At 38.4% G+C, this 72,089-nt stretch overlaps 1 protein-coding gene across 1 annotated transcript; it reads right to left on the bottom strand.

Moving 5' to 3' along the window:
* Positions 1-14,678: 14,678 nt before the first annotated feature.
* On the bottom strand, positions 14,679-71,836 carry IFT56 (intraflagellar transport 56; the record flags this gene model as incomplete). The annotated part of the gene is made up of 17 exons (XM_082014016.1): positions 71,598-71,836; positions 71,102-71,194; positions 64,733-64,847; positions 56,833-56,882; positions 55,078-55,223; positions 53,593-53,764; positions 53,110-53,184; positions 51,851-51,953; positions 39,904-39,959; positions 38,349-38,402; positions 37,862-37,925; positions 31,211-31,299; positions 25,067-25,150; positions 22,842-22,911; positions 19,944-20,050; positions 16,142-16,275; positions 14,679-14,790 (listed from the first exon to the last, which is right to left on the bottom strand). Exons 1-17 carry the CDS (start codon positions 71,733-71,735, stop codon positions 14,679-14,681), a joined length of 1,662 nt encoding a protein of 553 aa, XP_081870142.1. The 5' UTR covers positions 71,736-71,836.
* Between the last annotated feature and the right edge of the window lie 253 nt (positions 71,837-72,089).

The following is a 72,089-nucleotide window of genomic DNA, read 5'->3' as shown; positions in this document are numbered from 1 at the left end:
AGCAGCTGTAGGTCAGTCACCAGAAGAAAAACACCTTTAAATCCTAAACACGATCGAGAGTTCAGTTGCGGGGGAGACCGACCGTTTCCAGGCTGCATGGGCGACGGTATGAACGCGTCTTGTCTCAATGGCATCAACACACACCGTATGAAGCGCTGCTGGATCACATGAGAAAATCAGGATTTGATAAAATTGCTCCGTAAAGGGTTGAGTCCAGCCTGCTCCTGCAGAACAGCAGGCACTGCTCTGGCCACCAACCTGCCCTCTGAGGAAGGGTAGCCTGCTCTGCGGCCATGCTTGGGCTTGTAGGATAGTCGTTCTGGCTGCAGTGAGCTGCTGTGGATTGGTGAGGAAGAGTTGGCCTCTACACGGGACAACACAAGGAAGGCAGGCTTTGAGCAGCAGAGACGTCCTTCGTGAGCAAGAGCTGCCTGCAAACGATGTAGTCTGTCACCACCTACTTCGACAGACTGATGGCTCGTATTTCCAGATGGAGGTGTGCCACCAAGGCACTGCTAAGTTGCAGGAAGCTATGAACATCTTCATGTGCATTGTATTCTTCAACTTCATTGGAGCAGAGAGAAAGGCATTACCATTTTTTGCTCTTTTTTAGCCTCAGAAACACTAGGTAGGAGGGGTTTTGTTCTCTTTTTAAAAATGCACTCATGTTATGCAAAGCAAACATAGTTTACATATGTATATTATTTTGGATAATTATAGCAGACCATTCTGTGCAGCACATTACTCCACTTTCAAAACTGCATTCATCAAAGTGCTTGATGTTTTCCTCTCATTGCATATGAAGTCTTTTGACTTGACTGCTTACTTTCACCTAGGCTCCAGAGAAGATCCACGACACTAGAACGGTGTTATTGAAAGTTATGATTTCACTAACAGGGAATGGAGGACATTCCGGAATACAGCTTGCAGCAGGAAGTCAGTGGAATGACTGACCTGATCTGAGAAACGTAGGCTGTCTCCTTTTTGAAGCTTGAAAGTCTTTGTTGAGCTTTATAGTAAAAGGAACTTGTTTTATCTTAAAATCTTGCATGTTCTAGTATGACTACCAAGCTCAGTAGAGGTATTCATCAAATATATTTTTACTTTTAGCGTCATTATTATGATGTCATTATTTATGTCATTTATGTATAATATTATTATGTCATTATTTAGCGTCATTACTAATTTTATTAAATTAATTTGAAATCCCACTTGTTCTTCAGTTGAGAATTCCATACAGCTATCTGATGATGCACTTAATAGCAATGTATTTCTGGATTCAAACTGAGTATCGCTAAGCTCCAGACCTGCAGATCCTGCCAGGGAGATTCTAGTTCTCATCAGTTTCTATGATGTAGCCTATGTCATTAAACCTTGTGATGGTAGGAAAAGGCCTTTCCTCAGCAAAAGCGTAATTTATTGCTCAGCAAACAAGAGTCTTACGTGGAAATCATGGGCTCTTCTGCGGCTCTGCTGAATGCTTGTTTTCAGTTACCAGATGGGAGACTAAACATTGAAATAATAACAGGAATACAACAATTTATGTTCACAGGTAGTACTTGGACATATCCTTGGAAAGGGGTGAAGATAAGCTGAGCATTTTAAGTATCCAACCTAAAGCTGAGTTCTGTCTTTAAGTCCTCTAAGATACTGTATTCAGAAGTTATGAATGTAGGACAGGTACTCCACAAGAAAATGAGTTTTGCAACTATCTGAATTCAGTACTGTAAATTATCTTGGTTGTAGTGTAGATATACCTGGAAGCACATCCTGGTCAGATTTTTAACACATTTTTAAGTAGGAAAAAAATACGCTGGATAGGAATAAGTCATCTGACCCATGATAGGGTTACAGAGAAAAACAGAAGTAGTTCTTGGAAATAGTTTTAGGTAGCCATTCGTTCTAAGATTGCAGCCTTTCACATCTAAGGTTTTTGTAGATATTTGCTAGTTTCTTTGTATATCCCCTTTTCCTGTCTCTCTGGGAGTTAATTAGACAAATAAACCCTCATATTTATATGTTATCTAACCTCTGAGCATCTTGGAGCACACATCTTTTTTTTATGAGGCTCAACATTTGTTTATGCAACTAGACAAACAGTAGTTCTGGATCTTTGAATTTAAAGGGAAGTTACTAAAGACAGCTTGCTCTAGATCTGTATATCTGAACTAAATCAGAAAGAAACTTGGCAGCAGATCCAAGCATAGCAGTTACTGGAATATATTATCATTACATTTGGTGTAAGATACTGGAAGTACTCAGGAAAGACTCCCAAGAAACAAACCAAATCCTCTAATTCTTAAGGTCTCCAGGAATTTAGTTTTGAATAGAAGAGTTCCGGGCTCGTGCCATATCAAACAGTTTCAAGAGGAGTTAGATTTGTATTTTTTTCATAATTGTTTTTCTGTTGTGCTACCTGTTTTGTTCTTTGACATTAAGCTCAGTCTCAGGTATTGTTTGTACATAGTATAATATGCTGCACTTGTCAGTGGAGCACAAAATAAAAAAAAAAAATTAAAAAGTAATTAGATATGTTTTGCCAACTATTTTGCTTTCTCTCAGGATATGACCATGCTAAAATAGTCCAACACAGAATACAGATTCCTTCGTTTTGTATGTTATCTGAAGGACACTTAATAATCTTGAAAGAGGCACATTAAGAGTTTAAAAAAAAATGTAACAACTGCAGAAAGAGAGTAACTTTAAGGTGAATTTGAAGCTGCTTTTTATTTCATTGTTGAAAGCCAGTATGAACAGATCATACAAAGTGGATTCTCAGAACTACAGGTGCTACAGCCACATCGGTGAGTGGAAGTTTCTTGACCTGGCTTTGTTTCAAATACAGAAAACGATGGAGACAGCCCAGTAAGCCAACAGAGGCTTCTGCCTTGGTGCAGGTGGGATCCTCCTGCTCTTCCTTGGGAAGACTTTTCTGCCCGGGAGACAAACTTCTAGCACTCTCTCTTCCTTTTAGGCTGTTAGTGTTCATTGTGTTAGTCTCGGAGCTGTACCCTACTTCATTACAGACCAGTGCTAGCTGCTCTCCTAGGCTGAATGGAAGCTGCTGTTCTGCATGTATGGCTTCCTCCAGGCTGGATGCCTCACAGCAGTAGGCCCAGGGTCCCATCAAAAGGCAGAGCTGTCCTTAGATCAGTTGTGTCTATCTCCAGGGAGTTTGCTTCTGTTTCAAAGGCTGAATACTTTACTTCCATGAGCGGTGAGGCTGTTGCCCTTGGATGGGAATGTAGGGGAAAACATGTTCTCTTATATCAATGATAAGTTTCCCCACTCAAGCTTAGGTTGGCATGGGATGGCAGTTTGTCCTCTGCTTCGATTAAGGTGAGCACTGCGACCTACACTGAGGTAGGAGCTATATTGCTAGTCAGTTCATGCCTGTGCCAGTTAGATCTCAACCACTCAAAAGTCTCCAAGAGATGCTTCTACCAGGTTTGGGCTTTGGGGTTTTTTTTGGTGAGAATATCATAATTTTCTATGGGTTGCTTCCTCACTGTATCTGCTGGTATCTTGGTTTCTTATGGTCCAGCCAGGCACTTGTTGATCCTCATGGTCCTTTCACTGAAACTGCTGCCATAGCATCTGCAACTTTCATTGCTGTGTCCGGAGATGATACAGCTGCAGGTAGGATGGTGTTTGTGGAGCTTTTACTGGAACTGCTGCTGCATCACAAGAATCCACTGCACCAACAGTGTGGCTGGCATTGCTGGTTTTCTATTTAATGGGGCTCTCTGAATTCAAGTATGCTTTTTTTTGAACTTGGCTTCCCTCCTACAGTTTTACTAAGTTGCTTCCTGCCAGATCCAGAATCGAGGAATAACAAAACACCTCTCTTTCTCCAAACCAAGCACCAATGCCCTGCAAACCATTCTGAAAAATAATGTCTTTTATCTAGAGGATCCTTCTCCTTTTTAAAAAAATGTTTAATTCTTGTAATTAAAAATACTGTTTCCTGCAGAACATACCTCTGGCTTTCTCTCCTCAGGCACATGTACTTAGAGTTGTTACCAGCTGCTCTGCCACATCCTTAAAAAGTCCTAAGTACCCTCTTCAGTGAAGTAAACAGTGGTTTAGAAGGGCTGTAGACAGGTAGAGAAATGCCAGATGTTGGGACTGGAAAAAGTGCATTATCTTCAGGTAATTAGGATATACTTTACCAGGGCAGTAATACTCATTTATCGCCATTTCAAGGCAGAGGAACCATGACTGTGAACTTTATCTCATGTGTTGGTATATTGCTTCTGGGGAACTGGTCAAACCTTACTTCTTGGAGAATGAAAGTTTGAGCCTAGGAGACACTGGATTCATTTCAAGAACTTCAAGACAAGCTTTCAACAAACCTGATGAAAAATTCAAGATTTCAATGACCATAGGAAGTTTTAGGAGTAGCAACAAATTTTATGTAAAAGGTAGTTACTGCTCCTGTAACTGGAAAGATTTTTAGAAGTGGATTTAGGTGCATCTTTTGTCCACTTCCTGAAACAAGGAATGGTCTTCCAATGCCATGTTGAATGCCAGGACAGCGTAAATGGCAGTACTAGGTATCTAGGAGGTAGCTGACGAAAAGAAAATGTTGGCTTTTATCTTACGTTAAAAATGAAGCTAGAAACTAGGGCAAGTCTTCATGTCAGAAAAGTAAAGGGATTTACAGGACTCCATGTGTCATGGCAGTGTGAGTTCCTCAACCAAAGATGGGGTATTTTTTACCTATCATCCGCCCTGTTCATGTGCAATTTCTCAATGGGGCCTTCAAAAATGACGCAACTTCTGTAGGACTAGTGATTTTTATGATCTACAGAATATTGTAACATTCTTTAAGCTAATAAATAGAATAAGATTATTAACTTAAAGGAACCTCAGAGAAAATGGAAAGCTTCAAATGCTACATTTCCAGTAGCAGATTAGGAAGAAAAAGGGATGCGAGAAAATGGAAAGAACTGCATCTTGGCCAAGGAATAGCAAGCTGCTGGAAGAAGTTGCTGTTGGGAACAGCGTTTCATCCTGGAGAGGAGGTGAGATATTAAGACGTTAAACATCAGCTCTTAAGTGGGTGCATTTACCAAGCAGAACATGGATAATTTGTTCCCTGAGATAATGGTAGCAAAGTAAATTGTAACTATCAAGATAAGAACACTTTCCTAGTTACAGCTTATTTTTTACTTAATTTTTAATACTTGCTTCTGCATCCAGTGTCAAGATTTCTTGCTGGAGCAAGCATGCAACTTTCATCTTTAAGCTTTCCTAATGTTAAGGGTGAACTCAGTTGAGGCTGACAAATAAGATGTAAACTTCTCCAGTAGTAATGATTGTAGGTGAAGTGGTGTGTGGACTCCATGTCTTAACTGAAATTAATTTGGGAATGTCAGCATCTGAGAGGTTTTCTCTGTCAAGCAGTGAAGATTGAAGTCAAAAATCACTAGGAAATTCCTCCTTGCAGGTGTACCCTTTACTTTTCTAAGGAGGAGGAAGAAACAGAGGCAAAAAACTGGATACATTCTAAGTGGTCACAAGAAAATTAAAACCACCGAATTACCAAAAATAAAATAACCTTTTAGCTAAAACCCTGGAATTTTCTTGTAAATATAACAAATATCAAGAAGTGGCACATGGGAAATAAACACAAAAGAAATTTTGTAGAGGAGTACAGGGTAACATGAAAAATAAAAAGCTTTTTTCATTAAAAATACAAATGTATAGAAAGGGAGCAGAATTCAATGCACTGGTGAAGAAACTTAAACTGAGGAGCATCTGCCTGTCACGTGTTGATTGTGACTAACAATGTCACTCAAACCGTACTTAAGCTGAGTTTAAAATTGAAGAGGAGCTGCCTTTGGAAGGAATAGATTTCATTAATAGTAGCTCTTTTATGATTCACAGCTGCCCATTTGAGAGTGTAAAAACACCTAGATATTTACAGAGATTGAGAGGGATTATGTGCTCTGGGGTGTTGTCCCTCACTTTTTTCCTCATTTGCACCATTTCTTTCAAGATGCTTGCAGGATGGGATGCTTATCTCCGCTAAAAAGCCTGTTCTATCAGGCTGGAGGCATCCCTGAGGGCAGCTGAAGATTACCAGCCTGTCTAAAACTTTGGAGTCAGGTTATTGTCTTATCTCTGTATTGTTGTCTGCTGGTTTTATTCTTCCAATAGTAATTAAAAACGCACAAGAATATATGAGTCACAATTTCAAGTAGCTACCCCACCCACCTGTAACACGAGTAAGAAAGGTTGGCCCTGTTGGGAGTTCTCAGCTTGGATGACAATTTCTACACTAAAAGCAGTAGTAATGCTGTTTAATGAGGTAAAAGGGTCTGGAAGTAATTCTCAGCAATACAGAGCTAATGTGCCATAGATCTGCTCTTGCTGAGGGTTTCTCTTGTGAGTGCTGACCGAGGACAAGACAAACACTGTCTCAGTGCCCATGAAAATGGAGCCAGTCAGACTGCTGGCCAGACTAGCCTCGGTCACTCAACGCTGTGGTATTTTCTGGTTTTTAGTGAAATACAAATATTTTAATAATTATAAAAAATTATTTCATTTGTTAAATACTGTAATATATTAAAAATGAATATAGTTACTGTTCAGGAAACAACCGTCAAGCAATGTTCACCCTCCCATTTTTTGAGAATTACATATAATACACCTCAGATTGCAAAGCAACCTTCTAGGAATCATAAAGACATACAATGTAATATTTGGCTGTGACCTTGGAGGAATTTCCTTTATTTTTTTTCTCTAGTTTCTCCTTCGGCTTTCAGATGGATTTTACAAAAAATCCAATTTCCTAACCAGTTTTTTTTTTAATGCCTCTCAGCACTTCGGAAACTGCTTTTACTTACGTAAAGTTCTACATCCAAGTAAGTGCACTTTATCACAGACAGCTGAGGGTGATTGCATAAACAAATTACCACATTTTTAACATTCATACAAGCTTACGATCAGAATAGTCAGAAGCATACTTTGCATGTGCAGTTCAGCATTTTCATACTTCCATGACTTTATTTCCAAGCCAAATTGCCTTCAAAAACCAAAGCACATATTCATCACCGAGAATTAACTACATACCGAGCTTGCAGATTCAACACAAAGCTGCTTTTGAGTTGCCACAGCATTAAAAATAGCATCTGAAAAATTACTTATGAAAAAACATTTTCCATACATAAATAATTTAAATAGACAAATGGAATTTTATTAAACTGTTTTCTTACCACCTGAAGTTGTATTTTGAGATGTATGAAATTTAAAGATTTTTTGATAATATTAAAACCAGTGTAGAATAGCAGCAATAGGAGTGACAATTTTAAGAACAGTGGATGCTACATATCAGAAATGCTTGTGAAAACAAGCTACATTTTCTGTATGACCGCTGTGTTGCAAATGTAATTTTCCTGGCCTTAAAAGAATTCCCCTTTACATTGTTAAGTAATTGTACAGTCAGATTTAACTTATATTGAGTACTTATCTGAATACTTCCTCACCGTTTTAAGAGACCAAGTTATTTCTTAGTGTCGTGCTGACTTCTAGTCCTCCATAGGACTTAGCATATTTTATAAATCTGACCAAATCTCGCCTGTGAAGCAGAACAAAGCAAGTAATGCTCAGAGGTGGGGCGAGGGGAGGAGGAGGTATGTGGGAAACGGCAGTACTTTGGCAGTGCTTCATGGTAGTCCTGTAAGGCCAATCAAGTTATTAGATAGATGGGAAGGGAAAACACTCGGCAGGGAAGGAGAATGTGCAGAAATGAAAAGTGGACACAGCGACAGAACCTGTTTGGGGATAACTAGCTAAACTGAGTGGGAAGTCTTGTAAAGCTTGCCTCAGAAATTACTTTGCTGTGACCTGAAAATAGCTCTTCTGCCTTTAAATGGTGGGGGAAGCCACCATTGTTTTACATAAATAAGTAACTTTCCAGTTTGTTCAGTGATGACTAAGTTCAGCACATGTGGCATCATGAGTAAGTCAGGCAAAAGTAAGATAGAACTTGCAGAATACCAGTATTATGATATCCATCAGTATTGGGAACATACCAGGCAGTTTAAGACCTGATTTAGCAGTTTTTGCAATTTAATTTTTCTAAAATTTTCTTAGACACTGCTATCACACATGGATTGATATTCAAGAGATACATTTACTTCATGTAACTGGAATTAATTCACCAGCTCTGCAAAGTAAGACATTGTGTTTTGTCACATAATGGCTACCCATATAATGGTCTCACCCACTGATGTGAGGCAAGAAAAAGATTACCGGTAGCTTTAGAGTAGATGGGCATAATGATCCCATCACGCTTAAGGAGGACAAAATCATCAAAGAAAATTATAGCTATTACAATGCGCAATGTGACTGTGAGAATTGACGTATAGTTCTTTTCTATGTGATAGAAACCATCTCAACGTTATTGTATGTATTATTAAATTATGTTATTGTATATTATATAACTCTGCATTGTTGCGTGTGGTTTTTCATAGAACTGACCACATGGAAATTGCTCACAGTGATCAAGGAACAGATGGCGGAGTCAGGCTCATCATTCTTCCCTAGTTAAGGGCCAGCTTAAAGTGTGGTTTGAGGACTCCAGAAAAGCAATGCAATTCCAGGGTCCATGAAAGTGCCATTCAGAGACAACAGCATAGGTACTATCCCACTTTTCAGTTAGGTTTAGCTGTATCTGTGAACTGATACAAACTATCCCATAGCATATTTTCTGTCAAAATAAAATTTAAGTCCCATAAAACTTAAGTCCCAGGTTCTTGAAGATCTACTGTAAAAACATTTTAAAGATCATTACTTATTTGATTGCATTCATTATTTTAAATTCTCTTAAAGAATTAGTAAGAATAATATAATGTGGAGCAATTAAGCACAATAAAATGTGTAAGTATGAATTGAAACAGAAGTTCTCTTTTTATTTGAAGAATACATTGTGTCTTCTCAAAAGTCACAGCTCTTACTAAATATAGATTTTTATTTTTAAATCTATAAATAGATGCTAGTGTAATTCATCAATTAAGCAAGACCTATAAGGAATTTAGGAACTGTCCATTGCCCAGAGATGTGAAATGCCTCCTTTATTTGTTCCAAGTGAAAGTCTAAACTCTACAAAGTCAAAAGTAAGCTTTTGGTGTGTGGCTTCTAAATGTGTTTACAGGGCAAAGAAAAGTTGTTTCAAATTCTGCAAGCAGCCTTGAATAACTGGAGTCCATCAATCTTTCTGGGACGCTGTAAGGTTCATCTAATAAAGAATGAATGGGAGCTATTAGCTCCCGTGTCATGGATCTTTTACAAGTTTAGCTGAATACAATGGTATTGCAGTTATACAAATGCAATACTTAAATTTTAATGTCATATATCTAATTTAATATAATAGCGTAATACAGTATCCATAAGGTACACGTTAAGTTGAGAATGACAAATGATAAAAAGTAGACATCAGTCATCATTCATAGAATGTTTTGGGGGTTTACTTTAGTAAGGTCCTGGAAGGATGGAAAGTCCAACATATCCCTTGATGATGCAGGTAAGACAGCACTAATAAAATGCTGCAGAGAAACAGACTAGTAATTAGCGAGGGTAAGATAGTCACACAGAGTGATCTGCATAAGCTGGAAAACTGAGCCCATTCAAACAGAGTGTATTTTTTGTAGAGCTAAAGGTAGGTTGTCTCTTCTGAATGATAGACTGTATCCTGGAAAATTCCAGTTCTGGAAAAATCCTAGATGTCATGTCACAGTCGAGAAGCAATTTAATGCAAGCTCCCCCTGTGATAATATGGCAAAAAGTGTAACCAAGGTGGTAGGGAATTAAAATAAAATAGGGTTAGAAAATAGGTTTGTGAATTTGTAGCAAGTTGTAACTATAAGAACATTATGCACCAGCAATGTTGCTCGAGAACCCACTTAACCCTTCCCATCTTGATTTAATTATCAAGGAGTTAAGTGTAACATTGTGATCATGGTATTATGTTTGGTTCTAATAACAAGTAGCTAGAAAGAAGGAACACCTTGGTCAGTTCTACGGTCTGGTGGGTAGGTAATTATTCATTCTATAGTCTTGTCTTAAAACAAAGGACTGTGGGGTGAATGATTGCATATTGGACCGACAGCCCGTGAAGGTCTATTTAGTGCTGCCAAGCTTAAGTGACCTTTGTAGGAAAGGTAATTCCGGCAGGGGGAGATCGCGACCACCGACTCAGAGACCACCCACTCAAGAAACCTCCGACTCAAAAGATTAAGGAAGTAAAATCTCAAGAAATTATAGTGAGCATGTGTGGTCATTTACATGTGAGGCGAGGAATATTTAACCAATCATTGTATGGAAACTTGATGAATATGTATTAATATTGCCTATAAATGTTTGATTTTTGAACTGATCAAGCAAACATGATTTAGGAGGAGCTATCCCCCGTGTTCCCGGCGCCGTGAATAAAGAATGCCTGTCTTTTAACATTACATTGGTGTTACGAGGCTTATTTCCAATTTCGGTGACAAAAGGGTGAATATACTCTTTGAGTACACATGGAGGAGAATAGTAAGCAGCAGTATGGAGGAGCATATTCCAATGTCACATACAGTGATAAATTACACCCAGTGCTACATGGCCATGCTTTAAAAAAAAACATGTTGAGAAACTGATTGCCAGTTTTCCAGCCTGGAAAATATCCTTACAAGGGATTAAGATCTTTATTAGAGAGGTGACTTGCTTGCAGTTTATGCACACCTAAAGTTGAAAAAAAACTCCAAAAAAACAAACCAAAACAAAGAATGGTAGGCTTTAACAACCAACAGCAAAAATGAACACTGGAAGAATCAAATATTAGAAAACAAGGCCAAACAACCTGAATTTAGAATTAAGGTACAATTTCTAAAAGAGCAAAGGCAACTTAACCATTTGAACAAATTGCAAAGTAAAACTATGGATTTTTCATTATCCACCTTCAAATTAAGACTCTCAAGTTTTTCTGGCAAATATTTTTATGGAAAGCCAAGTTAGTTATTGGATTCAACACAAATATTAGCCAATGAAATCTACCATCTTGCACTATGTAGAGTCAGGCCAGATTATCTAGTAGCCCATTAATGACTTGATTTAATGGTTACTGGTGACACTTTCATGCAGTTATCTACTTAATCAGTGATCATATGAATAGATGAAATGGAGAAAATGAAGACTGGAAATGAAACTCAAAAAAGAGTGACTGGAAATTGCTTCTGGAGATAATTTGGTTAAATTTGGGAAATTTTATCAGGGAATATTATATTAACTATTAAATTTAAAATATTAAAATCAGAGAAAAATTGGTTAAAGAGTAAACCAAGGGCAAAACCCAGATGTGTTCCTCAATGTATGTATAGCTCCCATATAGTGAAACTAGATGTAGCAACAGCTTTATATGTAATTGTTTGTGTCTTACTAGCTAATGGCCAAGTTCCTTATTCAGCCTTAGACAACTTTTTTATGAACATCAATGAGCAATCTTCAAGCTGAGGCAACCACATAAACCTAAATGCCTGCTACAGTCCACAGAGTTGGAACATGACATGACTTTTCCTTCACAATGAACTTGCCCCCTCCAGTTTAGTACATTACTTGGCTCCAGCTGTTACCATGCTTAGAAATCATATGCTGGATTCCAGAATTAATCCAGGAGGGTTGCTGCTATATTGGATCAGTTCAGATGCTGGCCAAAGCAGATGTTATCCTGGAACTCACTTGCAGCAACAGAGAGGATAAATGTCCTCCCCTGCAGTGTAATCCACTTAGATGTTATTGGTGTAATTGTTGTTCAGGTATTACCAGGTTTAATTAAAGGTCATCTTCCTTTATCTATCAGGAAAGGGTCAGCGCCCAACTAAAAGCAGTTACACGCTGCTTCAGGTTTGGCTTTCTCTACTGGTCACTATAAATGATATGATTGCTAGCACAGTCCTTCTGTGCATCCTCTCTATCTTATTTTCCAGATTCAGATGCTTATCAGAGTATAAGAAATAACTGTTATTTTCCATACTCTTCCTTGAAATTCTAATGATGCAGCAATTTATTTCTGCCTTAGTCTCTCTTCCACTACATTATCTGAAATGCCACTGTTTCAATTTTATATTCACTTACTCCTGACCCAATAAACTTACCTATTTCCCTGACTCTGCACATGCATTCTTCAATGCCTGCTTGTTCTGCATAGGTCACTTTTATCATTGTTTTTCTCCACATCTACCTTCACTCCTAGCTGTCCTAATTAGAGTACGTTGACTCCTTAAATTTCCACAATTCAGGGAAATATGGAAATGGGAAGGGATAAAATTTTGTTAACCTTACCTGAGAAACAGCTTTAGAAATTCTTTGTTAACTTCCCTCTCTGTATCAGCGAAGGCAACTCCTATTCACACCTCTGTTCTTTGAGTATGATCTCAGATGAAACAACAGAAGGTGTTCTTAGAACATATTTCTAAGGTAAAATAAACACCAATATTTTCAGCTCTTTTCTTGTTCTGCATTTTAATAGTACCTACATATCAGTGCCATTACCAAGACCCTAAATGCTAGGATAATATGTAATATATCTTTTATTTCATCACTGCTCAAGGCAAAGCCCTGCAGGCCCCTGTTCTTTATGTCTTAAATGACAAAAGCTTTACTACCAGTCAATAAAATGCACTGTGCTAAAACACACATTATTTAGCATATCAAATATGACTTTGTGACTATAGTGAATAAAGGTGAGGTTTTCAAAGACTTCTTCACTGGTCACAGACAGAGAATTTAAAATCAGTCCCCAAGCCCTTATACTGCAATGCGATCACACTTATTTCAGAAGATTCAACCAACATGTAAAATGGTCTGCAATGGATTTAGATGCTCTTCAGCTCTCCTGCAGGTTAAGCTTCAATAAAGGGAGTAATTAGATGCATTCAACATCTGCTACAAAGCCAGCAACATGATTTTTTGAAGCTTTGTACCAAGACTCATAACTGTATTCCCGATCTGTTTCCACGTTAATTAAACTGGGAGGGAAAAGAAAAATGCCTTTTACAAGTGAAAGGTGTTTTGTAACTTCTTTCAGTGAAAATACTGCTCCTTTCACACCTCCTTTGAATGAGTGTAATGTTGCCCCTGCTGAAAGGCTCTGTTATTGTTGCTAGTATGATGGATCAGTTTTCTAGATGTAAATCCATGTAAATGCAAGTAGCCACAACTACCAATGTACTCTAGATATCTGAACGGTGGATGATAACCCCAGATTTTGCTTAAAGCAGTAAAAACACTGACATGTTACATCGCAGAAAGGTGTGTATGTTCCATATACACCCAGCCTCCCTATTTTCAGCAAATTACCATGAAATCAGGACCAAGGCCATTGGCTTGCCTTCAACTGATTACTGAACAGGCATTTAATGACCAGTCACAAATCTGCCCTCTTCCACAGCAAAATGAATATACTATTTCAACTTCTGCAGTATGAAGCAACACAGACCAACAAGACAATTCAACTGGAGATTCAATTAAGAGCTTTAATCAAAGCACAGACAGTAGAGAATACAGTATTCTGAGCTTCCCCCAAAAAGATAAAAAAATACTTCATAAGTATTTTACACATTTACAAAATGTAAATTTTCCTGTAACAAATAATATACAAATGTTTTTCACTACAAAATGTATAATACATTTCTATGTTACAACTGTTGCCTTCTTTTAGAATTATGTATTCCCTGAACTGTTCTCCTTAAAAACCAGGAGAGTATAATAAATCCAAAACTATAATAAATATACTGCTAATGAGGGTGGTAAATGCTGAAGAAATTGATTCAAAACATCCAGTTCTTTTATCCATCAGATTGCTAAACTAAATGGCTTACTCACATGAATTATATTAACATGAATAAATGTTTTGAGTGTCAAACCTCAAAGCAAGACTGAACAATACAGTCACATCTCCATGCTCTGAAAAAGACATCACGCTTTGCTACCAACATACAAAGCAAATAAGCCACTTTGGAGCTTGGCATTTTGGGTTGATTAATTCTCATCTTTAGCAATAATGGGAAGAGAGAAAACAATCCTTATAAACAAAAGTAAGAAATGAAGGTATTAGTTACTGAGATTTATCCAGAAAAGGACAGTGCTCAGATATGGTTTGTATTTTACTCCAGACAGGTAATATATATAAGTCTTTAGGTATTATTTGATACCTTAGTGCTGATTTTTGGTTGTCACCATCATATTCTACTTGCCACATTCCATCACTTGCTGAAATAGATCTGTCTCAGTCATTTAACAAATGATTCTTCTCCAGAGGCCAGAAGGCTTGCTGAAAAAATCCCCACAAAGCAGCCCAGTAACTCATGTGGAGAAATCAGGGGAACATCTGAGGAACACTTTGACTTATGGACAGTTGGAATTGCTACTAAAAAACTGAAACATTGAATGAGGAGTAGAGAGTGGTGCAACAGAAAAAGTACCAATAAAGCTTTAATAAAAAAAAAACAAACCAACTTGCTAAATGTTTTGCTATCTCACTGCACTGCACTGTTGCTCAGCTGGGCCAACCTGCTTGATTGTCTAAAGTCCTGCAAGGAAGGAGATACCCAGAATGCACAGGAGAAACCAAGACCACATCTTACAGCTACATACACAATAGTAACTGACCCTGTTCATTTTGTGTCACTGACTTAAACAGGGACTCTGTTCTCCTTGGCCCACTTTTTCATGATGCGGACAATGTATTCTACTTGAGAATTACCAGTGCTCTTCAGAAGATGCAGTACTTCCCGTAGAGTCTCTCTACAAAGGTGAAAAACCAAAGATTTAAATGAGGGTAAGACCCAGCTGATACAATAAACAACTACCCACATCCAAACTGTTTTGCAAAACGTGGTAACGTGGTTCCTAGACAGAGAGGTCCATTAATCTCCAGAGCAGGAATAGGTAAAAATGCACAGTAGATGAGATTCCAGGGAACAACAACAACAAAAAGTCTCATACACAATTGCAACAAAGGGAGAAATTAGAAAAAAATCATCAAAATATAATTAGCTTGGAGTTTAGTGTGCACATGTGTATGTATTTATATATAAATCCTTACTCTTGCAAAATAATTCCCCAGAACAAAGCAAACTTTTTTTCCCTCTTTAATGCTACTAGCTAGTCTTCAGCATGGCAACATCTAGCTTAATGCTGCCAAAGCACCTTACACATAAATACAAACAACATGGAAATGAACATTACCAATAGGATAAACTAGTATGAAGCTGCAGTTTATCAGCTACTTTACAGCAAGAACTTGTATGCGTATTGAAAAACAGGCAAGCTATGTGTATCTTACTGCATCTATGGCAGTAATTGCTAAAAGGACACTTGAAGGGTGCAGTACTTAATAAGATTACTCCAGCAGAGAAAGGAATACAAGGAAGGTGTAGAAGCCAAGATACACACCTACCAGTCATGTACGAAACAGCAACTTTGGCCAAAGGAGGATGGTCATCTGGCATCACAGCAGAATATTCACAGGGGAACAGTTCTTAAATACAGCCTCACTGCTCTCTCATTCTCCCATCCAGCGAGATGGGCCGAAAGCAAAATTATCAGTAACACAGATAATTGCCTTTAAGCTTTCACCAAGTAAGTATATTTGTCTGACATGGACAATGTCTTCAGAAAGCAAATTTTAGTGAAAACACAGTCTCATTTACTCGTTGTTTAGAAAAATTGTGTCCTTCCTACAGTGCTGGGTAAATGGTTCCTTTTCTATGAACCTTAAAATGTCATGGGACAGTTTTCCATTCTTACGCCATCAATGTGAAAGGAGGGTCTTTTCCCTCAGTTCATGAGCATACTACATTTATAACTTAGCTCTTCCTAGTATAATGACTAATGTATTTTGTTTTCCTACAGTTCATAGCATTCGCTGATAAGTTGTTCTTCACTGTATATTCTATAACTTTTGGTGTAGAAGATACACTTCAAACTGAACATTGTATATGGAACCACTGGCCAGTGTGTCTATTCTCTGGAAAATCAATAAAGAATTGGAAGAGGACACATAGTCCTAAAGCTAAGATCATGATTCTGGCTTACAGCTAACTGGAAATAGGAAAAGAGCAAAATAAATTCAGATACAACACAGAATACTCACTTTGCTTCTCGGCCAGCTAAGATCATTTGAAAGACACCCACACAAGCACCTCTCTTGCCTTCCCAGTATTCAGGATTACTGTCCAGTCTCTCCAGAACATCAAACGCTTTGGCTGAATAGTAAAACTGACGCATCTGCGCAGAAAGTGAAACATTATTCCTGACTATATGACCATCTTTCAGAAGCAAATTAAAATTTTGGAGCTGTTTTCTGAAATCAGCAGCAAGTCATAGAAGCAATATGCACTTTCCTGGTTTTCTGCAGGCAGCAAGTGACACAGAACAAGCACATTTCAGTTCTACATAGGGAAACAGGTGGTATTATAACATTACTGGTCTATGTCTTTGAACACATTACAGACAAACTGCACTGTGAACTTTATTGGTTGGCAATGATCAGCACTGTTGTTTTGATCATATACAGATAACACTAGCTTGCAGGACTTCTTTTTTATGAGGTGCTCTATCTAGTGTCGTACAGACTATACCAAAGTCCTTGATAGACTATCAACTTCAAACTAGTCCAAACATTTGAAAACAGAACCACTAGAGATGGTCACAGAGACATATTTGGATGTCTTTTGGGTTTGACTTAGAGCTACATTTTTTTCTTCACTTTTACAGTACAGTACAAAATAAGATTCAGTGACTCTATAATCCAAAATTTTCCTGAGCATAGGAAAATCCACTGTGAACCCCATCTTTTCTGCCTTAGGTTCTTTACTTGTAAATGGGAACAAAAAGCAAGCTGGTGGGCAACAGTCAATGTGACAGGAGTGACCACTGTAACTGTGGCTTTTGAAGTCAGCACAACTCATGTGGACTTTATCTATGACGGTAAGTGGTCTTCACTTGGGCAAGCCTGAATAGTAATGTTGTTTGTGGCTAGCATCTTCCCATGAGAAGCACAGCCTCCAATCCTTTGGTGGCTGGAAGCCTGCATCTGCTGAGAAAAAAGGACAGGCTGTGGGAGTCACATTTGCAAACTTTAGTCAGAAAAACACATGTACTACAGAATGAGTAATAATTCCCTTTTCTTCACATAAATGGTGATTTTAACCATAGGTGACTGGCAAGCACTTAAATGGATGGGAATAAGATAGTGAATATAAACAGTACCAGATATGTCAGCTAAAAAGAAAAAATTGCATACCGATCTCTCCAAACTGGCATCTGATCTAGTTCCATTAAGGAGATACTAATTTAATGTCCTCCTTCTATCTGACATAAAAGCAGGAAATGCTTCACCCCAAGTCATGTGCTGTTCACGGTATGGATAAGATGGGCTATTGCATGAAAAGCAGCAAGAAATTAGCCAGAAGTCCTGCATCCCAGCTTCCTCACTGAACAACTTCTATCAACATAGCAACGAGGCATCCAGCTACACCTAGTCACAGGACACTTGTTGACCTTGCTTCATCCATGTTCATTCAGCATTCTGTTGAGTGAAGACTGGTGCAACTGCCTTCTTAAGTTACAGCTATGGTGCTGTGTGGGGACCTCCGATACAATATGATATTATAGTTCATAAAAATGGAAAATGCTACATGAACTCAAACAACATGGGCCTTGCCATTTAGTGGAAGAGGTACAAACAGCTGGTAGCGTAGAAAGACAAGCAGCTACACAGGAAAAATAGTCAGCGATAAAATGTACCTACATTTTGGGTTTGACTTAGAGCTACATTTTTGAAATGAAATTCCTTGGTCTTTGGAGCAGTCATCTATGGCCATATGTAGACACATACTTAGGCTGAAAGATTTAGTCCTTTAAGTGCAGTTTTTAAGAGCTCTAGATAAATCGAAAGTGTGGAGCTGCTTGTCCTTTAGAGTGCTATAACATTTTGAGAAGAATTTAGCCAAAGTAATCAACTGATTTAAGTGAGACTTAAAATGATCTAGAGAGAGATTTTACATGAGGTCTGATCACTGACTTGCTTTCACAAGTTGCAGCTATGGGAAACACCAGAGGCATAGTCACTTGCTTGAGCATCAGGACTTTTAGGGTGAGATGGTGGACTGAGTACTTGAAAGATGCGCAAAAGATCATTTGCTCAGTTTTAAGAGAATGCTTTTGAGATCACAAGGTAGATTTTCTGACTTTCAGTTTTGTGTTTGTTAAAATTTTGAGAACATGTTCCTTTGTCAGATGAAGGAAAACATCAAAAAAGAATGTTGCAGATAGTATGTGGACACTGCTGCTCTTTGGAGAGCCTGGCTGAACTGAGACTCATTGGGATGTTTTCCAATAGGACTCAGTTTACTGTCTTTCCTCTATGATGGCAACTTTGGTCACTGTATCTCTAATAAGCCTATACTAATAGCTGCTAGCCCTTGTGTATTCATTTGCATTAGGCTCCACTGAAGCAGCTCCATGAGCTTTACACCTATTATCTGTGTTCTTATCTTCTTCTCACATCTGCTGCCTTAAAATAATGAACGACTGTATTTGCACAATCACCAAATTACAATCTGTCTTCATATTCTATATTTAGTTAAATTAAATCTAAAGCAGTTGCTCCCCAAATAACTTCAGTCCATCTTCTGGCTCTGGGCAATACATTCTGAAAAGTGGGTGGCCTGTGTCTCACCATGACACTTTCCCAAAAAACATCCTTTTTTCCTACCACTGAGCTGCTACTCCTGTAGGTCCCAACACAGTGCAGATGGCAGAGAGGATACTGGATACAGCACCCTATTACAGTCTACTGAAATCTTGCACAGCAGTACATTGCATTGGGCAACCAATTTTTCTTTCTCCCATAGTGCCATTACAATCCTCTCAAACAAGTTTTCTTTACATGCCTCTACATCTATCCTGCAGAGGAAGCTCTCATGTTTTCTTTCCATGCTTTGCAGAACAGCAAAAACACTTGAATCGGAGCTAAGTCTCACTGTGTATAGGCACCATCTGAAGAATTAGATGTTAGGAATGTAGACAGAATTGTAATCAGCTTCTCAAGATCTCTTCACTATTAACATAGCTTTGTATAAACTAGAATTTGGAAGTGTGTCAGCAGCGTATTAGCATGGAGCATCAGAACTAGTAAACACAATCTAGAAGCTTAGTACAAGCAAGGTAGCATATATTTTAACTTGTTCTAAAATGCCCAGAGCACCTCTACTAAATTGGACATTGTCTTGTCTAGCTTGACTTTTAAAAATGATAGACAGCTTAATCTAACCTCATCTCTATAAAAGTGCCCTCTAGAAAAGGTTCAAATGAAGAACTAATATGTGTTAGTAGGGATCCTGCTGTAGGCAGTTAGGCTTACCATTTTTTCTGAGTAGTTTTAATCCTAATGACTACATGTCTCTTGGCCCCACCTGGGCAGATAGAATAGTACTTGTGGCAATTCTCTTTCCATTTCCTTAGGATTAACAAAGGAGGAGTATCTCCCATTGCCTTTATAAGCTTTAAGGAAAAAATTAACACTATCCCAGAAAAAAAATGCAGCATGAGGCTCCTTGCTGACTCTACGCTAGATTTTTTTTTTTCTTAAAGGTTTCTTGTCATTTCTATCAACAATTAATCCTTAGTAGGAGAATAAACTGTTATCATTATTGATAGCTCAAGTATGCAGTAATTTACCAACGTTTTCATCAGTGGGTTGTCTACCAAGAAGGCCTGTAGGTTAAAATACTGACTAATCCATGCCAACTCATCTACATTATTAGACATGCTGTCATTCTAAAAGAAAGTTCACTAGTGATGACAATGATGGAAAGTATCAAAAAATGGCTGGTTTTTGTACAATCACTGAATTAATGTGCCGTACACCAAGTTGTAAAGGGAAGACTCACTTTGTAGCAATCATTTGCAATGAGCTGCAATAGGTTAAAGGACTCCCCTGAGGTCTCCATCTTCAGATAGAGCTTCCAGGCCAACTGCGGTTTCTTATTCATAATATCTGCAATAACAACAAAAAGCTGGGATTGTGAAAAGAATATGCCATGAACAATACTCAGTGGCAGGTGGAATAAATGTTCCTAAATTTATTTGCTTAATGCAAATGCATGCCTCACCCTGTAAGCATGAGGTTAGGAAGGGAAACTTGTCCTTATCTTGTGCCTTACTAGTGATAACAGCCAATTAATCAGAGAATACTAACGTCAAGAGGAATAATTATGGCATTTACATCTCAATTTATATTTCACAGATACTGCAATAAGCACAACTCTCATGATTTCAGATGTGATTAAGGAATAGAATGGAAAGCATTAGAGAAGTTATTTTATGAAGGACAATGAACTGTGGTAATCCATTTATATGGTGAAATTTAGGATTATGTCTTCTTACACAGAGAAAAATTTTAATGGGCACCGCACTGTGGTACTTGGTACCCACCTCAATCTAAACATTCAGATCCCATGATTCATAACAAACCAAAAGGGGGGGAGAAGCCCCTCCAAGCATAACAAAACTTGTCATTATGTGTCTGCTAGGAAAAATGTTTCAAAATTTCTGAGATTTTGTGGTGGTTTTAAATTTGCCTATATGACTAGAATTTTTCATTGGCCTTTAACTTTAAACTCTATTGTCTGCTATACACAATTAGAAATAAAAGAATCTGAATCTTCCATCTCAGCTAGTGTAAAATTCTACTAGAGTGTTTGAACAAAGTATTCTAAAATTTTCTTTTCTGGAGATAAGAACCAATTCTGTTGAATCTGAGGTTGATATTGGTAATTCCAGACTCATTCAAATACTGGGAGAAAAGAAAATGAAATTAAGTATTCCTTTCTTTTTCAAGTCTTACCAGCTACTCACAGAGTAGCTGCCTGTTCACACATGGACCATTCTTGTGCTCTTTCAAAAGAGGGACTGCTTATAGTATCTGTGCCCACTATGCCAATACATATGTTGCAGGTAGAATGGGTGGCAATCATCAACAATAAACATGTAACACCAAATCACAGGATTTATAGACACTTCTCATTTAGGAGGCAGCAAGATATCAAATCAGATTTTTCTTTCATCAGCTCCAGATACTATACACACCTGGCAAACAGCCAGGTCAGTTTCCAAATACCAACCCATCTCTATCTAGAGAAATGGAGTACTGTGCTAATTCAATGGTTTTTTTAGTACAATAATATTAAACAAAAAATACTGTCTAGCATCCAAAAAAGATACATCTCTGGTACTTTTTCCCCTTTGGAAATATTTAATCATTGAATTGTTTATGACTCAATACCTAATCATACTCTGACATGAATGTATTATAATGCTTTGTAATTTCTACAGCAGCTTTTATCCAGAAGGATCTAATAGTAATTTACATACTTGGCACAAAAAGATAACTACATTCATCACTGAACATTTGTTTTCTACAAAGAATTCTAGCAGCTGTTTGGGAAGGAAAAATCAAAATTTTAAGACAGACATGGAAGAATACAACAGCTCTACTGAAACTTCAGCAGGAATTCAGAATGACAAAAGGCACACTCAAGAATAAATAGCAACTCATATGAAAGAGCTAGAAAATTTTTAATTGATAACATGGTGCTTATTCTACTTCTTGTATAATAAATAGCACCTTCAAAGAGTTCTGCATCCCCAGATGTATGTCAAAGAACTACTATAGCACAGAAGCAAAGGGATGAACACTGTCTACTGAACAACCATTAATTCCCCATGCAGTGGGAGTTCTCCCATAAAAAAAAATTCACATAAAACATTCACATATAAAACACTCAAACACAATCAGGTACTGCAGCTTAATGAAAAAGGAAATAAATTGGCATGTCCTAAAATAGATAGTCATTCATAGGTGTGATGTGCCTGTCTGAAAAGATCACGTTAGAGATGTTGACCACATCTGCAATATGGCATAATAATAATATGGCATAATATGGCAAAAAGTCCTCAAACATACATATTTATATTCCAAGTACAACTACTGAAAATTGTTTGATAAGAGAACATTTTTGTATTGAGACACTGTAAGGAAAACAAATTAGTCTAGGCGGTCTCAGACTTGAGTCATTAGAAAAGCCCATCTCTACACTATTTTGTACGTGGCACTGTAGCTATATCTGTACTGAGGTGTACTCTGCAATGTTTTAAAAATTGGTTCAGAAAAACTAAAAATTTGCTGTAGGATATTAAACATGGCAAAAGTTTCTGGGTTCAAGGAAAGAATGGAAATGGTTTTGGATGAAAAAACATGCTGGAGATTATAAATGACATCCCTCAGGCACAGGAGTTTGGACAACATGAAGAGTAACATGGTTGGACGAAAAAATATTGTGTATGCTTGCCTGATTCTTCTCTTCCCTTGACACCTGACATTGGCTACTCTTGGAGGTAGACAGACCCTTGGGCCTGACCCAGAATGGATGCTTTTATTTTGTGTTTTACTCTGAATATTTTAGAGTTGTAAGTCAGTCTTTTAAGACAGAAAATCTTCACTAAAGCAATTGAGTAGACAATTGAGAAAAAAAAAGGTTCACTGATTAGGACAAAGCTGTATTGATGGGACTTTTAACAGCATTGCACTGAAGCAGTAATTGCTTACTAAAGCCAGATGTACAAAAGGTGCAATAACCACCCACGCTACAACTAGTGCCATCAGCTTTTCACTTTCTTAGTCCTGAATCCACCTACAACATAAAATTCAATTAGGAAAGTGGATTGCCAAGAACTGATGCAATAGAGGAGGATCTGTATTCTGCAATGTTGAGAGTAAAGTGACTCACAGCAGCGAGTTAGCCAGCTAAGGTAAACAAAATCATTCTTTATCTTCTCACTCTGGATCAAAAGGAACACCTGCAGGAAGACAGAGTAAAAGATTATACATGCATGTACTTTTAAACAAACAGAAAGCAGACCTGCCTCATTTCAGCATGCAGATAAGGCTTAGGCCACATGAACAACTGCTCCATGAGAAGAGTTAGGGTATGCAAGTGCAGTGTAGGGGCATCTCTCTGCCGGGTAGGTGGAGGATTCAAACAGCACCATGCTTATCAAGGGACTTCTGCAGCTTCAAAACAGCAAGCTGTGCGGTGGGTGCAGCCTGCTCTGAACAAGTGCCAGTGGGCGGCCATGCAACACAAACAACACAAAGGAATACGGGGCCTGTGGGAAAAGCTATTTGGAACGTGTTTGTTTAGAAAGCAATGCAAGCAATTACATTAGCATCTTCTTGAAATACCAGAAGTTTCACATACATATGAGCCTTTCCTCCCCATACATGTTAGAGATCATTCCAGGTCAGCAATAAGCCTTTTCTAACCATTTTGGTTTCAGTAAAGTTCTGAAGCAAAACATTCATCTTTTGTATCTTGCTGTACAAATACAGGTTTACTACAGTCTACATCTAAAGGGATGCGTGGGGGGGAAGTTATACATTTTAAGACGTAGGCTGGCTTTGCTCACAGAAAAAAGCTATTTATGCCTCTCTGCAGGTGTATCCATAGCTATAGTAGGATGCTACTGGCAAAACTCAAAATACCTTTATAGGAGCTGACGTATTAATTGGAACAGTGAGTCCCACAAATTACTGACATTTTTATTGTTTAGACATTGCTGATCCCCTAATTTTGGGAGGGAGGGAAAAGGGGTAAGGGAAGCAATAAAAAGAAAGCAGCATTATCACTGTAAGTAGCACTTTATCATAGGTTTTATTTCACTATTTCCAGGGAGGTAAGCTTTTAAATAACTTAGTAAGTGCTACATGTGGAGATATTTTACAAGTTTATGAGAGACTGGGGAAGGGTGATCTTTATATGAAAGTGTCACCACAATCAAAGATCAGACATTAGGCCAGACTAATCAATTTAATTACATAATTCTGTTATTTACATGTATCAGCTACATAACACAAGTTTATATAGAACCATTTGAAGAGAACATATAAGGAAAAATGTGGATTAACAGCAGTTTACATCTTTGTGTTTCTTTGTTGCCTGGCTGCAGTTAAAGCTTACTTATAGCATTATCATTTTTATGAAGTCTCAGGAATCAGCGCAGTCTCCTAGCATAGTTTGAAAAGATACTCACCAGCATTTTCATTAAGCTAACTAAATTAAGGTAGGTGAATTGAAATATATATCCATTCTGCCTGACAGTCTTGGATATTTTTCTTAAGGAGAGATGCAATTTCGGGTCACAGAAATTAAGGGGGTAGGTGCTGGGGAAGAAAAAAAAAGAAAAAGAAGAAAACCAGGGTCTCTGTTGTCAAGAAACCTGAAGAGTTAAAAAGTTAGAAAGACAGGAAAAACAACAAAAAAACCCCAAACCAACCAAACCTATATGATTCACTTTAGATTATGTGGTTGGGGTTTTTTTCTGGCTTGTCTTTTTTCTGGTCTTGTGGAAAATGTTGCTTCCATCTTCATAATAGCTATTTGCTTTTGCATATTTTAGTTGTAATTAAGTTTCTACTGCACATAGACATAAAAAATGCTGTGTATAGAAGTTAATCTCTTCCAGCTGCATCTGGATGCTGCTGAATAAGATAGTGAGCACTTCCTCTTTTCCTCCCACATCTCCCAAAGGAAGAATTTTTTTTTTTTTTTTAAATTACAAATTTCTAGGGACACCTAGAAGCGCTTAACTATTCAGTGTCTTTTACTCAGCACACCCTAGTCAGTCTGAACAATAAGACTGCCTGGGATCCCAGACAAAGCGTAGGAAATCTGATTAAGAGGGCATTCTTTGATCAATTAGAGATAGCTGCAAGCACTCTTGTGATGCACCACAAGCAGCATGACTCCCCATATACCTCACATTACAAGATTAGCAAGATAATCTTTTCTGAATAGTGTTCACTGAGAGTTTCAGTTCCTCTAAGAAGGGGAAGATGACGTTCCACACAACCTGCTTATTTTCAACTAACATCAAGATATGGAGGGAGAAAAGGAAGAGGGCAGTATGTGGGAAATGTTTCCATTGCTGTTTTTTAAAGAAAGTAAATACATACCTCTTCAGCCTCACTAAAATTGCCCATCGCAGCTTTGGCTTGGGCGTAGTTGAAGTTAAAAGTGTCATCGTTGTAGAAGTAACTCTGGAAAATAAGCCACACAGACAAAACCCAAATACATAAACCAAAAAAACCTCCTGCCATGGTATAATAGCATAAAAAATATCCCCCCCTCAAATCTGAGTCAGACTATATCAAGACAATGGCAAGGAAAAAGAAAAGCCCACATTATGAACATAAGGCATTTATAAACAGTGGGTAGAAAATTACGGACTGGCTTTCCATCCTACATTTGTGACTACAAACACAGCTGGAACATTCCACAGTATTAACCATGAGAGATCTGGAGAATGCTCCAAGCTCAAAATTGCAGCGGCAGCTTTTGTGGGTATAATTTGCACTTTGGGCATGTGAAGACACGCTGTGCTGCCATGGTCTCTTTCACCTCCTAAGCACTTATTTCACCACTAGGGTGGTGACTCCTTAATGGCTTAAGGAGATGAACACTTTGTTTTTCAAAGACTTCTCAAGGTTCAGCAAGAGATCCTGTGGATCTGGTTATGTGACAGAGCTAGTCTGACACACTGGATCACATGATGGAGGTGGAGCTGCAGTACTGGGCAGCACAGTGCATAATAGGTCTTTCTTAAGCTCAAGCCTTGCTTACAGGCACCCTTCTCTCTATCTGAAGTGCAATGCTAAGTTTTTCTCTCTCATAATATTAGACTGGACACGCCTGGTTAACGACAGATCAGGTTGATCTAGCTGTGTCTTTTCTGAAAAGCTGCATGGGCCAAAGTAGGGAATCTAAGTACAGATTAGTCTGATGTTTGGGTTTGAGCCGAATAGCTTAGATTTGATCGTGGTCAGATGTTCAGATTGAAGTATAACTCAGACAACCAAAAGTCAGCTGAGTGTGTTCTACATTCAGCACTGGCCCACACTGCTGCAGCAGTAGACCTGGTAGAGGTAAGGTGGAACACAGTACCACAGCTACAAGCATGGATGGGATTGAGGATCCCTGCCAAGGAGAGGTTCAGTGGTTGTGAAAGAGCATGGGAAAAAAGCAGGATGGTTTATCCACATAGTTACTGTAAGAAAAGCCTTCCTGCGTGCATAACAGCAAGGTGTGTGGAAGAAGAAATGTTCTTCCCTACATAACATCTATAAAAGAAACAGAACTTGTGTAGGAAGATCAAAATTTTGTTTTGTTCCCTCATTAAAGATTGAGGAGGTAAAAAGCATGGTTGGAATTGTACAAAAAATATGGAAAGCAAGGGGCAAAACCCTTTTGCAGTGCTCTCTATCTTCTTTCATGATGTAGGAACACTTGAAGAACCTCTTCCCTTCCCTGTCACAGGCAGCCAACAAAGGGTATTGATCCAGTCCACACACATACATCAAGCTAGCGCCTAGAGAGGAGAGGTGTGGGGTTGACGCCATTTGCCAGAGGTCTAGGTTTCACCCAGATAGTCTATGTTAGGGTCCAAAAGCCAGCAAATATAGCAATCTATGTGAAAGCATGAGGATGAACCAATCAGGTGAATCTTAAGCTCAGTTTGTGAAAACATTTCAGTACTCTTAGGGTGAACTAACTGGTTTCACCATATGAGAATTACAACACTTTACTGTATTCTTCCTCAATGATAGTTTCATGTGACTCAGCACAAGTCCCAGGTTCAGCAAAGCTGGTGAGCAAGATGCTAGTTTTATTGCATGAATAGTTTCTTCTGTTCAAATAGCCCCCGTTGTATTTTTGAACTAAAACAGAAAAGAAACTCTGTCAGCAACCAAACTCAGAAACTGTGTCATTCTATCCTGGATGTATCAGCACAACCAGACCCTCTGCAAATGCAAAACCAGTAAAAATGAACTAGTGCTGCTGATAGTGCAGCACATTCACGAAACAACACGTTCACAGCAGGCAGATGTTTTGTTTTGTTTTTTTTTTTTTTTTAAACCATATTGTAAGTACTGGACTTCACTCTTTTGTGGTCTTTTTGGTGGTCTTCAATCTCTTCATAAAACTAATTGTGCTCTGAGTGATGTCCATTTCAATGAGATGCTTGGATACCCAGTTGAACAGTGAAGCATCCGTTGTGGCCAGAACTCAGCTGAGCCTGAATTAGCTCGTCTTCTCAGCTGATCCTCAGTGTTATAATGTCACCTTCAGGGCAGCTGGCAATACATTTATAATAAGGTGTCCTTTAAGACATTCTCATACCTAACGCAGTTTTAATCTATCATGGATGAAGGTGCTGCTTCCTGAGAGAATATCATACAAACAATTTTCACAGAATGCACAGTTCCACTTAGAGAGCTGCAGAGATTCTATGGAAGTTTATTCCTGTGAATGAAACACAAAAGGTGACTATAAAGCCACCTGAACCTTGCCTGTAGCATGGTACAGGAAGAATTATTGCATTCCTGTAACCTGAAGAGAAGGGGAATGACCAAAGTAAATCTGAGCAGTGGCTAGACTCATCTAAAAAATGATGAGAATGATGAACTACTTCAAAAGGATCATGCAAGGAAAGTGATAGTAGGCAGAAAACTTTTGTCCTTAGTCCTTGCTATTTATCAACTCCATTATGTCTCAAATTAGCAGTACTTATGATTCCCTTCAAGAATTTAACAAATACATCTTTTACTTAAGCATGACCATTTTGCAACTTGCTAGATACAATCTATAAAACCTTCCTGACTTGCAACCTCAACCCTACCTGGAACTATGACAATTAGTTCCATAAACCAGCTGTGTTTTGAGAGGGAAAAAATGCATTTTCTTAGAAAAGACATTGTGAATTTGCTGCAATTCCAGCAAGCTGTATCTTTGTTTCAGCCTCTCCTAATACAAATGGAGGTTTCAAATCTACCTTGTTTATTCTAGTCCTCATTTTGTATAATTTTATTTTCTTAACTTCCCTCTATAGCAAATAATATCTTTTTTCTAATTATCTTAAGACAATATTTCAATTTCTAATTATTCTCTGAATTACCTTTCCTTCTGCATTTGTGGGGGTAGTGGCCAGTATTTCAACTAAGAGTACACCACTGTGCAATGAAAGGCATCAATTTTTCTCTGTACTGCATTTTCTTTGCTTAACTTAATATTTTGTTTCACTCTTATAAATGCATTCACATTACAACTGTAAAAACTCAGGGAATATTTAAAAAAAAATTATCATCTTTGCCTAGACATGGGTCAAATCAAAACAGATACATGGTTACTGATGCCAAAGGCATGTATATGTGGACAAGTCCAGCTTGCACACTGAGATCCACATATATATGTTATAATGTGCAACAGTAGTTCTACATACTTTCAGCAAAACAACTAAGTTTAAAAAAAACCCCACAGCCAAACAAGCAGTCAGATAACCCTTCCCCTCTTCTATGCACACATAATAAAATAATTTCTCCCAAATCTGACAAGGTAAGAACATTTCTCCTTCTAGTTGATAAATATAGCAGGATTGAAGGCTTGCATACCTGTATCTGTCACTGTTTCTGCCTCCCTTCTGACAGTTTTTAAACATTAAATCTATTCCTCACCTGTATTTCCCTCTGCATGGGCTCTTACTAAGATCTTACAAAATAATGCAGAGTATTCTGTGCTCTTCCTTCTCCCTTCAGATTTTCTTTCCAATCCTTACACCACTTTCCTTTATACCCTTTACAGATGCAGAATTGCCTCACCTAATCCACTCCCTGTAGCACTTCTTTTGCCTCATGACTTTGACCTGTCCTCTGATGACTCTATTGCTCAGTTTCACCCTCTTAATTTCTGATTAGTGTCTTGTTCATTTCTAGCTCTTTCCTTTACAAACTCTAGCCTTACTTTCCAATATTGATGACAACTCCATTTGCCTCCCCAGATGCTACTCTCCTCTCTCTCATTTCTAAGCTTTCCCATATACCTTGGAGGTGGTGATGAGTAATCACATTTAACTTTAACCTTTTCAGGTTAGAACTAGTTATTTAAGAACTTTTTGAAGGAAATGGAAAGAGCTGGGCATTTCTATGGGATGACTCATTCCACTCTAAGATAGGTATAAGAAATACGCAGGATGAATTCTCCTCTGGAAATTACCATCTGCCCCCGTTGGCTATAAACTAAGACCAGATCATCAGTTATAACTAGAAATCTGACTTTTAGATAGCTCAGGTTAGGCAAAACAAATCTCATTGTTAGTTTCCAGCTGTCTTTTTCTTCAATTACACATACACACACTCCAATTTGGGGGTGGTAGTGCTGTGTCTCTTAAATCCACTATAAGATTTAGTGGAGCCATTCCAGTGAAATACAGATTTCTTCAATGACTTCTTTTCAGATAAAGTTTAAAAACACTACACCTTTATAATTTTTCACCCATCGGCTGCTTTTGGCACCATTACAACCACATGTTTTTCTTTAGATCTTACCCTCCTTAGAACATTGTAATTGTGCTTATCTTGTCTATCTCCCTAATAATTTATTCATAGATTCTTGGTCCTCTTCCTACCAAATACAGAGCCTTTACAACTCTAGTTTCAAATCACTGGAACAAGACTGCAATCACTTAACCCTATAATCACACTCCAGCCTCTCTCTTTTTCCTCAAATCTGACTTATAACTAGATATGTGTAAGTTATATCCATTTTATCCATTGAGTACTAGTGATCCGATAATGCTGCATTATGATAATTGCAATCTCCTCCTCTTACTGTGAAAAATCACAGAATCACTAGATTGGAAAGCACCTTCAAGATCATCAAGTCCAACCATTAATCCAGCGCCAACATGTTCCCTAAACCATGTCCTGAAGTGCCACATCCACACGTTTTTTGAACACTTCCAGAGACGGTGACTCCACCACCTCCCTGGGCAGCCTGTTCCAATGCCTGACCACCCTCTCAGTGAAGAAATTTTTCCTAATATCCAATCTAAACCTCCCCTGGTGCAACTTGAGGCCATTTCCTCTTGTCCTATCACTAGTTACTTGGGAGAAGAGACCAACACCCTCGTCGCCACAACCCCCTTTCAGGTAGCTGTAGAGAACGATAAGGTCTTCCCTCAGCCTCCTCTTCTCCAGACTAAACAACCCCAGTTCCCTCAGCCGCTCCTCACAAGACTTGTTCTCCAGACCCCTCACCAGCTTCGTTGCCCTTCTCTGGACACGCTCCAGCACCTCAACATCCTTCTTGTAGTGAGGGGCCCAAAACTGAACACAGTATTCAAGGTGCGGCCTCACCAGTGCCCGAGTACAGGGGCACAATCACTTCCCTACTCCTGCTGGCCACACTATTTCTGATATAGGCCAGGACGTTGTTGGCCTTCTTGGCCACCTGGGCACACTGCCGGCTCGTGTTCAGCCGGCTGTCAACCAGCACCCCCAGGTCCCTTTCCGCCTGGCAGCTCTTCAGCCACTCCTCCCCAAGCCTGTAGCGTTGCATGGGGTTGTTGTGGCCAAAGTGCAGGACCCTGCACTTGGCCTTGTTAAACCTCATACAGTTGACCTCTGCCCATCGATCCAGCCTGTCCAGATCCCTCTGGAACATTGCAGGGTAGACTTCTGCAAAAATAATATTCTTAGCTTACTGCTTTGGTAAGACTGCCCTATCTTAGGCCTTTAGTGACTGTTTTCCCTGTAAAATATAAGTGTTATTAATTTCAGAATCATTCATGTCCTGTCTTCCTTACACACTCGTGTTCATTAAAATGTTGTCCCCAATTATTAACCAGTGACAATAGTCTCCATCACTCATTTGGTAAGTCTTAAGAAAACATCTGGGTTTTTTCCTCCATGCTTCCCACCCCCTAAATATCCACAATTTTTTCATTGTCTTCCTTTAAATATTTTCCTCATTTTCTGTGATGCCACCAGAAAGCCTGATAATAATTAAATTGTGTGATGAGACTCAAGTGTGATGAGACTATCATGCCCACCATGCTGCACAATGCTATCTTATAAACTGCTTTTTTACATTTTGATCCATTTGCTATGTTGGCCACTTACATCCCACTGTTGTTCCTGTGTTTTGTTGTTACTGCTGTGTTTCTATATCTTTTTATCTTTACATAGTGTCTCACACAGTACAGTCTAACTCCATAGGTGATTCCATGCATTAGAGTACTCCCAATACTAAATAATAATACTAACCTTGACTGAGTTGAGGTAAATCAGGACATTACCAAACTGCCTAAGAAGAAAGAAGCAGGAGGACATGCACTGTCTCCCTGGAATGGTATCTAAAATTCAAAAGAGAAATGCAGATTTGTAGAATTTAAAAATCACATGGTAATGGAAATCACTGCCAAGATTGCTGGCAACTATGAAAGCAGCTAACTTCTAAAAATAGTGTAACTTGCCTTTTCAGGCAAAGGACCATACTAGAGGTTAGAAAAACTATTAGATCATCTTGTCAACTTTCTCTATAGCATACAATAACTATTGCAAAACTGTATTCAACAGCAAATTCTACGGAGACAAATTGTTCAAGTAATAGGCCTTTTCCATGACACAATTTATGTAGCGTAATTTTACCACGAATTATTCTTACTCTTAGGAAATGACACTTGATACAAAGCCTGAGTTTGTTATTCTAACTCCATTAGCCTTTTTTCTTTAAAATTATGCTTTTCAGTTATCCTGGCCAAAGAAGGTCTAGGTATTTTAATTTTAGTTCCAATAAGAGAGTAAACTTGATACACTGAAAATATTGTTACTAAAAAAAAATTAATACATGCACAGGAAAAATAGTCAGTGATAAAATACAATGTGAAAATTAATTTCCATGCATTTGGGATTACCGCACTGCTCACAAGTGGTAAAGCAATAAATAAGTTAGGCATATCAGTTCAAATGAGTGTCACTAAACTTTGCTGCCATTCTATGTCATCATAAACTTTGCTGACATCATACTACACTGTCATCTACTCTGAAATTGCAAGCTGTGTTACTGAAAAAGTATTTCAAAGCTTTTTTAGAGATTCTGAAGTCAGCTTAGTAGGACTAATTTTTCTTAGACCCAACCAGCAGAGATTGGTCAGAGAAGGATGAACCCAAGGAGCAGCTGGGAAGTGATGTCAAATCACTAGTATTTCACTATGTCAAATGATCATTAGAGAGCATACTGCTCTGTGCAGTTTGGTAAGGTGACAAGAGATAAGATCCTAAGGCTACCAAAAGCGCTAAAGTAATCTGCTCCTGTAGGTTAGTTACCATCAATCCATCCACACTAGAAAATTAAAATATCTTTTCTGTATATTGAAATTGCATGTATCTGAAAACCGATATTTTGACTCCATACCACAGCATAAAATACAGCATTCCACTGGAAAATTGTACATTCTCCTTTAAATAAGGTAGGGTAGTAATTATTCCTGGAAAGCACTATATAAGATCTCAAAATATATTTCAAAGGTAAGCAGAATATTCTCATATTTTATCTTCTAGCACTAGGAGATACTGAGCTTGGATGTTCTGTCATTTCCATATAGAGACAATCCATCCTTATCTATGTCTGAACAACACATCATTCAGTTCTCCAACTTAAGAAAATTATTTGGTTATTTATGAAGCGTTCACTTGGGAGCAGAAACTGGCCTGTATATTTATCTGTCCTTTTTTACATGCAGGCATACTTATCATGACACATATATGCCTTGACAGAACAATAACAGAAACAGTTTTCCTCAGTGTTCCTCCACTCCTTTTTTTCTGTTGTAATGAGAATGCAGCCTTTTCTCTCACATTCAATTTTTGAAGTTCATAAACTCACAGCAATTTATTTTAAACAAAATTTAAAAAAAGGAAATAAACATGCAAAGAAGACTTAAAACTGAGAATACCTTTTCAGTAAAAATGAATCACAGTAACAAAAATATTAGAACCACACTTATCCCATATATGATTGGAGAGTTTCTAAATTTCAGTGTTTATTCTTATGTCCACATTTTGGCAGAAAATGTTGTTGTCCCAGCATAACATCCTCCATACACTTTTAGTGAAAAATTTCATTAAAAACCCAAACAACTAAAACATCTGTAAGTCTCATACAACTCAGCAATGAATACTACTAGCAACAGGAAAACTAGAGTTTTATAGTTCTAATTCATCCCATGTGAGTCATGCAGTAAGAGGGAAAAGAGCTCATTTTGAAAAATTACTTAGGGTGACCTAAGAATACCTCAAAGAAAAGACTGCACAAAGTCCAAGTGAAATGTTTCATTCCTTCCACCCAACACCAGATATGCCTGACTTGGTCCTAAAAGCAGATCACTGAAAATGAAAGGGGTGCTTTTCTCCATTATGCTTGCAAGGTTTTTAGGGTAGTTTGCAAAACTTGTGTTAAGCATCAGAAACACTACATATAATGGAAATGTTAATGTTCGTTTAATTTCACTAATGTTCCTCTTGCCCCACTTCCTCCTTAACTTACCTCAGAAATCTGATCCGTTTAATTTTCTACCCAGTTGAGACCCTGGGAGAAGAGCATGATCATGAACTATAGCAATCTAGTTATATCTTCCTTTGTAATGCCAGATCCATTTCATGTCATTGGGATTAAGCATTTTATTAAGCTTAAAAAAAACCCAATAAACCAAGCTGCTGTTCTGGGTGTTATTTATTGCTGCTACAGGCTGAATACTGACTCCTACACTGTAAGTGCTTCCTGTGATTTTGTTTGTTTGTTTGTTTTGGGTGTCCCCACTCCTCTTAAAAGTATGTAACTTCCAACGTTGAGATCAAATGTGTGAATGTATTGGGAAGAACTTTCACATTAACTGTCTTTGCTCTATGTTCCTTGAATGTCCAAGTCAGAGATTTAATTAAAAATAGCAAAGGCCTTAACTGAGGATTCCAAATGACTTTACAAATACATGACACTATATTCTTCCTAAACTGCCTGTTGCTGTTTTTTTTCTTAATGGAGTCATGAGATTTCTTCAGTTAACAAGAGCAAGGCAGACAGACAGGACCTTGTTTTGAAAAAAATATTCCACATCATTTTAACCCATTAATTTTTGATAATCCACGTTAAAATCAAGAGCCTTGTAAGCCCAGTTGTGAGCAAAGACACAGTGTAGCATTTCCTCGCTCTAGTGAGCACAACCTACTTTTGTATTATAAGTCTGCAAAACAGCTAAGTAACTTGATAAAGATTTTAAACGGACAATCTAGTGGTACTAGCTCCTTGCAAGGATTGGCCCAGTGGGAAGTGCTGAAGCATGACTTACATGCTTGAATGGCACGACTGGCTACTTAACAAAAGCCCAAGTATACAAACAGCAAGAATTCTGTTCTGCGTTCTAAATCTAGCAAAACAAAGGCAGCAGATCAAAAATGACCACAAATATACAACATAGTGGTTAATATGCTAAGTTACATAAAACATAAAAAGTATCATCTTGGACCCACAGTCTACCTGTTCAGAAGCTTGCTGAATAAGAATATACAGCTATAGAAAGAATATATTCTGATTTCATACATAATACATGCTGTGGTATGTAATGCCACTTCCTTTGAAATTTCTCCCAGCTTCCAACAGTCTTCACTGAGGACTTCCTAATCATCAATGAAAAAATTGTGTTAAACAGGCAATGGAATTTTCTTCTAGAAATTTCTTTACACCTTTTGGTTCTTGCAAGATCCTGTATCAAATAAGTTGTGTTATGTGAAAAAGTAATTTGTGCTGTTTGTTTTGTCTTGTGTGATGATTTATGTCAATGCTCCTTGTTTTTGTACTGTACAGTAACTAATCTTTCTCTATTGCTCTTCTCCTTGTCATTTATGATGTTCTGTATCGCAGACATAATCAAACTCAGTCATCATTTCCCAGGTCATGTATCCTCCTTTATTTAATCTCTTCTTGTTCAAGAAGCTCTCCTCTTTCTCTGACCATCCTTGCTGTCTTTATAGTACCCTTTCTTGTTTACAATATTTTTTTTTTAAATGTAAGAACCAGAACTGCAGACAGTATTCAAGAAAGGGAACCACAACTGTATGTAATGACACAGTAATCATTTTTGTTTTGTTCTCTCTTTTCTCATTATTTCCTAAGATTCTCTTAAACTTTTCTGATAATTTTGCAAATATAGTTTAAGGTGTTTTTCCCCCCATGTACTACTTCACATTTATCACAGCTAAATTTAATTTGCACGTTATTACCCAGCCTCATATATTCTTCCACAGCTTTCATCATTGTGGAAGCTTTCATTTTTCCTACTGTGGGTAATTTTGTACCATTGGCAAACCTAGTCATGTCATTGTTTGTCTCCTATAGCTCATTAATTATGAATATGAGTCCTTTCTTTAAAGAAACAAAAGGTTCTTTCAAGTGTTCAAATCAGGTGCATTTTATCCTTTTTGCTGCTACTTCACTGAAAATTTTCTGTTAGAAATGAGAAAGGTTATTATGTAGCTTCCCCTCTTGAAATTAGCAGTGTGGAAATTTTTGAGGTATTTGCTAACACATGGATTTTGAATTTTATTATACCTAGATCACCGTAACAGAATTGGATTTTCATAATAAAATTTCATATCAGGTTCTGTGTAATCTCTGTATTGGTCTAGAGTCACCTGTTCACTTGTGTGTTCTCTAAGAAAGAGGAAAACTTAGCATTTAAAAATTCATTTTTTATATCATGCCATGTCATTGCATTTACTAGGTCAATTATGGGCAGAATAGAAGTCTCCAACTATTATTTAATTATCTATCTATATAAAATCTCTAACCTCTTTAATATGCCGGTCACTGTTCCCATCCAGGCTGGCTGGTGAATAATTTAGCCTCAATACAATGAGTCTCCTATCTAAGCATGTAATTTAAAACAATTTTATGTTACTCACTGATAAAGAAAAGATACTTGCTTTATTTTGAGAGAAGGTTTCTCTCAATGTTTAGAACAATTTCTCCACTGACATCATCTATTTAGTAATACCCCATTGTAAATTAAATAGGAACAATATCCTACATGTTACCTTCCTCCTATTACATTAAAAAAAATTATTTTAGGTTTATAGCTTCCTATTCTAAAACCAGGTGCTCCACTTTATTAATCTTCTTGTAAAACATCTAATATTTGTATAAAAACACTTACATATTTGGTCTTCATGTGTTTGCTTTTTGTTATGTCCTATCTAAATTGAACTCTGTTTGCCTCTTATTTCCTACCTACAGTTTGTTGACCTCCACCTGTCCTTCATTTGAGGGTACCAAAAAACCCCTCACACCATTTCACCTTTAAAGGGGGAGCTACCTTGAACTGTGTGCTTTTCTGTATGTCAGCTTTCTCCCACAAGTTTTTCAAAAGATGACAAAGCAGTTTTTACATGGAAGTACCAAGAGTGTAAGATGCTTGCAGTACTAATGTTTCCATTAACTTTTAGTTGGAACCAATCCTTCCCATAGGTTCATTTTTTTCAGTTAACCCACGGCCCTAGTCAGACTACATTTCTGTCTCTTTTTCTTTTTTCCCCACTCACTATCTTGTTTTGCATATGGGTTTAAAAATATTTCACAGTAAAATTAAGACCTTTAGCTTCCTAACAATTTCAGTTTTGTTTTTGGGCTATATCTTCACTATACACCTTTTCAGGATAACTTTGCTCAGACTATCCCTGTATTATTTTTACCCATGTGTGCTATGGTTATGGGCATTAAGAGGTCTACCACCATTGTATTCAGTCACCCTGTGACTTTACTGGCATCACAAACCCAGTTAGCTATATGCCCACTAACCGAGTCCTCCTCTACTACAGTTCATATTGCTTCTTTCTGTTAGCTAGTGTCCCAACTCCAAAGGGATAGCCTCAATGCAAAAGGAATGTGTTAGGGAAACCTCATCTATGGATCCACGTTCAGCCTTCTAATGTGAAGATCTCTGCTGCATGATCTCAACAGTACAAGGGCTGCAAGGGGAACAGAAAGGCTCAACACTATTTCTGAAAGTCTCATCAGTGTTGCCGCTGTCTCTTGAGCTCCTTCTCTTTAGTCACCGTGGACACAGGAGACAGCATTCTGTCTCTGAGGACCATGAACTGTCTGTACCATAAACATGCATAAGTTATGAACCTAAAGAACTAGTCCTAGTGACAATGCCTATGAAGGAAATTGGGACGCCCCATTTCAGCTGAATTTCTGTGTTCCAACTACTGGCTTTTTTGATTTTGGATTTTTGGTTTTACTTTGGCAAGGGGAAGGGAAGACATGGTCTTGTTTTGGTCTATTATTGAATAAATAAACATTGAAAAGACATTGATTTTTTTGTTGGGTTTTGTAATTTTTTTTTTATTCAACCAAACAGTCCTAGAGTCTCCATTTCTCTCTGTAATAACATTCCTCTTTACATTTTTGTCACCCTCAGTTCCAGAGCACACTCCATGCTAGGCCTCTATGTACTCAACAGGCTTTCATTAGCAGTCCTAGATTTGTACCTGTGAGTGTCTGTACCTGTGAAGTTTCAGCCACACACTTAATCTAATTAGGCTGTTGTCTTCTGTTTCTATAATGGGGATTATTAGTCAAAGGCAAGCTGCTACAGCATCTATCAGTGAAGACTAGCAGTTTGCAGTACAGCCTCTTTTCCAGCCAAATTCATATAGTAAGGTTTGGAATCAATTGAGCCTTCAAATTTAAACTTGGAAATTTGTTTTAGACTATAAATTTAGACTTTCTGTTACTCATACACTAGCAACAAAATGCCTAGCAATAGCGATGCTAACAGTCAGCATTTAGACAAAGATACGATGGTGTATATTTGGATAGTGTAATGATTACATAATGGAGAAATAACATTTCAAACATACCACATTCACTGGCTGATTCACCCACCAACTGAAAGAACTGCTGAGCAATTTTCAGATGATCTCTCTGGGATATGAAAAAAAAATCCAACATGAGTTCTAGAGTTGATGCTACAATACACAGTGAAAATATGCTCTGAGGAACAGATGGGGAGCAACTAACAGACAAGCCAGGGATGAAGTAAAAACAGAAGAGGTAAATGTGCCACTGTATGTGCCTAGATACACAAGCACACCATAGAAAGCAAAAAGGTTTTTTGGGAATAGGACAGAAAAAAACAAATTCAGCTTGATTTATAATCAGGAGTAGCAACACAGGTTTGCATTTCACTCATTCTGGACTGAGTACTGCATGGAAGATAATTAAGTGACTCAGAGATCCTGCAATGTAAATGAGAAATGACTGCCTTTCTCACTCCATTTTGGTCCCTACAGTTCTATTCACATTCTACTGTTGGAGAAGCTGGAAAACCTCATGGGATTCACTCACCGAGCCCATTTCTTGTCCAAGTGCTGCATTTACCACTCCTTTGAGGATGTACTCCTGAAAAAAAAAAAAACCAAAAAAAAAAAACACAAAAGGATCAGAGAAGACAAGGTGAAGATTTCAGGAGACACTAAAGGCCTACGAGTAATTGTTTTTCTTCCTAAATTCAACTCTATCCCAACTCAGTTTAACAGGTAGCTGTTTACTATGATAGTGCTTCAGCATAGTAGTACAAAATAACCCCCCCAAAATCCACTCTACTTGCTAGCTGGTCACTTCTGCTAAATATGTGGGATGCAAAGGGGTAGCATGTTTTCTGATAAGTCTTATGCTCCAATACAATGCACCAGAAGGAACACCATAACATACTATCATGCCCTCTTCACCATCATATGACCAATAATCAAGAGCAATATTGTTATATTCATGCACAGATCCCACTTCAAGTATGCACATTGGTTAACCATAACCACTAATATCCTTGCTCCAAAATGCATACTGTTTCTCATGAGGACAAAAACATCAAGAGGTTTGTGCTCTGTGGTCCTGTCTATTGAAATTAGGAACAGAAGTAGAGTACCCTGTAGTCTCTACTATAGGATACAACTATAGTTTAATTCTTCTCTGAGCAAGATATTCTGAGCATATAACAGAGTCATTTGTCTTATTCAAATCTTATAATTAAGAGTTATAGCTATAAACCTGTTTTAGTAGATATCCCTGACAAACCTGAGCAGCCCTGTCACAGATATAAACATGGAAAAAGAGAGAGAGACATCTACACAAAAAACTGTTCAAGTAAGTCTTGCTGTAGTGAAAAACGCAAGGAGAAGTGAAAAGTGACAGCAGAAGACAATCCCTCACACGCCTCAGCACAGAATCACCAGATCTGTGTTCTTGAGGTTTTCCTTTTCCCTCCCTCCATCTAATCCTCACACAGATTCATGAAAGGCCCCTTTCATGCCCAGCTATGTGCCCTTTGGAAAATAAACTGCAAAGAGGAATAAATCAGAGACTAAAGATGTTAGAACAGCCACAAAAGAAAATTACAGTAGCAGCCAAGGGACATTGCAGTTTTCACTCACTGCAGCCAAAGTGAGATGGGATTAGAAAAGACCTATTATTTAAACTGTTTAATCTAATCTAGCTCATTTTTATTGAAATAGTTTCAGGACAAACCACATAAGCATCTGAGCTAACAGATCTGAGGGATAGTAACCATCACCAGGGCAGAAGTGACAAGTAGCTGTAGTTGGAAGAGGGCTTTTATCTATGCACTAATGGTCATCTCCTCAGAATCAAGTCTGCATACAACAGACCTGTATTCTTAGTTGGCCCCAGGTGGTACAGTAATAAACATGCTAAGTACTCATATATATATATATAATACTTTATGCATGCACATTAAGTCTATTGTTGATAAAAGGATGGAAAACACAAGAATTTTAAGAGTGGCAATGAGGCAAGCTGTCCTCAGGATAGTAGTTTTATATGTGGCAGATTCCGTATAAATTTGTAACCTCTGTCTTTATGTACCATGACATCAGTTTCCAATTACCTGTGGAGCTGTAGGTTCCAGGTCCTTAATCAGGTTATAAGCCTCCTGCACATCATCTGAAACACCAGACGTTAGAATGCATGACAACCCATAGCACACTGTATTAGAACAAGTCACTCATCCTCTACAATATCCCCCAATAGTTATAGACTAAGAAATAAAGCATTTAGACAGGAGGATAAGGGTAACTCTAAATCATTGTGAATTTATATCACAATGGTGATCGTTTTCTAGAACTCAAATAGCAAACATGGAATGAGTAATAGCTTCTTTATTACTACAGTTTTCCTAGCAGAGATGACTTGGCCCCCTTGTTCATAATCCAGTGGTTGCCTTCTCAACAGTACAAGGTCAAGATAATAAATCCAGCATTTTCTTGTCTCTTCTCTTCTCATATTTATTTACCCCTCAAGGAGAATAGAGTAACATCATTCTGAAGGGAAACTTCATTGTTTCCTTATCAATATTTCAAAATCTGTCCAGCAGCTCTTACCTGATCCTAGTTCTAACAAGCAAAAATCACTACCAGTATAGAAGTTTAAATGTAAAGTTTGAATTCAATAAACAAATTCCTTCCCACCCAAGAAATAAGTAAATTGAAAAGATCCTAATCTTTACCTAAATCAAAAAAGAATGTTGGCTCTATGGTCAACTTCGTAAACCAACCTAGTGTAGATGCATTTTTTACTGGCAAAATTTTGTTGACACAGCATTATACCAGCTGCCCATAAGAACAAGTCTTACGAAACACAACTTTTTTTTGCTAGTACATACTGTGGGGACAGTACTCCAGGGTGACTTAAGGCAATATACATAGGAGCTGCCAGGCTCCCATCCAACTTCTCTGCTTTCCTACCCATTCCCTTGAGCAGTCATGTAATAAGCCAGCACAAGATACTAGACTAGCCAAAAGTAATCACTTTTTTTTTTTTTAATAGAAATACATTTTTGTTATTTTTGACTAGCTCTGCTCACCACCACGAAAAGAAGAAAAGATAGCAGTTCTTATTTTTAACAGTGTAGACCATCAACACAGAACTATGCTCTTCAGGCTCCAACAGAAGGCTCTAGCAAATCTCACTGGAGCAGATTACAACTCGATACCCGGCCCCAAACCCTGCTAAAAGTCACTACCTTAAAGAATTGAAAAAAATGGGATGCATGTTTGTGCTTCAGTCATTCCAGTTCAGAGCATGTCTTAACACAAACCTGTCTTTATACAAGACCTTGTAAGTTTTGGAGAGACAGCTGTAGTCATTAGAAATAATGATTTCTCACATTCTTAACTGATGCTGCTACACTAGCAAGAATTTAAAATGGAAATTTAGCCTGACCAGGAAAGAGTTTTTAATCCTAATTCCCCTGGGCCTCTTTTGTCAGTACACAAGTCATTTGTATACCACAACGAAGAACAGAACCTAATTAATGAAAATTACTGCAAGGTTGACAGCAAACGAGTAAAGATGACTGATTTTTAAGTGACGCAGATTTACTCTCCTTCTGTGTAAGCAGAACTTAATTTGAAACATATATTATTATTAACAATATATTGGGCAAGACAATTGGTAATAAAACCAATATTACCTATAGTGATATTGGTAACAATAATACTGGACAGAAAGGTGGCTGGTAGGAGCAGGCATAGGTTTACCAATGCCAAAGTGTACTGACTAATCCAATGTATAACTGGTTGTATGGATGAGGGGATAGTAGTGGATGCTGTATACCTTGACTTTAGCAAGGTCTTTAACAAGGTCTCTTATACCTCTGTTGTTGCCAAACTTGAGAAATAGGACTGGCTAAGTAGAGATGATAAGGGATTGGAAAACTGTCTGGATTATCAAAGGATGGTGATCAGTTGTACAAAATCCAGCTGGTGGCTCCTTACTAATCAAATCCCCCAGGGACTGATTCTGTTGAATGTCTTATATTAACGACTCAGATGATAGGATAGAGAGTACTCTCAGCAAGTTTGCAGATGATAAAAGATTGGGGAGGAAGCTCCCAGCTACTGAGAAGAAGCTTAACAGGCTGAAAAAAAATGGGCTGAAAGAAATCTCATTAAGTTCAGTGGAGGCAAAATGCAAGCTCTACATCTTGGTTGGTTTGAAAGAATCCTAAGCAACAAGAGAGGCAGGGGGCTGACTGGCTAATCTGGAGGTCCTGACAGTGCACCCTTGCAGCAAAGGAAGCCAACTGCATACTGGATTTTATTAGCAAGAATGTAGCCATCAGGGCAAGGAAAGAGGTTTGGCTCTACTTCGCACTTGTGAGATTGCACCTGGAGGACTGTGTCCAGTTTTGGAATCCCTTGATCAAGGCAGACTTGAAATACTGGAGTGAGCCTACCCAAGGACTCTCAAGGCAGGTAGGGCATTGTAGAAGGACTGAGAGAACTGCATTTGCTTAGCTTTCAGAGGAGAAGGCTCAAGGGAGGTATTATCAATATCTACAACTAACTAATGGGAGAGTACAGAGAAGAGGGTGACAGATTGCACAGGGTAAGATGAAAGGCAGTGGACGCAAGTTGAAAAGAGGAAGTTCTGACTAGATGCTTGTCTGGACAAGGCTCTAAGCAACCTGATCTAATTGGACCTGCCTTGAACAAAATATGGTGCTAGAGATCTCAAGAGGTTCCTTCTCACTATAATGTGATTCTGTTTTTTACCTAGAACCCTATAAATTTATATAAGGCAGGTGATAATGTACTTTTAATAATATACAATTGTGACTATTGGAATTTACTTGAGAATGTATACCTAATTTACAATCATGATAATTTACAATCATATGAAATTTAAATAACCTTATTGTCATTCGCTGGTATCAAATAAAACAAAATCAGGATAGAATTGCCATACTTTGTGAAGACTGTGACGTTTGCAGATTAGCAAAGTCAGATTAAGGAGATTTTATTGCACAGTATTAGCCACAATAAGAATTTCTGTAACAACTAACAGTCATCAGTAGTGGGATGTTCTAAAATTTGTCACAGTCTGAGTTGAACTGAAATGATGAGGCAGTGTTTTAATTGCACATGCAGACAAAAGAAGTAGTCCTGGATACAACTGAGCACCAAAGAGAATTTATTCCAACTGTAACCAAGGTGGTGGGAATTATAATAAGATTATATAGATATAACCATAAGAACGTTATGCACCAGCAATGCTGCTCAGAAGTCCACCCAACCCTTTCCATCTTGATTTAAACATCAAGGATCTAATCAGTATGTAACATTGTAATTGTACAAGATCAGAATTAAGAGTAGTATGTCTTGTTCTCTGATAGCAAATAGAGAACAGTGTAACTAGTCTGAATGGTGTAATATAACATAGTGAAGGCAATTCTTCTGTCTTGAAACAAAGACTTTGGAATGAATAATTACTTATTGTGCCAACAGCCCGTAAAGGTCTATTTAGTGTTGCCAAGTTTAACTTAGAGGGAAAGGTAATTCTGGCAGGAGGAGATCGCGACCACCGACTCAGAGACCATCCACTCAAGAAACCCTTCGACCCAAAAGATCAAGGAAGTAAATTCTTAGAAAGTTATAGTGAGCATGCGCAGTCATTCACATGTTAGGTGAAGAATTTTTAACCAATCATTGTATAGACGATAATGAATATGTATTTGTGTATCTATAAAAGAATGTTTCTTAGACTGATTGAAGGAACACGATTTGGGAAAACTATTCCCCGTGTTCCCAGCACTGTGAATAAAGAATGCCTGCCTTTTAACACTACATTGGTGTTACGAGGTTTATTCCCGATTTCGGTGACAGTTTTGGTGACCCAGGTGGGACACCGCTTGTGAATCTCGACGGATCCGCGGGATCACGGGCCCTCCAGCTGGCACTGAGGGATTCTCGGGGAGAACCTCTGATCCCCGGACCAAAGAATTCTAAGCAAGTCCCCTGGAAAGGTAAGAAGGCATTCTTTAAGGGATTGAAGTAACGTGGGTTTGAGTCCTACTAGCCTACTCGTAAGGCGCAGCGAAAGCTACGCAGAGTAGGGCTGAAAGGTACGTCTGGAAAGGGTGAGGGTACAAGACCCTCACGAGTAACGCCTGCCTATAAGTCGCGGTGAAAGCCTCGCAAGATTGGGCTAGGGGCCCAGGTAATGAGGTTGGGATTTCTAGCAGAGGGATAGAAATTCTGGAGGGAGCCTTGACAGTAGAGGCCCCTTGGACTAGTGCCTGTGATTGTGCACTATCACAACCGCTAGTCTTGGGAAAATGGGAATGTTTCAGAATAAGGACAAAGGACACCTTTGGGATGCATTTTAAGACATTGGAAAGATTTGGGAGATGATCCTCTGACTCGGAAACAATTAATTGAATATTGTAATCACTGGTGGCCAATGTATAGGTTGGAGAGTGAAGAGAAATGGCCAGAAAACGGGACATTGCAATATAACACCATTTTGCAATTAATGTGGTTTTGTAAAAAGGAAGGTAAATGGGAAGAAATGGCATATATTGATTTGTTCTTTACACTACGAAATCATCCAGAATGGCAGAGACAGTGCAGAATACACCTGCATGATTCTATGATAATGATTGTGAAAAAGGGAAAATGTGATGAGAACTCGAAAAGGGGTTGTTCTACTTATTATACTAAAGAGGATTGTTGGAAAAATGGAACTGAGGAGGAAGATATTGAATTAATGGTTGCTCCTCACCGAAGGTGGGAAAGAGGAAGAGAGGTCCAAAATTCGGAGGATGATAGTCCTCCTACTTCTCCCATGGAAGGGGAAGCAGGGGGATTTAGCCCAATTTCAGGAAGAACATGGGGAAGGAGGGGGGAAGTAGGACTAACTTCCCTCTAGGCCCCTCTCCGAGAAGCGGTGGGGAATGATGGTCCAGTGGTGGTGAAAGTTCCTTTTTCAATTACTGATTTAAGATCATGGAAAGAGACTGCACGTACCTATTGGGAGGATCCCGAAAGGGTGGCTAGGGTAAAACGCTTGAAATTGCCTGGGCTGTATATAACAATAGAGAAAAAGAGGTGAGGCAAGTGAGAAGAGATGGAAAATTATTAGCGATTTTAACAGAAAATCATAGAAGAGGTAGAGGAAGAGGATGGGGAATAAATGTTGGAGAAAGGAGGAAAGTAAAGCCCCAATTAGCAGAAGACCAATGTGCTGTTTGCAAGGAGTGTGGGCACTGGAAAAGAGAATGTCCTAAGGCAGGAGAATTAGATAAGGCTCTCCGGGCAATTAAATTAATGACTGTGGATGAAGAACTATGAAGGGGACCGGGGGAATCAACCCTGCCTGAACCTCTGGTTACACTGAAGCTAGGGAATGAAGAAATAGAATTTCTGGTAGATATAGGAGCTACTTATTCATTATTGAATACATGTAAAGGGAAATTTAGTCACAAATCAGTAGATGTTGTTGGTGGGACAAGGCAAAAGGAAAATTCACCATTTTTAGAACCATTAAAGTTTAAATGGGGAAAAGAATGGGTAACTCACCAATTTCTGTATATGCCTGAATGTCCGCTGCCTTTGTTAGGACGAGATCTGTTGAGTAAATTAGACGCACAAATAACTTATAAAGATGGAGAAATTAAATTGCTAATACCAGAATCAAAAGCCATAGAGGCAAGAGTGTTTGTGTTACAGGATTCCTACAGGGAAGAACAAATTCCAGAAGAAGTGGAAAATGCAGTAATTCCTTTGGTCTGGGCAAGTGGAATGCCAGGACGATCTAAATTGGCAGAGCCGGTAAAAATGATTCTAAAACCTGGAGCCAAGCCGGTAAGACAAAAACATATCCTATTAAGTGGGAAGCTCAAAAAGGATTAGAGGGGTTGATTACAAAATTTTTATAATATGGACTATTGGTAGAGTGTGAATCGGAATATAATACTCCCATATTACCAGTAAGGAAATCCGGAGGCCAGGAATATCGATTAGTTCAGGATTTAAGGGCTATAAATCAGATAGTCCAAGATAAACACCCAGTAGTGGCTAATCCATATACTCTACTGATTTCCTTAAAAGAGGAACATAAATGGTTTACTGTACTAGATTTAAAGGATGCCTTCTTTTGCATACCTCTGGATATAGGAAGCCAAAGCATATTTGCTTTTGAATGGGAGAGTCCCACCACAAGATGAAAGACACAATTAACATGGACTGTACTTCCACAAGGATTCAAAAATAGCCCTACGATATTTGGGAATCAATTGGCAAAGGAACTAGAGATATGGAAGAAACAGAACCAAGGGGGAGGCACATTGTTACAGTATGTGGATGATATTCTGATAGCAGCAGAAAGTAAAGAAAAATGTTTAGAAATCACTACCAGTTTACTAAAGAGACAAGGCCCAGATAGGAAAAGAAGCAGTGATTTATTTGGGATTTGAAATATCTCAAGGACAAAGACGATTAGGAAATGAAAGAAAAGAAGCTATTTGTCAAATTCCTGAACCTAGTAGCCTGAAGGAATTGCGAGCTTTTCTGGGAATGATTGGGTGGTTCCGACTTTGGATTTTGAACTATGGATTGTATGTAAAGCCACTATACGAGGCTTTAAAGGAATCCAAGGAGCGGTACCTGACTTGGACACCTGAATGTCAGAAATCATTTAAAGAACTGAAAAGGGCATTAATGATGGCTCCTGCTCTGGGATTACCTGATGTGACCAAACCTTTTGAGCTGTTTGCACATGAAAGGCAACATCTGGCTCTTGGAGTGCGGACACAATGGCTGGGATCCTGGAAACAACCAGTGGGGTACTTCTCTAAACAACTTGACAACATGAGTAAAGGATGGCCAGGATGTTTATGTGCTGTAGCGGCAACAGTATTGCTGATCCAAGAAGCTCAAAAATTGACCATGGGTCAAAAGATGGTGGTGTATGTACTGCATATGGTAATAACTGTTCTAGAGCAAAAGGGGGGTCATTGGCTACCCCCCAGCAGAATGCTGAAGTATCAGGTTGTCCTATTGGAACAAGATGATGTGGAATTGAAAATCACACTGATTGTTAATCCAGCAATATTCTTATCAACAGAAAATCCAACAGGAAATTTAGAACATGATTGCCTGTTAACTATTGAGCAAGTCTATTCCAGTAGACCGGACTTGAAAGATGAACCTCTGGAAAACCCTGATCTGGAATTATTTACAGATGGAAGCAGTTTTGTGCAAGAAAGAAAACGAAAGGCTGGATATGCTGTCGTCATCACCTCCAAGGTATTGGAGTCAGGGACACTACCTATAAATGCCTCAGCCCAGAAAGCAGAATTGGTGGCATTAAGGCGGGCTCTGCAAATAGCAGAGGGAAAAAGGGTAAATATTTGGACTGATTTTAAATATGCATTGGTGTGATCCATGCTCATGGAGCCATCTGGAAAGAAAGAGGACTGCTGCCAACCCAAGGAACATCAAAAATGTATAAAGAAGAAATTCTCCAACTCCTGGAAGATGTGCAGAGACCAGAGGAGGTGGCAGTAATGCATTGTAAAGCTCATCAATTTGGTCAGACGGCTGTAAATATAGGTAATCGATTAGCAGACAAAGCTGCAAAAGAGGCCGCAGAATGGGGTATCCTTGCACTAGTACCAGTAAAACAAATAAAATTTCCAAATTCAAAACCAAAATACAATAAATTGGATTAGCAATTAGCAGAACAATTAAAAGCATCACAAAATGTAGAAGGATGGTGGGTAACGCTGGAAAAACAGGTAATAGTAACCCCGTAAATTATGATAGAACTTGCGAAGGAAAAGCATGAGGGGAATAGATGCTATGGTTTTGAGTTTAAAAACATCTGTAGTGTGCATAGGAATGACAGGAATAATTAAGTCAATAATAGCTAAGTGTCCAATCTGCTTTAAAAATAATCCCATGAGCCAAAGGAGACCACCTTTAGGAGTAACAAAACAAGGAAATTCTCCCAGAGATTACTGGCAAATTGATTTTTCTGAGTTACCCAGACAAAATAGATATAGATACCTGTTAGTGTTAATTGATACATTTTCTGGATGGCCAGAGGCTTTCCCTTGCCACACCAACAAAGCTAGGGAAGCAGTTAAGATATTATTGAAGGAAGTAATACCAAGATTTGGAGTGCCAATGGGAATGTCCTCTGATAGAGGACCACATTTTGTGGCAGAAGTAGTTCAACAAATCAGTAAAATTTTGGGCATAAAATGGGACCTACATGCCCCCTGGAGACCACAATCGAGTGGAAAAATTGAGAGAATGAATCAAACATTAAAAAGACAAATAAGTAAGATTTGCCAGGAAACATCTTTAAAATGGCCACAGGCTTTACCATTAGCTCTCTTGAGAATCAAGATTCAACCAAGATCAAGAGATGGTGTAAGTCCATATGAAGTCCTGTATGGTAAACCGTACCAGACTCCTTTAATCCCAGGGGATATGAAGGTAGCTGGGGAAAATTATTTGAAAGTGTATCTAATTTCTTTAGGAAAAGTCCTTGGAGCACTTCGGAGATATATTGTGCTGACTAGGTCACTTGCCTTGGATATGCTTGTACATCAGTATCAACCAGGTGATCCTGTATATATAAAAACTTGGAACTCTGAACCACTGCAAGAAAAGTGGAAGGGACCATTCCAGGTATTGTTAACGACTTATACTGCAATCAAGGTAGGAGGAGTGGAACCGTGGATACACTACACCTGAGTGAAGAAAGCCTCGTCATAGAAAGTTATCAACAGGGATCCAGAAACTGCAAAATTGACTTTAAAACATGATTAGAAAGGGTAGTTATCACTGCAAAATATGGGAGAGGTGGATTTTGACCTGGAAACTGATGATGATGGGAGCATTGTTTGGGATGACAATAGATCAATTGGAAGGGAAAGTGGAAAGTGAAGCAGAGCAGCTAATATACATTCCAAGGAGAACTCCAGAAGAAAAGTTAATGGTCGGATTGATAAAAGAATTTGCAAATTTACAAAATGTAACCCAAATAACCACATGTCTTCCAATTCCAAGAGCAGTAGGTGAATCAATTCCATGGGGAATCCTAACAACAAATTTGAGTAATGAGAGATCCAATAATGATAGTACCTACTGTGAGCAAGTTCCCATTAGTGGATGGCAGGATCAATTTGTAATCAAGCAAAAACAAAGCCTATAAAGAATAAAGAAGAGCGCACCAAATTAGGATCAGGAGGCGTATATAGATCGAATGGTGAACTCAATCCGTGGAGTTCTGCACCAGGAGGAGTTTGTCTATATGTTGAACCAATTAAGAAGAATGTTAGTCAAATGATCATGGATGTTGGTGTAGAGGACTCAAGAATGATTTAAATACATATAAAATTAAAAGAGGAACAGTATTTAGTTGTGGGAAATCTACAATACTGAGCCAAGGGCATTTAGTTTGGGCAATGAGTGATGGAACTTGGATCACCCATTTACCGGTGGATGGGAAAGTAAAACAAATCACTTTAGGAATGCCGACATTATGTCCAATCTGGAAGAAAGATCCCTTTAAAGGAGATGCTGAAAATTTAAAGTTAATATGGACAAAAAGATCACAAATTGATGATGATGATTGGAATGAACCCTCGACAGGACTGAAACTTGGATGGGCCTTAGAATCCTTATTGACTCCCTTGTCAACTTACAGGAATAGGGCTTGGTTATATAAGTTGACAGGTCACATGGAAAGATTAGCCAATAAAACAAGGAAAGGATTTAAACAACTAAATTTACAGTTACAAGCCACTTCGAAAATGACCCTACAAAATAGGATGGCTCTAGATATGCTCTTACTAAAAGAACATGGAGTTTGTGGATACCTGAGCGATAGGATAGATCATTGTTGCATACATATCCCAAACACTACCCAGGATGTTGAATATGATTTGGACTTATTGAGAAAAATAGAAAAGGATACTCAGGAAATGCAACAACACATGCAAGAAAATTGGTTTGATAAAATTTTCAGTGGATTGGCATGGAACTTGAGTTCTTGGGTTAAGTCCTTGATTAGCACTATGTTATTGTTGTTACTAATATTCTTGGGAGTGTTATTCATTTATCATTGTTTGAAAAGAGAATTCTATAAAAGAGCGGCAATCGACCGTAAAATTACACTTGCAATGACTACAGATTTGTAGTCATTGCAAAATCTAAATGGACTGACTAATAATGCTCCCACCATCATACAATAAAGTGATTGAATGTTAATAAGAAAATTAATTTGTAATGGAAGTATTGAAAAGAGATTATTTCAAAACTTCCAAAGGGGGAAATGTAACCAAGGTGGTGGGAATTATAATAAGGTTATATAGATGTAACCATAAGAACGTTATGCACCAGCAATGCTGCTCAGAAGTCCACCCAACCCTTTCCATCTTGATTTAAACATCAAGGATCTAATCAGTATGTAACATTGTAATTGTACAAGATCAGAATTAAGAGTAGTATGTCTTGTTCTCTGATAGCAAATAGAGAACAGTGTAACTAGTCTGAATGGTGTAATATAACATAGTGAAGGCAATTCTTCTGTCTTGAAACAAAGACTTTGGAATGAATAATTACTTATTGTGCCAACAGCCCGTAAAGGTCTATTTAGTGTTGCCAAGTTTAAATGAATTTAGAGGGAAAGGTAATTCTGGCAGGGGGAGATCGCGACCACCGACTCAGAGACCACCCACCCACTCAAGAAACCCTCCGACCCAAAAGATCAAGGAAGTAAATTCTTAGAAAGTTATAGTGAGCATGCGCAGTCATTCACATGTTAGGTGAAGAATTTTTAACCAATCATTGTATAGACGATAATGAATATGTATTTATGTATCTATAAGAATGTTTCTTAGACTGACTGAAGGAACACGATTTGGGAAAACTATTCCCTGTGTTCCCGGCGCCGTGAATAAAGAATGCCTGCCTTTTAACACTACATTGGTGTTACGAGGCTTATTCCCAATTTCGGTGACACAACTACAAAGATTAAATCTCACCAACCTTGTTGATTACAAATCATAACGATGTTACTCAGAATCGGTATCTGAAACTCCAAGTCAATCACACTGTAAAAAGCTCATAGAGCTTTTTCAATATACTATGTTTACGTACGTTCAAATTCTCTGATGAATTTATTGCTATGCAAAGAATATAAAGTTGGTGTGACTGACTTCTGCTAGCAGAATCTCTCCCCATTTCTCATGGTAATTTTTCAACATTTTGGAAAAAAAAATCGCAGGTATGGACTTTATTTATTTAAAAAGTAAAAAAAAAGACATTTTTCTGCTTTCAGATGCTCTGGTCACCTAAACTATCTTGTCACCAAGCAATCATCACATCACCTTATATTAGATGACTGCAGTTAACACCTATTCATCACTCAGCCAGTCAACTCACTGTTGAATAAAGAAACACAATGGGAGAACAGGAATAGCTCTGAAACTACACTCAGATAAAATTCAAAGGAGTTGGCCAAATAAGGACAGAAACAAGTAGAAAATCCTTTCCAACTGATTCTGGCTACCTACCTGCATTCTTTCAGTGTTGTAAAGTAGATTTGGAATGAAATGTTTTGTTCACAAACTGTAGCCTTGTTCATAGTCACTTTGGCTCGTTAAGTTTGTTCCGTATCTACAGAAATAGTTGTCCTTGCCTTCACAGGACATATGTCTGCCATTCCTACATATCTCAGGCAGAGGAGAGGTCCTCTCACTACAAACATATAAACACCACCATCCCCAAAGCCATCTCCAGCAACCCAAGAACTTCCAATGCTCTGCTACAAAGTAGGTTTATTTGACTGCACACAATTAAAGCCCTTATCTGCAAGCCATTGGAACTCTTGCATTCACTATTTTCCAGAGGAACAGAAAAAGAAATAAATTACATTTGACTGAAAAGAAAAAAAAAATTAATTGAATAGTCAGTTGAGATCAGATGAATGAATGTCATCCCTGAAGCTATGAAAAAGTCAGAGGAAGGTGTATTTACCTTGCCGGAGATAGTATATAACAAGATTCAGTCTTGCCTCAGGAATAACATCAACCAGAGGAGGCAGGACCTGCAAAGCCCCTTCTCCTCCTCGGAACACCACCTGCAAAGAAAAGCAGCATATTGATAACTGTGTATCAAAATCTTGTCTATGATCTCTTAACTCAAGGAAATTAATCCTTAAATTCCTGTATTAACAGTAGGAAGAGGTCAGTGGCACTGGCATCAGCATAATCCCTGCCTTAATGTAACCACAGAATTACGATGTGTGACAACCTTTATTCTGAAGAATATAAAGTATTAAATCCATCAGTAAAGATTAATTTATTTCAGCTTTTAGCAGCTCAAGGCAGTGATACATTATATATCAAAGATTTTAAAGTATAATATGGTTTGAGACAAGAGTGAGTGGAACACATACAGAATTACAATTTGCTTATGATGTTCATATGAAAAAATTAGGCTAACAACTCTACACTTGTTTAAAATGCCACAAGATCCTAAAATGATCAGGAGCAGTCAATTCTTTATAGTTCAGTATACTTCGGTCGATTCTTATACTTTAGTTTCACATCACAGTTCCTCCAACAAAATCTAATTCAATAAACCACTGTCGAAAAGACCAACATTCAAAACAAAGAATGTTAACTTACAAAAGTCCAGTTTGAAAGCAGTTTTAACTCTTAGGGAAAAAAGCATTATCTTATTGTGACTGCTCTTGAAAAATGACAAAACAAGCAACTTGCCATCATTAAATAAGAGCAATCTACTGATACCAGTTGTTCAGCAGGGTAAATTAACAGGCGATTAGTGACTCTCTTACTGCAGAACACACAAGTATTTTGGCTTTATCAGTATCTTTTTCCCTACCAATGCCTTAACTACTTTTTGGATGAAGACCATTTTCCCAAGGTATCTTAATTCCACTCACATTCTTCTTGTACTAAATAAGAGTTCAGGGTTTTGGATTCTGAGTTGTTTCTACAGTGTCCTTATTGACTGGGCTCCACAAAATATCTTGCAGAAATATTCTTACAGGACATAAATTATTTTAATATGCCTTCTGGTGTAAAAGCAATAGCATTATTTTCTTGACACAGTCTCAAACTGACAGGGAAAAAAATACACTTGATGGCACATTGATTATACATGTAGGATTTCTGGAATGGGATTATACGGCAGAGATTCAACTGGGACTGCAATCACCAAAATACTCAATTTTATGAATCATCAATAAATCCCAGAAATACATTACTCACCAGATTGTGCTTAATGAGCTCCTTGCCAAACTCAAAAGATGATGAGGCACTGTCTGTCAAATTCTTGAGCTCTGCCTGGAATTACATACATTCCAAAATTTTAACATGAAAACAAAAAAGCACATGAGCATAAACAGAGCTTCATATGAGCTCTGAAGCTGCTAGAAAGACATCTGCAGTGGTGCTGGGTCACTGGAAGATTTCTGCCTTCCCACTTCTATGTGATGGATTTTAGCAGTTGGATAATACATACAGACACAAGATCAAAAGTGGGCTGGGAAAACTAAGACCACTGGGCACACATGTGGACAGATGGCTTAATATCAGGGAAACTGAAATAGGTGATATTCCTAAGAGAAGGACACAATGACAAGATAAAGGCCACTATCAACATTACTGATTAAGACAGATAATAAGGAAAAGAAACGTGTACGGAATCTTTAACTAAAACAAAGGTGAACTGAAGGGCTGTCCAATAGATACCTCAGCAGCCTTCCCATTGTAAAGTCGGAAATGGTTACAAGCCTTAAGGTTAAGAGCAATGGTGCTGTCAGGAACTTGCTGAAGATAAACAGCTAGCACTTCCTGTGATACATCATAGTAATCCAGTTTGTAATAGCATAGGGCCACATATACATTCAGAGCCAGGTATTCCCTGCAGGAAAGAGGATTAAAGAGAACATTTAAATCCCACCAGGTAGTTATACTACAGAACATTAAACTCAGTGATAAAGCTGTCACATGTCTATACCTCTTTTACAAGCACATGAAGACTGGCATTTCTGAGAAATCCTTCAGAGCTTTTAAAGCTCTAGTTTGTTAGCTAAGATTGCACAGATCCAGATCTGCGTTTTTTTTTTTTTCCCCTCAGTGGCAGCTACTGCAACTTTAAAGAATTACCTACAAAATTTTGGTTTGCAAACCCAGGAAATGGTGGCAACTTCACACTGAGGAAGTGCAAAGAACATCAGCACTGTATTTGGCCTGGCAGAATAAGATTTTCTATGCAATATGTGCAAAGACATTTAATATGTACATAAAACTTTGAAAATATTTTAATGGATCTTATTATCTTATACCAAGTACCATTATTGCAAAAAATCCTTGCCATTACAAGCTATCAAGCCAGAAAAACTAGACACAGAAATAAGACAGGCATTTGTGGAAACATAAGTAAAAGGATAATTATTATGAAGGGTAAAAATCTCTTAAAAGAGTGAGTTAAAATAATTAAAGTGAAAATTTGGACTTGCAAGTTAAAATCTCTTCCACGAGCACTACATGACATACTTATATACATTATGATTGACTTCTCTGAAGCATTCAAATGGAGATACTGCCAAAAGATAGCTATGTATTTTGGGACAGCAGTTTCTATGTTATTAAACAATACTTTCAGCCACTTAAGAATTCAATTTGTTCCTTCTTAAATTCTGAACTAAGAACTTGCAGAATATGATAGGAAAAACCACCAACTGTTATAGCAGGATAAATAGAAATGGAAAGAATTTCAGACTTAAAGGAATGCAAGGAACTCTCTACATAAAAACTAAGAACTGAATCCTTCTTAGAAAGGCTGAGAGGTGAAGGGGAAGTCAATAATCACAAGCAAGGGTCACCAGACTGGCCATCAGAGAGGAAAAAAGAAAAAGACAAAGCAGGTACATAACCATATATAATTTCAGAAGAAGTAAGTAACAAAAAAAAAAAATTTCTCAGAATGAATTACATGAAAATATCACTAAAAGAAAGCAACAGAGAACAGACTTCTTTTTAAGCGTACATTTTTTCAATAATGCTTTGCAATGAAGAAAATTGAGGAGACTGCAACTTGTGCACACTTTATGGTGGGAAAGGAACATAGTAATTGGGGAAAAGTCCTACCTTCAGAAACCAAGGAACTAAATAGAATTCAAATACCAACGGTATCAGGGACACTGCAATAAGGTTTACAGCAGAGATGCCCACCGATTATCAAGAAGAATGCGTTTGTAGATATCAATAGCTTCTTGGTAGTGGGACCGCATGTAGTGGATAGATGCCAAGCTAAGCTGATCTTCTGTAATGTCTTGCAGATTTTGGTGAGAGCTCATCAGTTTCTTCTCATCACTGAACTAAAAAGAGTGTGACACATTCTCAGAAGAGTTCAGCGAGAAAAACGTTTTAATTAGCTGGATTAGTTTTGTCCTTGCTGGCAAGCAGTAGGTGATTCATATTAAACATCTGGAAAAACTCTGTTACTTTAAAATTAATCTGACCAGTGGAGAAAGACAAACATTAAAGAGGCAGACCAGTTGAAACTAGATACATGCAAGGCTAAAACTAAGTACACATTTTCCTTTAAGGTGTGATTTAGACATAATTACATGTCACATGCCTTGACGGATAAGAGGGGAAGAGCTGAATTAATTATTTCACAAACAGAATTTTGCAACACAAGATTTGACTTATTATTTGAGCCAGCAGAAATTTTCCTTTTTGTAGATCCAAATCTTATTTCTCCTGGATAGCAGAAAAATTCAAGACTAATTCAAGCACTAATTTTCACAAGACTTCCTTACAGCACTAACAAATCCTCTTTCATCATCCCCTTAAAATTTGTTTCTTTAACTAAGTTTTATTTTTAAAAGCATTGCTGTATAGCACGTTAACACACACACAAGGATAAAAACAAGCAACAGAGTTAAACATACGCTTTATATTTGTATTACAATTAGTAAAGTTGAGGCTATTCACCTAAGCAGTATACCCAAGTCCCTTATTCCAGTGCTTTGCTTTGCTGATTCTGATGTTTCAACAGTAATTATGAATTTCTTACACACAAATTCTATCTTATGCATTTGTTTTTCATCTATCTGCTCACATCCTTTTCCTCCCTCTTTGAGCCAGTCACAGAATGATACACCAGTACAAAGGCAAGAGAATTTGCTTAACAGAACTAAAGGCAATGGGCTTCATAGTCTGGTAAAAACCCTTTGTTTCCAAAGACTAACTGGATGAACTAGGAATTATTCAACTTTATGACAGACATCTGTAAGTACCAGTGCCACTACAAAAATGTTTTAAGATTTCTTGCCTAAACTTAACAGAGATTTAAGTAAAGAGAATCTGACATCAAAGCTAACATTCAGGAGTTATACTTTCTTTCAACTCAGTCTCTTCAGTAGCACAATACTTATTAAGTATAACACAGGATGGTACAAAACCAAGTTTAAGTGAAGATAGCTATGTGTGGTAAGTGAAATAAGCATTTAACTGTTGTTGAAATTAAAGTAAATTTCAAGCTATAAACAATATTACTTCTTTGATACCGAATGACTTAGGAGGATCAGTAATAGCATATGGACCATTTTGGTCAAATTGCTAAGTATAAGACAACTGCAAGTTAGGAAAACTTGGTACACTTCAAAGAAAAAGAAAAATAGTGGCGTATACATTTCTGATTCTATTCAAGTTACAGGTTCCTCGTGATCAAAAATACCATCAGGATCCTGTTGTATGACTTCTATGAAGTGCATTGGTAAGACTTTCCATAGATATATGCTGAGGGCATCTATTCTGAGACCATGTTTTCACACTTACTTTCTCCTCCACATTTTAAGACAGTAAGGTAGTTATGGAAAACGTTTGTTCTCCTGCCACCACAGACATTTTAAGCATAAATTACACATTACCAAACTGAAAAGAAAACAAGAAAGCATGAGTGAAGAAAAGACATCATACCTTATGAGCCAAGTGAAAGAGTAAACGGTTCTGGAGACGACTCCTAGGTGCTGAAAAGGAAAATTAAGTAAGTATTGCTGCAAAGAACAACTCAGGTGTCTCTTTTATATTTTTAACTCTCTCTCAGTAGGCACACATGCACCCATATTCTTTCATTAACTAGCCCAAGTACAGTTCTTCACTGACATAGCCTTTGCAGGTCATGCCCTGGGGCAAATTCTACCAATTTTAGAGCGGTTTAAAGGCCTTCTTGCTTCCTATCTTCATTCCCTGACCATTTCTTTTGAAATCCCTGTTGAAAATAACTTTTGATTGGCCTATGTCTTCCACGAGCCTTAAAACTTTTATGAATTGCACTATCATTTCCCTGCAGGGCCTTCTGGATAATTCTCTGTTTGTTTGTGACAGACAGCACAGCATCTTTTACAAAATGAAAAGCAGCAACAGATGAACTCATAATCAAGGCTCCTTCTACAATGTGTCACATTTGAATTAAGTTGTGATTCATAATTCTAGGAATCTTGTCAACTTCCAGCGTGTTGCAAAACCCATTGCTGCTACCATTTTGTTATGTATGCACATTATATTATACTTAGTTCTAATATTTCTTCTGTCCTTAGGAACAAAAGGCACATGAAAGAATCCTGCAGTCAGAGCAGATAAGATTCAAATTAAGATATGGTGAGGGATTTAAAGGGAGACATCTCCTTTCTAAAGCCACTAAAGTTCATGAAATTTCTTGCTCTAGCAGGATTAGGAATTCCATTTAACTCACTCAATATGACACAAATTGTTAACTGTAGAGCTTTAAGTCACTAGAGAGAGCCTTGTGCTTCACTGAGTGACAAAGGTCCTCGTCCAACAGAGCTATTAATTTCTTTTGCAAGGAATCTTGCAAAAAGCCTTCCCTTGTTTCCTGTATTTTCTTTAGCCTACTCAAGTTAATGAGCACTCTCATTCTTGCTCAGACCAACCAGCTGGCAATCTATGTTCCACAGAAAGGATGTACATGCAATCTTTACAAAAAGCAGAATTACTTACTGTGTTTATGAGGCCACAAAAGTGCAGAGTTAGCAAAGCAATGGCCTGTAACACAAGGCTATAATTCTTCTGACATCCTAAACCATGAAAAAGGGCTCAAACCACCAAAACCTCTTCCCTCCCCTTGTCCAAGACAGAATTTTCTAGTAATAAGTTAGATTATTTCTTTTAGGGGGAGATTTCCAGAATTCTTACTCTTTCTTCACATAGTAAGAAAACTTTGTAACACAGTGGACTATGCCAAAACCCAGGCCATTCTCATCAGGCTAGCAGTGTATGGTTGCCCACCTATTTCTGATAGGTACAGCAATTATTTCTTGTTGAAAATTTCAACAATTTTTATTGAGTTAGGAAGTCAGATACCTTAATTTAAATGCACATTCTTCAAAATGTTGTCAGCAATGATATTGTGGTAACTCCACATGTGCCCCAGCCTTAATTGATAGGTTTTAATATCAAAGTTTAGAAGAGCTGCACATGGACCCCACATGTGCTTTTGTGCAAAACTTCAACCAACCACAACCACCCTTCACAATTCAAAACATTTGATCATCAAAGACTCCAAAAATACAAGCAGGACAGATTGTGCGATTTACACTGAAAATAACATATTGTATAATCACAGCACTATGGGTAAAGACAGCAATGTTCCTTTTTTTAGTACATTTTGGTTGGGTTTTTTTGAGTGGATTTTAGCATTAATTTCACTGTGAAAATTGTGACTTGCAAGCAATACTCCCTCAAGAATCTAAACTGAGGAATTCTTGTTTGACTGGTCAACCAATGACTGCAGTGCTGCCCTCACAAACCTGGCATCTGATCTGAAATCAACATTATTATTTACTTCTTGGCCAAAGTTGCAGGGTTAGTCCGTGTTATTTTACACCTAAAAACAGGCAAAAGACGAAACCTGAGTTCTGATGGTGTGCATGGATATATGGAGGGAGAGAAAACATCCTGATCCATCCATCTGATATTCTTTAAAATAAGACACTTTTACTTAATGCCAGCCAGAGGAGGAGAAGGGCAAAACCCCCAAAAATATAGTCCTGTCAATATAGTAAGCAGAACCATGGAAACATTCGATATCAGCAGTTTCTTTTCTCCCAGTGCCAAATGCATTTTTTGAGGAAGACAAGGAAATGTATGAATAAGGTCAGTTTCCAGAAATAACTTGGTTATGAATATCGGATAAAGCTGTTGTCATTCACTGGAGCAGGAAGTGATACAACTGCCTCATCAGAGATAATGATTTTTAAGGGATGTTAGGCTTGTTCTTTTATTACTCTCTGCTGCTATCAAATTTCATTGTCACTTATCTGTTAATGCCACAAGGAAGCACAATCTTCTTTCCCTGTCCTACTTTTTCAAGACGACGACTGTACTTTTTTTTTATTTTTTAAATCAGTACTAAGCAATCTAGGGATCATAACGAATATGATGACAATGCTGCATGGCAACAAAATAGACACTGGTCCACGTGTGGTATTTGCCTTGTGCTGAAGATATCACTGAGGCAGCTGGATAGGATATATCTCTTTCCATCTAGAAAACACACTGATATTCCTACGCTAGAACTTTTGTCATAATCAGTGCTGATGTTCCAGGCACTGAAGTCAGAGTTGACATTGCTCTTAAAAGTGTTCTGTATATTTTTATGTGCTGACACTGAACAGGCACCTAGCAAAATATTTCTTAAAATATAATAAATAGCTACCAAAAGAGTGAAGATAGTTACCTATCTCCACTAATTATTAAACAAAAAGTTAAGCTCACTAGAAATGGCAGCTCAGGCTCTTGGTAGCTTTCATATTGCTGCCACAAGACAGTAAAATACAGTCATGGACAATCTGGCATTTATGCCCTCTCGTAAGAGTACGAGGCAATGTTGGTCATGCATCCAGCATTAACAAATCCCATCGAGCAGACATAATGCATACACTATAGCAGCACTTCACACATTAACAGACACTGAACACATCTTAAACATACATAGCAGGAGCTGGTAGGAATGGAACAGTGCTGAGAAGGCTCCAGCCTGACAGCACAGAAAATATGACCAGAGGAAAACCTTATTCTTCTGTCCCTGAGAAACAATGCCCTGTTCACCTGAGTACAGTAGCTGAATGGAGCCCTCTGTGCCTCAGAACCACAGTCTCACTGGTGGAGGGAAAATGCAAGGGTATGAGAAAAACATTTGGAAAAAACAATGTCCAAGAGCGAGGTTCACACTTACATACACTTTCATAGCTCAACTGTTCAGAATTTTCTTGAATGAAATTTACAGAGGACATTTATTGAAATTTTCCCATTCCCAAAATACTTAAAAGACAGTTCAACTATGTTCTTTGCAACATATACACACTTCATTTCAGTCATGCCTAAGCAAAGTTTAAGATCACTGAAGCAAAACACTACCAATTAGTCCAGTTCTGTAGCTTCCGCTATACTTTAAAAAGCAAACCAAGAAAATAAGGTTAGTAGTTTTAAAAGTTTAAATATGTATAAATGGATATTTTCACTTGTGCACTTTGAAAGTTATGTATATCAAACTCTGCTAGTTCAAAACCATAGCTAAAATGCAATGAAAATTAACTATTGTTCTCAAGAAATACAGTACAAGCAGAGAGCAGATAATTTTGCATGTAGGTGAACATGCAATCTTAAGAACAAGAAAACCTAGCAACTTTTCCACGCCTGCTTATAACTGCACATTTTCACTGGTGACAACCATCTGACACCTGGCAAACATTAGTACATGTGTAACCAAGGTGGTAGGGAATTAAAATAAAATAGGGTTAGAAAATAGGTTTGTGAATTTGTAGCAAGTTGTAACTATAGAAACATGTCATGCACCAACAATGCTGTCCAGAAGTCCACTCAATCCTTTCCATCTTGATTTAAGTATCAAGGGTTTAAACAATGATGTAGAAGTGTAATATGTAATTTTCTTGTCTGGAAACAAAGACTTTGGAATGAATAATTACTTATTGTGCCAACAGCCCGTAAAGGTCTATTTAGTGTTGCCAAGTTTAAATGAACTTAGAGGGAAAGGTAATTCTGGCAGGGGGAGATTGTGACCACCGACTCAGAGACCACCCACCCACTCAAGAAACCCTCTGACCTAAAAGATCAAGGAAGTAAATTCTTAGAAAGTTATAGTGAGCATGCGCAGTCATTCACATGTTAGGTGAAGAATTTTTAACCAATCATTGTATAGACGATATTTGTGTATCTATAAAAGAATGTTTCTTAGACTGATTGAAGGAACACAATTTGGGAAAACTATTCCCCGTGTTCCCGGCGCCGTGAATAAAGAATGCCTGCCTTTTAACACTACATTGGTGTTACGAGGTTTATTCCCCATTTCGGTGACACATGCATAAGCAAAACTAGTTTGGAAAATGTCATTGTTCTTACTAACCCATCTCTGTTCTGGTTTTGTACAACATTGCTTCTTCCAGTATAGGCTGTAAAATGAGAAGTATCTCTGTCCAGTTAAATCACATTCAGATCTGACACATGCAGAGTTGTGAAGAACTAAAGTAATTACAAAGCTTTGCCCATGAAAAATTAGAAGGGAGGAAAAACAAAAAAAAGAACTTTAATGACTGGTTCAGCAACACAACCCTGTCTGTGCATGAATCTTAAATTTAATTGTAAAATTCCTTTTATCCTAAAAGACTGTTTTTCATAACATTGAACTGCAGCCCCACTTATGTGCCCATTTTGTGGTTTAAAAGAACACTGTTAGTTTTTGTGTGCTAGCCAACGGCTTCTGAGAGCACTATGTAGGCTTCTAAACACTAGGATCAGTTGCCAGGATCACTGTGCAAATGTGCCAGGCTGTTTCTGGTCCTTGTCCTTTGCAAGGCATAGGAACTGAGAATGCAACATAAGACTATTTGTTTTAATAATTTTAAAATAGTATTATCTTATTATTACTATTTATTACACAAAGATGAAGACTTTTAGCCTCATTCTTCCAAGACTAGATGGGCTAGCACACTGCATGGAAAACCTATGTTCAGCCAATGTATGAGAGCACAGATGCAAAAGGAGTAAACAAAGCATCTTGGCAGCTTCACTATGGGATGACTATGAAACAACAGTAGCTGACTTGAAGTAACTGTATTTTCACCCCAGATCCAGGAACATTAGTAACTGTAATATAAGGGGACTGCAGGGAAAAAGGGGAAGCCAAAAATGTCTGAAAGGAATTTGGAAGAAAGCCTAGAGGAGATAAAGTGCAAATGTAATGAAAAACCTTCAAATAAGGATTTTTCTTTACTGCCTTTTTGCTCTACTTCTTAGGTTATATTTGCAGTAATTCTGGTTTATATCACTTTTGATATACAGATTTATTCTTTCCTGAGAGTGTGTACCATGAAGTTTTAATTAAGTAATGACAAGCTAAGAGAACACTTCACACCTATTATAAAATAAACATAAAACGTTGCTCCACAAGAGATTGTGGACTATATATCTTGTATGAAATGCAATGATTATCTCATGGCTTTTAATGCTAATTTCCTAATTTTTAAGTATCCTGCATATTTTTCCTCAGTTAATAATTTTCTTAAGCAACAGTACATGGCAAGAAGGAACTTCTATTTGATTTCTAGATATTTACGTATTTGTATGGAAAATCTATTCCAGAAAGCCAGATGACATTTATGTTCCATTTCGCACAGGGATTGCCTCACTGTAGAAATTTAGAATTATAGTGAAAATAAATTATTCCTCCCTCATTTGTTTTAGCACTATGCTACTTTCAGGGGCTTAGCGTAACTGCAGCAATAAACAGTGAGCACTATGCAAGAATTCTGGCAAAATAAACCCAAAATAGCAATGGTAAGCAGCCCAACACTAACACTATCTATAATTTTTTCAGCAGTATTCACAGCTATACTGGATAAATGGTGTTCTTTCAGAGACTTCACCTGTTGTGTCTATATCCAGTGAAGTATATTTTGCATCTTCAGGATCTTTGCAAAACCATGGAAGAGAACACAAGATGTTATGGCTTCAGCTGTCAATAATATATTGCAAACAGCCGTAACTGATGCAATCCTAAGATGTTAAAAAAACTAAAAGAGGATCTCCCTTGAGCAAAAATAGAATGATCCAACCTCAATGTAAGAAAGACTGAAGTGATGGGAGCGGAAAGGGGAATATATGACACTTGGAAGCCTTCAACAGAAAAAGGGCAAGCGTTACAAATCTTCATCTGTGACTTCCTCCCCACCAAGCTTAAGCAGCCAGAAATCATCGGTATTACAGTACTCACAAGAAAGGTTTAGCATCTCATTATAAAAGCTGGCATGATGTCCTTCTTAAACAAGTACATAAAATCAGGAACTGGTATTACTAGCGTGAGAACTCAGTTATTCTCCGTTCCCTCCCTCAGCTACACTGCCTATGTCTTGCACTCCTTTCTTAATATTCCTGCCCTTGCCTCCAGCACCCAAGTACCACTAACTGCACCCCCTACCCTGCCACTCACCATGCTACTATGAACTAATCTGAAGGGATATGAAAAAATTAACCTTCCCTCACTTCCAGATCACAGTTAATAAAGGTGCATGCCCAGCTGTGAATCATCTCTAGAATGGATTACTGTAATTCGCATGATGTGAAGCTGATGACAATGACTCCAACTGGTACAGGATGCAGCCGCTTGCTTCCCCAATGGTTTAGGTCACAGTGACACCTCAAGCTCTATTGCCCAATTATTTTTAGATTCCAGTTCAAGTCCTAGATAGTAATCTCCAAAGCTAAATGTGTGGTACATTAAAGATTAAATTATTATCTGTGAATATTAGAAATTTACACACCTCTTGAACAATACAGATCACAAAGCTCTGCATGAAATTTTTTACAGTTGGAAACAAAACATTTCCAGTTGTAGGATTCAAGCGCAGCATGATCTTTCAGAGGATTTTGAAGGGATATGAGAATCTAATTATTAAAAAAAAAAAAAAAGCAATACTGTCCTTTTGAAGACATTCCTCCACAGTAGCAGAACGTACACAATTATTTTCTTCCTGCCCTATTTTCAGCCCAAGACTAGAAGATTAAAGAAAGAAAAGAGAAAACCCATACTTCAATAAGAGTTTTATCCTAAAAAGGCAAGAGTCAGAAATTGACTGAGAACATCATTACTACTAATTTTACTTAGAAAGCACTGAGATACTATGGTTATGGGAAACAATGTATTTCACTAAGGTAAATAGAAAGTGATGGGTAACAAAATTAAACTGCAGAAACATTTTTAGGCAGTAAAAATTGCCTTGGAATTTAATTCCCATTCCTCTTCTTTAAATGGTCCCACGCATGTTCAGATTAAAGTAAAACTGTATTGACTGCAGTGAACTCCATGCCTTGAAGAATCAGATACCTAGTATCTGACTTACAAGGCAACAAGACCACATACTAAGTCACTCAAACTATCTAAACAAGACTTCTTGTCCACATCAGGGAGAATGCTGAACTCTCTCAGATGCTTATTTTTTGATAATTTCACTAGCCTAATTAGCTTCATCTGCACTGGCTCAGGGACATGGAATCAGTCAAAAGAAAAGTAACTTTTTGTTGCTGGTCAGCAAGTGCTGGGTTTTGTATTTAGAAATTAATAAGAGAAATTATTTTCCAGATGCTCCTTTAGGTTCCAGATGCTCCACCTGCCCAAGGTATTTATAGGAAGCAAATTGTATCATCAAAGAACGCAAACCCGAAAAACTTTGCTCAAAAGTATCCTTTATGCCTATAAAAAAAAAGCACTGAATAGTGTCTCTGGAAATCACTTTAAGTGTTCAAGTGAACAAATAGTCCCTTCCATCACAGTCATATATCTCACCTTTCAAGGCTGCTTGTTCAGCTTGTGTATACATTCCCAGAAAGAAGTATGTACAGGCAAGATTCACCCAAACATCTGGATTGCAAGCTGGCTGTTTGGTTAAAGCCTCATATTCCTGTAACAGAAGAGAGGGTTGATTTTTTAAAGATGCGTAACAGCACAGACTTGCATTAAATATCATTCTTTCTTCCACCATTTTAATGATACATTGTAAAGTATTGAGATCGCACGACTTATTCTCAAGTTCATTGGAGTTCTTACAACTAAACTATTAGATTTTAACCTAAGATATATGCCTAGCTTTTTTTTGTTTACAGCAGTAGAACCGACAACAGGTCCAAGCAGTGCTACAAATCTTCACTGTAGCAGCATGAATTCTGTCAATATTGAAGTTATAAATATAAAAAATTGTATTATTATATGTTCATATATTATTGAAAATGTTTTATTATTTAGATTTTTAAAATATTAATTTATTAAAGTTATAAAGTCATCAACATAACCAACTTTTCATCAGTCTTTTTGGATGCTTTCCTAACTTTTCCTCCAATCAAAGCCTGGGAGCCATAAACACCAGAGAAATCTCGTAAACCTGTAGATAGTGTCTTAGTATAGATTAAAACAATGGCCTCCAAAGTGGAGTGTGCGCACCCCAGCGGTTTTGCAAGACAATACCATCAGGTGCAGGAAGACAATCTTTTTTATACCATTAATAACTAAAATAAATATTTTTAAAACACTGTTTATTTCATCCTTATCACATCCTTTTTAATTTATATTTTTGTGTATGTTTATTAGTACATGTCTATAATTTATAAACATATACACATATGTATATATGTATATTGGGGGTGCGTGCTCAAAAATTTCTTACTGATAGGAATGTATGATCAAAATTGTTTGGAGACCACTGAATTAAAATACAAGCTTACAAGTTGGTATTGGGCAAATTCAGGATTTCCTAATAGATAAAAGATATAATTATAGTAAATACTACTAAACTGTGCCTAACTTCACCATTTCCCATTTTAAGATTTACACCCAACAGCTATAGAAAAACACTAGATACCATATTCTGATATTTCTTAAACATCCACATTCATTACATATCCCTTAATAATGCCACATAAACTGCTCCATTTCTTGTTATTCATGAAACAGTAAAAACTTAACAGATCAATCTTTCGATCTACCTTTTGTTATGAAAAAAACCTTTGCAGCTACTGAACAGTGATATTCCTGAAGATAAACATCTCTGCTCTGCATAACAACAGGTACTAAAAACAGAGGCAGGGAAACCTCTCCATGTCATTTTTCTCCCCCGCCTCTGTCAGGTTGCTGTTAAATTACTAGGAAGGAGCATCCAAGTGAAAGTGCCTCCTGCTAGTACTCCCGCTCTCCATCCAGCCATGTCCAACAGGCAGCACAAGGCAAAGCAAGGTTCTCACAAGACCTGCTGAAAGAATGCCATCCACATACTCCCAATCACCATAAGCCTCTCATCCCTCCTCCCTTCAACACAACCCCTTGCTGACTCTGTACTCTTCCCCCAAACATATGAACTGGGATTTCCCTCTGCCTAGGGAGAGTTTACAATATTGTGCCACTATGGGTGGAAGACTTCCTACCTCTGGGGGAAAGGCACAAATGTATATATAGCACTAGATAAAATAAGCCATGCCCAAAGGACAGGGAGTCCCAAGAACAGAAACATGCTGACAACAATAAAGTTTATAGTTTGCAAGCATAAATAATTTTTTTTTTCTGTTGCAAAGTGAAAGTAAACTGCACTCCCAAACAGAGAAGATATTGGTAAGGTATGCCCTTAAAGACCAGCTCAATCTTGCTAGTACTTCAGAGACTAGCTGTCCTTCAAGAAGATTTAAAATAAATTTTAAAAAATAAAGAAAAAAAAAAGAAAACATTTACACAGAGGCCAACCTTTCCTACTAAGGCCAGTTCAATCTTGACGCAGGCCTGTCATGAAGCTCTGAGAGACAGGCCACTGCTGTTTATTGGGACCATCTGGAATCTTTCAAAATCTGTTCAGATTAAATGCACCCAAAGGTCTCTTTCAGCTATGGCTTCAGGCAGATTAATTAGAAAAGACAAAGTGCATAAACACAAGTCATGTTCTGGCTTGGTCATTCAAAGCAAGCAATAAATAAAGAGTGCTCTAGCAGTACCAGTGTGAATCTATGGAAACACAGTAAATAAAACACGGACTACTAGTGCTCCTTACCCTGTAGTTCTGGGCCATGAGCCCAGACTATGTGCCGTTGCCCCTTTCCTCACTAAAAGGCATTCAACATCAGTCTCTCAAAGACAAGACCTTTCCGCACTCATCTCCAAAAAAACAACAAAAACAAACAATATAAATATTTCAAAAGCTTTCCCAACAGCCAGCCTGTGGCATATTTTTGCCAACCAGGAGCATAACAACTTCTGCTATTTCACCCTCGCCACCTCTCGTCCCCATCACAAGACACATGCACTTTTCCTTAAAAGCAGGCTGCCAGGTTGATTGCCTACAACCATGGACACCTACTGACAATGCTGAGGCCAGCAGGATTCTGCTCCACACCCTTATTACTTGCCTGGATTCTCCAAGCCCATAAACACATATCCTGAAGAGCCAATAAACAGGCCAATGTATAGGGCTGTCCCACAAGTGCTCAAAGGAGGAGTGGAGATACTCATCGTAACCTGGCTACAGTCACGACAGAGAAGCCTATTGATTAAGAAGCCAAGAAGCTTCAGCTGTCAGGATCTTGAGTGTGCCTGTATTCTCACACTTCCAGCAAGAAGTACTCAAGCAAGACCAGATACTGCTCATGGATGCACCATTACCCTAGTATAGTCCTGTTCCTTTCATGATTTACTATTTGACTGAAACTATCCTGAGCAAAGCCAGGGTAGGCAGAAGGTCCCATCCAGTAAAGAGATGGAATGCTTCCTGATTTTCTGCTAAGAGGGAGGCAGCATATAGGAAAGACTGTGGGAATTGCTGGCTGTAGTTTGTGAGATTTTGACAGAAACAATGCATTGAAGGCTGTGGCCTGGGGATCACGCTTTGCTTTCACATGTGCAGCTGAGGGGACAGAATGGCATTACCATGTCTGGCAGCTGTACCATGCCAGCATCCTGTGTGCCTAAGCCCAGTCAGAAGGTACAGAGTGCAAATGTGAAACCTGTTCTTGAACCCAGCCTAGCAGCCAACCCAACCTGCCCTTGCCAATTCCTCTCTTAAATTGTCAATACCTCAAACATGTCTTATAAGCCTCCCCGCTGCTTTGATTTATAAGGTCAGGCAGCTCAGAAACAGAATCATTGGACTGATGCTCTGCTTCTGGGTCTTAGGTGACACTGAGAAATTTTTCGCAAGTGCTATGAAAAAGTCATGGCAAAAAGACAAGTGGGTTTTTCCCCTTTAGGGATAGTAGATGTGGAAGACTCCAGAAAACTAATTAGATGCTGCCATCCACTAAGGAAGTTCTGGTTGCCATATGATGCCAGGAGGACATGAGCCCTTCAGTGTTGGTAAAAATCAACTTGCCAGTGAAGGAAGCTAGACAGTCCCCAGGGAGGGACTGCCACCATGACTGCTGGAAGAGTGGAGTCTAGTGCCGTACCATTTGTAAGTTGGTGTACAGCAGTAGGGATGATCCCACCAGACCAGGGCTGGTAGCATATCCTTTGACAATGTCATCTACTTACTAAGAAGGGGAAAGTGTGACTCTAGTGAAGTTGAGGTTAGCGCTCTATGCAGAGAACACCTGACTGTTGGTGTGTCTATGATAAGAGAATGTGAATTCTCTCACGTGAATGTGACAGATATTTTGATGTCATTCCCTTTAAAGATATTCTTGGAGCTGGAGGTCTGTGTGTTTTTAATTTTTTCCCTGTTTGTCCCAGTAGTGGATGATGGTCACCTCACCCCAATTCCCAAGCCTCTCCAAAAGTTGCCATGCAACCAGCACACCCGGCTTACTGTGAAAGTATCATTATAAGTAAAAGGATTATTGAGCAGGATAATTTCTGAAGAACTTCATCAGGTATATGGAATACAAACCATGAACTGGGAATATAGTGACACAGACTATGTGTTGTCACTTGCAGGCACTTAAGAGTGGAAATCATTTAGGTAGTGTGTAATGTCACTCTGGAGAATTCTGCAGAATCTTCTACCCATAGTATTTTATTGACAGTGTTAGAGCGCTCCAAGATCTAGAGGGTATAGATAATCAAGGAATTTGTCCTGGAGAATATACCAACAATACTTCTGTAACACAGCAGAGAAGAAACAGCATTACACTTCAACCCTGAAGATGACCACTGAAAGGCAACTCAGCCTCCACAGTCACCACTCTTTCCCCTGACTACTACAGGCTTGGGAATTAAAACTATGGTGTTCTGTCCCAAAAGAAAGTGGCTTGAGATGCACAGGCTCATTTCTCACATGCCACCACAAAATGACAAAGTTATCAGGGCTTATCACTGTGCCAAAACTCAGTCTTAAATCTGAAAAGATAGGCCCTGTGATTTGTCTGAAACACACACAAACCAACCAACCACAAACCATGCTTACAAACATTTATTGCCCCTACTTGGGCAGAAAAACGGGAAAAAGACGACTATGTTGCAGTTTTTAAAAGCCTGAATCAACAGCAGCACCTAGTGGTGCATCAAACACCACATACAAAACCTAATCTCAAAAAAAACAAAAGCTGTTACTCTTTCGTTGAAGGAAACATTTAAAAGCTACTCTGGGTATTACAAATAGCAGATTTCAAGGAAATTGCAAGCTATTTTTCATTTGTATACAAACATTTTTCTTTTTTTAATCTTTCACTCCCTATTAACACCTAACATCTAGATATAAATTAACTACAGCAGCTGGTTGTAACATTCATAATCTTTAAATTCCACAACTCTAAACATGAATAGCAAGTTACTGCTATGACCTATACTACTATTCTACATTCTATACTGTGTATACTATCAATTTGATTCACTGAGCATTTCTAACATCTCCAATGATGTTTCCTCTTCAATTTTTTAAGGAGGAAAGTGCCTTGTGAGCTTACTCAGAAGCTTTAGAAATTCTATTTCCACCTGGTGTTTGAATCTTGTGCACGTGGACATGTATTATTATTGTTAAACACCTAATTTTATCTAAGAGAAAATATCATCATTGTTCTATTATCTATTTCTCTATGGTTATTTTCTTTCGTTAATACTTCAAATTATAATCTGTTTTTAATACCTCTTCCAAAGAAAGCAAGTTAGAAGACTGCAAAACCAGCTATACTTCACAGTTACGCTTCACAGTGAATTTTGATGGAGACCTCCCCCAGCTGACATTGACTGAAACCAACAGTCCTTAAATGGTGCAATACAGCATTTTATAGACCCAGCAATTCACATCTGTAGGAATACATCAACAAGACAAACGATACTCAGGCAGACTGAGTTGCTTTCAAGTCTTCACAAGCTTATATGCAGCCTTGGGGGTATCACCACACCATTCCACACTACTCCCTGTTCTGGTGTGCACACCGATTCCAGCCTTTGGAGATACAGAGCAAGGCAGACAACAAAAATTTTTTAGGACTTGACTTTTTACTTTACTTTTTACTTTACTTTTTTCTACAGAGAAATACGCTAGCACAGCCGAGAAGATAAAGGGATCCCAGGGACACTGGCAACAAATTGATTGGCAACAAATTGGTTTCATCAGAGACATAAATGGACACATGAGAAAGAATTGCATATGGACTTATACACCTAAAGAGACACAACAGCGCTGTATGGTGCAAGTATTAAAAATGTATGCATATTTGAATAATCAACATGTCTTTTAGTGACTTAAAGCTTTTGGAGAATAAGAATGTCTCATTGAATTCAATTACCTAATACAAGAAAACATAAAGAACAATAAAGTACATTAAATGGCCAGGGGCATCAACCTCTAAAGAAAGAATTAGAAAAGCATGCATATTACAGATCAGCTACACAACGAAGACAAAGACATAGTTAAACCTGAAAAACAAAACTGTGGAAAGCTAGCTGCAAAAAGGGAATGGAGAATTCAGGACACGAATGATGGCATTTAAAAGGGCAAACTAGGCTACTGAGCCTAATTAAATCAGACAGTAGGTAACGTAAAAAAAGGTCTATTTTCATAGCAAAACCATTTTTTTTTGCAATCCAAACTGCTTTCCACAGCATCTGCCTTATTACTGTACATTTGTACCTTAACTGGCTGGCAGAACTGTTCCCTGTTACAGAAGGTGTTCATCTTGTTGATATTGCTTTATCACAACATCCCAATTTCCAACCTTGTTGAGTAGGATTTCCCCACCTTACCTCCAGTGCTCTCTTGTAGTCACCCAGATGAAAGGCAGCATATCCGATCCAAAGGTCAGCATCCTCCTCCTGCTCACCCACGTGCCGTTTAAACTTGTAGAGAAGAAAGTATGCAAGAATTCTGTCAGCTGCCACACAGTTTATGAAGCTGCACAGATAATCAAGTAATACTAGGCCGTCTTGTATCATGAATGGTTTGACAGCTGTGGAATGCTACTGGAGTGGAGCTGCCCTCACATTTCTGAGGGAAGCAGCAGGCAACCCTCACCTGCCAAACCTAGTTCTGCGAAGTGAGGGGAAAAGCTGCCGCAACAGGGCCTAACGGGTGCGGGAGGAGGCGAGGGGGACACAAGGCAGGGAACGGATTCATCGCGCCTCGCAGCCGTGTCGGGCACAGGCCTGACAATGCCCGTATCGCTCTCCTACTGGGAGCGGGAGAGCCAGCGTACCGCCGGCGCCCTCGGGCCGCGGTCTCCGCCCCCGCCGCGGCCGTTACCTCCAGCAAGGCGATCGCGCCGGTGAAGTCCCTCAGGGCCAGAAGCTCTTCCAGCTGCGGAACCTTCTTCCCTTTCTTCCTCCGCCTGTCTCCTGGCGGCGGGGTACCCCCCACGGCCGGCTTGGCCCGGGAGAGCATCTGGGCACAAAGCAGAACGGAGCCGGGTCAGAGTGGGGCCTCGGCGGGGCTTCCCCCGCCCGAGGTGAGGGAAGCACCGCGCCCGCCCCGCGCCCCCCACCTCACCGCCACTCACCATCCTGCCGCCAGGCCCAGACTCCTCGTTCCACCGACGGCGCCGTTGCCAGGGTAACCGCGGGACGGCGGAAGGCTGCGGCGCACACCCGAGCGCGGCGGCGAATAGGCGCCGGGTGGCGACTGGTGCCGCCCCCCAGAGTTCCGCCTCTATGGCGGCGGGCGGCGGTGTCCATAGCGACCAAGGGACCGGGCTCGGCCCCTCAAGTCAGTCTTTCCAGTTTGCTGGCACCCCGGACA

This window comes from Phaethon aethereus (assembly GCF_964289735.1).
Source record: "Phaethon aethereus genome assembly, chromosome: 1".
Taxonomy (NCBI): domain Eukaryota; kingdom Metazoa; phylum Chordata; class Aves; order Phaethontiformes; family Phaethontidae; genus Phaethon; species Phaethon aethereus.
This window is presented reverse-complemented; position numbering and strand designations above follow the sequence as displayed.